A 72,089-nucleotide genomic window follows, 5' to 3' on the forward strand; every position below is an offset into this window, starting at 1 on the left:
ATGTGAATTTCCGTGCAGGGTCCGCACGGGCCTGAGTTACCCATTTCCCAGAAGTTGTCGCGTGCTCCGAATGGGATAATCCGTTCCGGAGGAATCCTGTAAGAGGTAAGGTTGTTTTATTTTTGTTCTTAGTTTATTAACATTGTACCATACTCACCCTAACCCGGCCCAAACGTCCCTACACTCCAGATCAGCAGGCAATCCCATTGTTTTATCGCCTCCAAAGTAGCTCACGTACAACCGTCTCCGGTCAATCCCATACACCTCGGTCAGAAGCCGCCAGGCCATTTCGCAAGCCTCCCGCTTGAAGTAATCTCCAAACGACCAATTGCCCAACATCTCAAAAAACGTATGATGGTACCCATCGCTTCCGACCACGCTTACATCGTTGTGCTTCCCGCCAACCCGGATGCACTTCTGAGAGTTGACCGCTCTGGGACAAGGCGATTCCGCCGTCCCTAGGAACACATTCTTGAACTGATTCATACCGGCGTTGACGAAGGCGATCGTCGGATCACTGAACGGTACCACCGAGCTGGATCGCACAAAACGGTGCCCATTTTCGCCGACGAAGTAATCGACAAACTGCTTCCGTATCCGACTGGAGCTCCACTGGTGGTGGTTGCTGCCGTACGAACGCGTCGCGTACCGGTTCAAAGTGCTGATTCGTTTCGGTGCACGCAGGAAAGGAAAGAACATGCTCACGGGTGGATTTTTGGAGTATTATCTGTGCAAATTTGACTCGTAATTTTACGTGCAAAATTGTAGCGATAAAGAAAAACCGGTCACGCAAGATGAATGTTTACATTATCGTCGTGCGTGAAATTTGACGTTTTTCATCGCGCGATGCACCCGATGCATTGCGAGCAGCTGTTTTTACTAGGGGTGCCCAATGTTCTTGTGCCGCTAAACTTTCGATATTTTTTTTTAGTATTTGAACCAACGCATCCAAACTTTTGGACGTTAAATATTGTCGTCGCGGTTGAAACCCGAAGGTTCCCGACACCCGACCAGGGATGGGCCTTTTCATTTGACGTCTTAAATCAGCTGATTGTTCGGGCGTTTGACAGTTCTTCTATGAAGATGACACGTTCTTGTTAGCAGCTGTTGTTCAAGCTTTGTAAACAAATGCATGCACGGATCTGTCACATGAAAAGGCCTATTGGCGGCATGCACCGTGCGGTGCGAAAAAAGCTAGGAAAAAAGCGTGTGTTTCACACAATCGCAAGTGCTCGTCTCCCGTTTTGCCTAGGGGCAGGACAGATCTAACGAGAGAAAATCTGTGTTCGAAATGTTGCTCAGAATTCCTCGCAGATCCTCAGAATTTCTCTCATTTATGCAAAAGTGTGATCTGGCACCAATGTCAAACTGCAAAGTGTTGCGTGTGCTGAATGAAAATTGCAGTTTTAGGGATGTCTTTCAACAAGTTTCGTCGATCATCGACAGAAAGAGTTACTCAGAAATTCTCAGAGTTGCTCTCGTTTGCACAGTGTCTTGCCCCTAGCGTTTTGCCGAGAGACATGAGACGTATGAGTGAGAGCTTTCGTAATTGTGCGAGAGACAATCGCAGCACTAGCTCTACGGCGCAGGGAGTAATGCGCGGTGCTAGGGACTGTGCTTGTCTCCAAACAGAAAAAATCAATTAATAAATTAATTGAAGAGTTTGTGTTTTCGGCAAAGTTGTTAAGCTTGTCAAGGGCTGACAAGTGATGGGTCGTTTAATTCGAAATTTTTCCAATCATGCGTAGTATCAAGCCAAGTGCAAAGCACGGAGACAAGCACCGAGAGAGTGCATACGACAGCGCGTGAGAGACAGGAGAGCTCCAGCGCGCGGCAAAATAAGCGAGCAACACACAACCGATTGCGCGTACTCGTCTCCTTCTAGTTTGTTGTGCTGTCTCGTAGCAGAGTGTGCGGCACGCAAAGATTTTTGAGTCGCACCCTATCCCTGCCCGACAATGGAATTTTCTCAAAATCCATAGGGAACGTTCAAAAATTACGTCCAACATTTGGGGGAGGGGGGGGGTCTAGAAAAGTGTGACAGTACGTGTATTGGGTATAGGGAAATTGCGTGACAGAGGGGGGAGGGGGGGTCTAGAAATCCCGGAAAACGATGGACGTAATTTTTGAATCTTCCCATACGTGAAACCTAACGTCGGACGTAGTGCGCTGGACAGCGGACCTGGTCCCCTACACTCAGAATAAATAACATATCAATTCTAAAAGTTCTGCACTTAGATTATGACCAGTTGCTTTTACACTTGAAAATTATGTGCAGTGCTGATAAATCTTTGTCGATTCAATCATGATAGAACTTATGTGCGTCGCTTTTGGTTTTCAATCGTTTAGAATATGGGTTTCAATGGAATGAATAATAAACGCATTTCCACGTGGGATTGGCTTCAAAGTGTAAATAAATGCAAAATTTGATAAGTTTGTCAATCGAGCTTTTTGTATTTCATGAATAATGGACCAGATACTTAACACTAGAGCTATTGTAAAAGAAATGGCTGCAGTGATCCCGTCGTGGACTCCACTGTTCCTTCCTCGGTTCCTTCAGCGCTTGGGGAATCCACCGGATGCTGGGTGTTGGCACGATGACTGTTTCGACTGTGGAAGTTCGTCACTATTGTCGCTATAAAAGCGATCGATTCCGATGCTGCAATAGGATTAGACTGAATATTAACACTAGACATGTTATGAAGAAAGAATTACGTACTTACCTCTGAAAATATCCATCGAAATATCCATTATTCTGGCTGACCGATGGATTTCAGCAGCACGCTCTCGTGCAAAACATTCGCCTCCTGTGCGCGCCATTGTGGTTTCTTGTTGTTTGGCTTGTTTTTAAGTTTTATGTACAGAAGGTTACTTATTAAGCGGTTACACTTGGAATATATTCTAGTAATAATATAAATCATATGTCTTACTTATAGCCCGCATAGAAAAATACTATTCACGGCATCGTTCATATTATACGATGTCCATTAGTGCAATGATAACTATACAAATAGTAATAGGTTTATAATAAAATGATTGGGGTTGAAAAACTGCAACCATTTAAAATTTTTCAAGTATCATTGAACTTATAATAATGATACGTTGAATACTACATGAATAATTTTACCTAATAGAATTTCCCATAAGTGCAGCGGCAAAAATAACATTTTTGACTGTTTTTTATCATATTTGGTGATGTTAAGATGACGTCACGGTAGGCTGCCATGTTATCTCACTTAAAATGCAGCTAATTGGCATTTTTGGCACAAAAACTGGGTTTGCACTGCGTGCAACAGGGGCAATGCGTCACATAAATCCGGTACCACGTACTACAACCACTTGCTATCTACAACGCTTGAGTGGGTGCACCACCCTTTTCTCGCCCGCAAGCGGAGCTTTAAAACAGGAGCCCTCGGCAGTCGCTGCTTCTGGTCACTTTCAGATCAGATACCATTTGCAAACTTACCGGCCAAACCAAAAAGAGGTCCTTGATGTATTCACAAATGTTGCTCTGATTTTCATGTTTTCCGTCTGCTCATCCACTTTTAAACCAAATACAGAACATTATTGGCTTCGAATCACTCGCGAGTACTTCTTAGCTTTGGTCCAGTACGTAAGTAACGCGAGAGGAACTGCGCACGATGTTCGGAAACCACGACCAGTTCGAATCCCAAACACACAACACAAGATAAAAAAAAAACTGAAAAAGTAAACAATGATTCTCTGAATGGTAGACCAATTTGACAGAATCCGGCGAAAATCTGCAGGGGTGTATTTTTTTCATGTCGGTAAAGTAGATATTCGCCCCTTATTTTTATGATTTGCTGTATAATCAAATCAATGATAAACTAATTGTAACATGTACAATTCTCGAAAATTTTTGTTCGCGAAAAAAGGCATTTTTGAATGGTAACGATACTTAACGACCTATTCGGTCTATCATTGAAACTTCAATAATGATAACATCAATCATCGATATGATTCGTTGTATCATCGATTTATAATCCAGTTTATGATAAGATGAATAATCTGAAAATCATAATCTGTATGATAGACATATGATACCGTTTTATTCGGGAGATTTTATTACTTGCACATGACCGAGTGATTCTCTCTCTCGCCAGCAATCTATGTGGTTAGCGCACATAGAATTTATCAGTCAATTAATTTGAGTGTATCCAGCGCACTGTGCCCGACGTACGTCCGACACACGGTTTATGAGAAAAATCGATTTTCGCGTGTCAAAAATTCCGATTTTCAACTGCACGAACAATATTTCATATATGAAAATAATCGCCACGCCTCATCCATGTTCTTTTTCACGTTAATTTATCGTTTAAAACAGCAAGCTATATTAACGTGTAATTCTTTTGAATCAGATGTTGAATAGTTTAGGCACAGACAAACAGACGTAACACTAGCGAAATTTCCATCGACCACGCTTTTAACGATCATTTTAAATTATTTCATAGTTGAGGCTTTCACAACCAGAGGCGCGCGCATCGTTTTTCTATGTGTTTGACATTTCACACTAGCGCCTTCTGTTGGGGGACGTCCATAAATTACGTCACGCTGTGAGGGGGGAGGGGGGGTTCAGCAAAGTGTGACGACCCATACACAAATTGCAGAGGTTCCATACAAAAAGTGTGACATAGGGGGGAGGGGGGGGTTGAAAATGATAGATTTTTGCGTGACGTAATTTATGGACGTTCCCTTGACGATATGGCACAACACAGTGTTTCGTGCAACTTCTCCTCCAGGTGATGGTAGTGTGAACTGGGCGATGGATTTCCATGAAAATTGTTCAAGGTGTTACGTCTGTTTGTTTGTGGTTTAGGTTCTAAACCACTGGCTTTTACACATGATTTGATCGTGTTTGACAGTGTGTTTATGTATCGACAATGGAAATGGTTCGCCTATCACTTAATGTACATCACCGTACTCGCCCGCGTTAAGTATGTCTTAGCGAGCTGACCAAAAAGCAAATATTTTCTTTAAGTTGGAAAAACTACTTTGGCAAATCTATTTCAACTTCCAGACGCCCAAGTGATTCTATCTATTTTATTAATTTTTCTGAAACATTTTTGGCGTATCTAGTGAAATTTGCTGGCGCCAAATTGGTTCTATTTATTTTGTTAATTTTTTTGAAACATTTTTGGCGTACAGCGCCCGTTCGCTCGTTGCAAACCCGCTCATTGCAACGCTTTTTGGTTGCAAGTCCGCTAATTGCAAAATTTGACAAGTGTTTGCAATTAAAAAGCCATCAAGTGTCAAATTTGTGCTGTCAGTCATGCTGGCAGTGCATTTCGATGCACTTTAGTGTCAAAATGACGTTGCAATTAGCGAATGGCATTCGCTTGTTGCAATGTAAACATGTTGCAACGAGCGAACGGCCGCTGTATCTAGTGAAATTTGCTGGCGCCAAAATGATTCTATTTATTTTGTTAATTTTTCTGAAACATTTTTGGCGTATCTAGTGTAATTTGCTGGCGCCAAAATGATTCTATTTATTTTGTTAATTTTTCTGAAACATTTTTGGCGTAAATTTGCTGGCGCCAAATTAATTCTATATATTTTATTAATTTTCTTAAACATTTTTTGGCGTATCTAGTGAAATTTGCTGGCGCCAAAATGATTATATTTATTTTGTTAATTTTCAGAAAAACTTTTTTTGGCGAATCTAGTGAAATTTAAACGGAGATTAAGAGTTAGGGGGGTCAAGTGCCCCCCTCGCCCCCTTTGCCTCCGCCAATGCAGCCGACCAAAAAGCAAATATTTTCTTTAAGTTGGAAAAACTACTTTGGCAAATTTATTTCAGCTTCCAGACGCCCAAGTGATTCTATCTATTTTATTAATTTTTCTGAAACATTTTTGGCGTATCTAGTGAAATTTGCTGGCGCCAAATTGATTCTATTTATTTTGTTAATTTTTCTGAAACATTTTTGGCGTATCTAGTGAAATTTGCTGGCGCCAAAATGATTTTATCAATTTTATTCTAGATTTTATTTATTTTATTAATTTTTCTGAAACATTTTTGGCGTATCTAGTGAAATTTGCTGGTGCCAAAATGATTCTATTTATTTTGTTAATTTTTCTGAAACATTTTTTGGCGTATCTAGTGAAATTTGCTGGCGCCAAAATGATTTTATTTATTTTGTTTATTTTTCTGAAACATTTTTGGCGTATCTAGTGAAATTTAAACGGAAATTAAGAGTTAGGGGAGTCAAGTGCCCCCCCTCGCCCCCCTTTGCCTCCGCCAATGCTTAGCATGCTTCATTTTTTGGAGATCAGGAACCCGCAGCAGGGTGCCTGCATTTATATACTAAGAAAATTGACATTTATGATGCCAAACTAACGTGTTTTACCGAGTGTTTTACACATGATTTTGAAAAGTAGATTTATGACTGGTTTGACACGTTAAAATCAGATGTTTTCCAAGTGGTGAAAATTCATGTTTGAAACATGTGGCTCGAACGTGTAGAATATTTTCAGTGTAGGGGCAAGACAGAACGACAGAAAATCTGTGTTCGAAGTGTTGTTCAGAACGTTCAGAACTCCTCACAAGTTTGTTCCTCAGATTTTCTCTCATATACCAAAGTGTGATCTGGCACCAATGTCAAACTACAAAGTGTTACATGAGCTGAATGAAAATTGCAAATTTGAGGACATATCTTTCAACCAATTTCATCGAACATCGATATTGAGCTTTGCAAAGATTTTTAGACTTTCAGCCATATTTGATAAAACGTCAAAAACATTGGCACAGCAGTTTGATGACATTTGTTGTCATTTCCGTTGTCAACATTCGTTTTCATTTTTTGTTTGTTTACGATTCGCTACATTTACATTAAGTCCCTCGTTCAGTGCTCAATCTGGTTAGCAATTGTTATATTATTACTAGTTTTATAATTAAACATGCCTTTAATTAGTGTTTTTGCTTCCTTAATACAGAACACAATAAATCAGACGAAATGGCAGAGATAGTTGCGGAAGTAAAGCAACGCAGAGCGTCGAATAATACCGCTTACCACGCTCTATACGGCTATTACTTCCTGGGAAATACGATAGCTGATTTGGCCAGGCAGTTCGGGAAGCACAAATCCACCATACATAACTGGATCAACTCATATGAGCAAAACGGAATCTTTGAACGGAAGCAGTACACTCTCATTTCCAAGAAGTTTGGGAAAGAAAAGCGTTCATGGCTCATTGATCTCTACAAACGTCGGCCTCTTCTTTATTTGGAAGAAGCTAAGCAACTCTTCCGAGAGCATTTCCAAATAGAGATTTCGGCTTCGTCGGTCTGTCGGATATTACATAGTGAGGGTCTCACATGGAAGTGCTTGGAAAGAAGAGCAATTCAGGTTAAAGAAAGTGATGTTTACCGATTCTTTGTGGAGATAAATTCACTGAACTGGATGTACTGTAACCTGCTATTCATCGATGAGGTATCATTCGACAATCGCGGGATGGTACGCACTAAAGGCTACTCCATCAAAGGGCAAAAACTTGTGGCGCATGGTGAGTTTGTGAGAAAACCACGGGTTTCTTGCCTATGCATGATTGACCAACAACACACTAAGATCAGCTCGGTATTTTTCCCATCTTTTTACTGAGTTCTCAACAGCAGATTTAACTCGGTACGCTCGGTTATTTATTTTGCGGATATTCTGTAAATGCGTTACCGAGCTCAGCTCACAAACTGTCAAAAGTTACTGAAGCACGGTAAATATCGTTACTGGTGAACGGTAAATACGATTACCGAGTGTACCGAAATAAATCTGCTGTTGAAAACTCAGTAAAAAGATGGAAAAAATACTGAACTCAGTGAAAAAAATTACTGAGCTGGAACATCTGAATCTTAGTGTGTAGGGAAGATTCAAAAATTACGTCCATCGTTTTTCGGAATTTCTAGACCCCCCCTCCCGCCTGTGTCACGCAATTTTCCTATACCCAATACACGTACTGTCACACTTTCCAAGACCCCCCCCCTCCCCCAAATGTTGGACGTAATTTTTGAACGTTCCCCTACGCATCCAAACCTTGATCCCAGGGAGGGTGCAGGCACGTCAAACTCGAACAAACTACGCCTACCTAACATGCATCGAGCGGGCCTTCCCAAACAACACAATGCGATTTCGCGGGCCATCCCCATTAACAAACAAACCGATTTCCAAGCAGGATTCGACCAGGCTTCTGGTCGCGTTGCCAGTCACACTAACACACTCGCAAAAGATGAGCAGTAGGCCTACCTTGCCGCATGCGGGTCCCCTGCCTTGATCCAAACCCTAGGGGCAGGACAGATCTAACGAGAGAAAATCTGTGTTCGAAATGTTGCTCAGAATTCCTCGCAGATCCTCAGAATTTCTCTCATTTATGCAAAAGTGTGATCTGGCACCAATGTCAAACTGCAAAGTGTTGCGTGTGCTGAATGAAAATTGCAGTTTTAGGGATGTCTTTCAACAAGTTTCGTCGATCATCGACAGAAAGAGTTACTCAGAAATTCTCAGAGTTGCTCTCGTTTGCACAGTGTCTTGCCCCTAGTCCAAACCACAGAGAACAGACATCCAGGCTAGAACAAATTTCATTCAGAAAGTTGTGTAAGGATTTGAATCTTTACTTGAGTGAGGTTGCAAACCAATACACGATGACAACACTAACGCCACCAAACACCATATTGCCACAGTCAGTGGTGAATTGAAACATTTCAAGTGGTGAATTAAATTAGCATGGGAAATCAACTGATTGCAGCGCCACGCTATTGCCACTTGTGTTGCCGATTTCAAATGGCCGTTAAATTCCTTACACAGTTTCGGAACTGGACTTGGATGTCTGTTCTCTGTGTCCAAACCTTGATCGCTTGATCCAAACTTTTGGAAGTTATTTCATAGGGGCAAGACAGAACGAGAGAAAATCTGTGTTCGAAGTATTGTCCAGAACTCCTCACAGTTTGTTCCTCAGATTTTCTCTCATAAAGTCTAGATTGAGTTTAAATAAGAGCGAATGTAACATGAGAGAGTTCTCTTCACCGACTTTCTCTTCTGCAAATTAAAGTGACAAGATGCAAATTCAATCGAACTTTTTTACACTTAGACGCTAGATTGCATCGCTACCTAGCGATTTATGGCCAAAAAGTGCAACCATACTTGCATCTTGTCACTTTAATTTGAAGAAGAGAGAGTCGATGAAGAGAACTCTCTCATGTTACTTTCGCCCTTATTTAAACTCAATCTAGAAGTGTGATCTGGCACCAATGTCAAACTACAAAGTGTTACATGAGCTGAATGAAAATTGCAAATTTGAGGACATCTTTCAACCAATTTCGTCGAACATCGATACAAAGAGTAACTTCGTTTCTCTCAGAGTTGCTCTTGTTCATTCGGCGAAAAAAACTAGCGAAATTCATCGAAATACCTTGTTGCGGATTTTTAGAAAATTTTCCACTCTGCGGTAGCCGCCGAGTTCTACCGCAGCTGTCAAAGTCCTACCGCAGCCATGAAAATGATCGTATCATTGAAAAGTTTGATCATGCAAAGTGAAATGTTCTGAAAAGCAACAACAAACAATGATCATCGGCGTCGTATCCAAGGCTCGATCCAAGGTATCCTTGGACTGGTTGAAAATCATCAGTCTGACAGCTGAGGTAGCTTTTCAATCTTCCGTAAAGTGGAAAATTTTCTCTAAATTAGCAATATAAAAATTTGCTATAACTAATTCTTATGGATTATGGCAGGTATGCACTTCAAACGGAATCGCTCAAGTAATTTTTCGTTCAGTGCATTATTTTTCCGTGACCGAAATGGTCAAAAAATTTAACACAGCAAGCTCCATTTGATTTGACGTTTCGTTTTAGCTCCGTACTAGGATCCGGAATAAAGCGGCGCTTTCTCATTTCTTGAGCGATTCCTTGCCTGAATTTTCCACGCATCGAGATAGGCTAAAAAATTTCTTGCGATCTGCATACTACCCATTACATAAGAATACCTTATGAAAATTGATCGTGCTTGCTATGACAAATTTCATAAGGTAAACTTATCAAAAGAACAAAAAAATCTTAAAATGATGCAGACTGGATTCGATCCATGAACGTCGGGATCAACGAGCCCGAGAACGAGCCCGTGTTTTATTCACACGGCTACCGACGCTTGAGAATTCCGTGTTGCTAAACATGAATAAAAGCCAAGCTGTGAGACGATTTTACGTCATAGGATACTGCAAGATGACGTCACGAAGCTATGCACTGACAGTTCACAGAGCTTGTTTACATGGACTTAGTTTCTGGCCAAGATCCGGCAAAATTGCTTTTCGATAGAACTTCGGAATAATGAGAGTTGGACGATTGGTTTTGTACTAGTAGAGCTGAATGTACTCGATATTTACGTATCACAATGATATCGGAACGGAAAACGAGATTTAAATTTTTCGCCGGTCGTTCAAAATTCTAACACCTTGTAAACAAGCTCGCTGAACTGTCAAACAAAGTGAGATTAGACCGGTGCTTGCAGTACTCTATAGAGTGACCTTATGAAATTCATCCGAATCATTATGAATTATTTAAAGGCCGTTTCATAAGTTGGGCCTTATGGAAACCTTATAAGGTTATTTCTGGAGCTCGATTTAAATAGGTCGTATGTGCTTTTGTCGATATTAAATTCGATGAGTTTATTTTAGTTATTGTAGCAGCATGAAAGATATTTTTGAGACTTTTAATGATGGAACGGAAAGCTTATTTTGTGAGGATTCTGCTGTATGTATCAACTTTGTTCAATTTCAACGGTTTTCGCTACAATAAGTAAATCCAACTGATCGAATTTTTAATCGACAAAAGCACATACGACCTATTCAAATCGAGCTCCAGATTTGGCTGAGTGTTGCCCCTAGAAAATATCGACAAAATCTATTCGAAAAAAAAATGCGACCAAAAGCCTCTTTCGGTCACATTGTCCGATACCCGCGAACTCAAACCAGTCAGAAACGTCAAAATCACACGAGCCGAGAATCGATCTGCGACCTGCGAGGTCTTGCGCAAGAAAATCACAAATTTTCACTCGCTGCAAATTTCGTGTATTTCTCGGTGGTTTTTACTGTAAAATTACGGTTCAGCAAGTGTAAATCGGTGTAAAATGTCTACCTACGTTGCGTTGCGTGCGGTTTTGAACCCAGGTAAGCAGAAAATGCCCTGTGAAATGGTTGTTTTTGATTTCGGTCGACCTCCCACCGACAGCAATCGAAGTGCAAAATCAAAAGTGAGGTTAATTTTGTAATCATTTCTCGGTTTGCATTACAGTGGCCCGCAAGACACTGACCCAGTTCCTGTTCAACACCGGTGCCAGTTTGAATGCGGCCCGCATCTGTCCGACCATCTGCCAGAAGCGGTTCTACGCCGAGAAGGTAGTGTTCAAACGGGACAAACCGCACTGCAACGTCGGAACGATCGGTCATGTCGACCACGGTAAGACTACCCTGACGGCCGCTATCACCAAAGTGCTCGCCGATAAGGATCTGGCCGAGAGCAAAAAGTACGCCGACATTGACAACGCACCGGAAGAGAAGGCGCGAGGAATCACGATTAACGTTGCTCATATTGAGTACCAGACGGAGAATCGGCACTACGGTCATACCGATTGTCCCGGACATGCCGATTACATTAAGAACATGATCACCGGAACGGCCCAGATGGATGGAGCCATCCTGGTGGTGGCCGCGACGGACGGTGCTATGCCGCAAACGAGAGAACATCTGCTGCTGGCCAAGCAGATTGGTGTCAATCACATCGTCGTCTTCATCAACAAGGTGGACGCGGCCGATCAGGAAATGGTAGATCTGGTGGAGATGGAAATCCGCGAACTTATGTCCGAGATGGGCTTCGACGGGGATAACGTGCCCGTCATTAAGGGATCGGCTCTGTGCGCCTTGGAGGGCAAGAGTCCCGAAATCGGCGCTGATGCCGTCATGAAGCTGCTGGAGGAAGTGGACAAGTATGTTCCGACGCCTACTCGGGACCTGGACAAACCGTTCCTGCTGCCGGTGGAATCGGTGCACAGCATTCCCGGTCGCGGCACTGTGGTCACGGGACGTTTGGAACGCGGCGTTGTCAAGAAGGGCATGGAGTGCGAGTTCGTTGGATACAACAAGGTAAGAAGCCATCCAAAGCTCAAGTGGCAATGCTTCCTTCAAAATTAGCAGCTCATTGATTCGGATCATTCCAGGTAATCAAATCGACCATCACCGGCGTCGAGATGTTCCACAAGATTCTGGAGGAAGCCCAGGCTGGCGATCAGCTGGGTGCCCTGGTGCGCGGTATCAAACGTGACGACATCAAGCGCGGAATGGTGATGTGCAAGCCGGGCTCGGTCAAGGCCAACGACAACTTCGAAGCGCAGGTGTACATCCTGAGCAAGGAGGAAGGCGGTCGCCACAAGCCGTTCACCAGCTTCATCCAGCTGCAGATGTTCTCGCGTACGTGGGACTGCGCCACCCAGGTGCAAATTCCCGGCAAGGAGATGGTCATGCCCGGTGAGGATGCCAAGCTGCAGCTGCGTCTGATGAGGCCCATGGTCATTGAGCAGGGTCAGCGGTTCACTCTACGCGATGGACACATTACGTTGGGAACCGGAGTCGTTACCAAGGTGCTGTCGCCGCTGAGCGAAAAGGAACGAATGTCGCTGGTGGAAGGCAGGAAGGCTCGTGAGAAGGCTTCCGGAAAGGCCTAAAAGGGAGGGTGTGGCCACACTACTGTCTCCTTGCTTTTAAGTACACATTGTCATAAAGATTATCAGTTAAGTCTGGATTGATGTTAGTTGGGTAGTTCCGAACGAAATCGTATTGCTAATAATATATTACTTATTGGAATAACAATACTAACTGTTTTTTGAATTCATGTAGTAGAGAAACCTTTGGGAACGTTCAAAAATTACGTCCAACATTTGGGGGAGGGGGGGGTCTAGAAAAGTGTGACAGTACGTGTATTGGGTATAGGAAAATTGCGTGACAGAGGGGGGAGGGGGGGTCCAGAAATCCCGAAAAACGATGGACGTAATATTTGAATCTTCCCTTTGGCATATGCTTTTTTCTCAGAATTTCAATGTTAATTTCTGCGTTGAAAATAGAAATTTAATGTGATTTGAATATAGAAATTGCATGCATCTAAAGCAGATTGTTTACATCCTTGTTTTTGTTACGTAATCTTCTGATTAGGTTCACTGCCGGGGCCGGGTGTGGAATGGATTCTGAACTGATGGTCGAAAAAGATAAGACTCGCTTCGCAACACTGAGAGAAAATATTGTCTATCCGGTTGGAATCAAGACCGACATTCAATCAAAAATTGCCATTTTCTTGGTACACAAGTGTCGCAACTGTTTCGCATCTAGTGCGCTCTGTTGCTGACAACAACGGGAAGGATGCGCACTACGTTTGACATGATTAAAAAACGTCGCGAGTTGGGTCGCGTCGCGACTTGATTGTGCGAAGTCCGGTTTGGTGGCGGCCCGACAATATCACTGGAAATGCATTAACTGTATGCAACAAAACAACATACAACAAAACAAACAAAATGCGACAAACAAACATAGGTCCAATCCACAGACAAACAGACGTAAAGTGCCCCACACAATGCATACGTTTGCGTGTGCCGTGTGCGTGACAGTAGTTTGACACATTTCCCATGGGAAAACTGTCAAAAAAACGCAAACCTCGACGGAACGGACGCTATGTGTTCCAGGCTTAACACTTGCAAAATGTCCATCCACCACGCTTTTAACGATAATTTTAAATTTTCATAGTTGTGGCTTTCACAACCAGAGGCGCGCGCATCGTTTTTTTATGCGTTTGACGTTTCACACTAGCGCTTTCTGTTGACGATATTGCACAACACAGTGATTCGTGCAACTTTTCCACCAAGTGATGGTAGTGTGAACTGGGCGATGGATTTCCATGAAAATCGTTCAAGGTGTTACCACAGAGAACAGACATCCAAGTCCAGCTCCGAAACTGTGTAAGAAATTTAACGGCCATTTGAAATCGGCAACGCAAGTGGCAATAGCGTGGCGCTGCAATCGGTTAATTTCCCATACTAATTAAATTCACCACTTGAAATGTTTCAATTCACCACTGACTGTGGCAATATGGTGTTTGGTGGCGTTAGTGTTGTCATCGTGTATTGGTTTGCAACCTTACTTAAGTAAAGATTCAAATCCTTACACAAATTTCCGAATGAAATTTGTTCTAGCCTGGATGTCTGTTCTCTGTGGTGTTACGTCTGTTTGTCTGTGTCCAATCTGCAAAAGAGATGCTCTCTTTGTTCCGATTCTCTTCAGATTATTCTCCGTGCAGTTGAAACCCGGAATTTTTGACTAGCGAAGTTGGATTTTTCTCTAAATCCGTGCGTCGGACCTAGCATCGGAAGTGATGCGCTGTATAGCGGACCATAGGTTTACTATACAGCGCACCACTTCCGAAGTTAGGTCCGACGCACGGATTTGGAGAAAAAACCAACTTCGCTAGAGATTTGAGAATATTACGATGACACAGCGGATATTTTGACAATTTGTGATGTGTAGATCGGATTGTTTAATCTACCTTCCGAGTCCGACCTAGCTTCCGACGCAAGAAGTATTTAAATCAAAATTCATAAATACAAGCACGTTATAATCGAAGGAGAGCCTGCACAGGACCTATACAAATACTTCAGGCCAAACATTTCTAAAGGTCCAATCTGCAGAAGAGAGGCTCTCTTTGGTTTTCCTCTCTTTCGTTAATATCTCAGCTGTTTACAGTCGACTCTCCACATGTCGATGTTCTACATCTCGATATCTCTCCCTATCTCGATGGTTTGGTCGGTCCCTTCAATCTGCATACATTTCAAGAGCAAATTTTCAATATGTCCTAAGTAACTTTTTCCTCTTCCCAAGAAAACCGATCTCAAAGTTTTGCTATTTATTTTCAATTCCTATTTAAAAACAGAATCGTTATTAATGAAGTGAATACACGTAAACGAAGCATTATAATAATTTTAATCTTTACACTATTGAAAACCTAGAAAAAGTTTAGATAAAAACCGTAGATTTGATAAAAAATTGTGTTGCGTCGTTTTGTGTCAGGAAAAATAATTAGGACGTTTTGTTAAGTCATTCGAATAGCTGACACGTTACTTTCGTCAGGTTTGTTAGGTCGCGTTATCAAAGTGTATGTTACTTCCGTCAAGTGCTTTACGTCAAACAGCCAGGTGTGTTGTTGTTTACGTCCCACGAATAGGTCATTGGAAAGGTGCAATCGGCACTTAAGCCAAACTGTTTTTGAAGGAAAAAACGCTTAGGTAAGTTATTAATCTAATAGAAGTGCAATTCATTTAAGTATTTATGTGTTGTTTTAATTCAGCCTCAATCTGAAAGCTGCTCCCGAGGAGAGGAAAGTACCGCAGAAAGCTCCCAATGATTTCGACACCGCCGATGATTGACACCGCCGCCTCGAAAGCAATCAGTTGTGCAACATTCCACCGCGGTGCACCGCCGCCTCAAATTCATTCTGGTCTCAGGCGCAGAGATCGAAGAAGGCTCTGGACATGAGGGTTCAACCCAAACTCTTCAAGGTCATCATTAACTGTTCCAGAACATGTCCCAAGAAAGCTACCAGAACGAGATCATTGAGGGCATCACCAGCTGGGATGTCAAGCGATTCGTCAATCCGTCAGGGTGGCCATCAATGGTTCAAGGACTAAAGCGGATCGTGCCGATTTCGGAGATGGATCTGTTCCATGTGGTCAATACCCAGTACGTGAAGGTGAAGAAGGAGGCTCAGGAACCGATTCAGATGAAGATCAATTAGATTTTTTATGTTCACGATTTTCCTAGCTGTATTTACGATGGCAGCTATTGTTCAATTAAAAATGACAAAAATCGAATAAAATCACCAAACTCTACATGGAGGAAGCAATGAAAGTTGATTTTTTTTTATTGAGCTGGCTTATCTAGGGGTATGTTTGCATGTTATAATGCATTGCGCCTTTGCCAAAAGAAAGAAATATGGTATCTCCAAATCGTCTTCCGAGGAACTAGAGGAGGACCTGCAGCTTGTTGTTGCTGCTGCTGGAGGCGGCGACAGTGGTGAATATGCAATACGAATCCAAACATTTGAAGCATTCTACTGCGTATTGTTTCTATAAGATTAACTATAAATAAGTCATAATCTATGAAATTTATCATCATCCTGGAAGACAGAATATTACCAGTGTTTCTATGAAATCTTCACCATGATATTCCCCGAGATTTTTTGGCCAAAAATCACGTGTTCTCTTTTTGGATAAGCAAAAACTAATAAAAGCTCATACAAATTCATTTGATCCCTAGGATGTTTTTCACATAACTACTTTTGAAATTATTTGAAGATTTTAGTTTGAACCGAATAATTCTTTATCTGTTATTTGTTCCTTGATTTGTTCGCAAAAAAACCTACAATATTTGGATTAACCTTTTGGGCCCGGAGGTCATATATGACCCTAAATGAAAAATGACTATTAATTTGCTCATGCCAAAAAAGTGAACTTTGTCTTCGGTAAAGTTATTGCAAACCTACTCCTCTATTACAGGGACAAATATGAGTAATTGAGTTCGAGACATTATTGACATCATAGAACATCCTGAACACTAAGAAGTGAGGAAAAACAAAATATTTGATACCCCAGTACCATTAACTGCCCATAACCGCATAACAGTAACATTCGACAAAAGTAGGCCTTGGAGAAAATGCAGCCCAAAGTTGCAACTTGCGCTAGAACTTGCGATAGTATGGGAATGAACCGAAATTTTAAAAAAAAATCTCATAAATTCGTAATCAATCGTTTAGCAATAAAATCTTCTACGGTACTTCTTGTATGCTGGACTTATTGATAATGCAAGACAATTTCCATGCGCTCAGTGCGGACAAGCCTGATGCAGGTCATACAAACTAACTTGGAGTTTTGAACTCTGACCCTCTTGGAATTGTACGAATCATTCCGAAATGCTTTTGGGATATTGCAGACCAACCAAACTACTCCGAAGAGCAGAACTTTAGTTCTACACTCGTAACAGTTAGTCGCCCCTTTACAGAGTAACGTTGCATAATTAACTATGGTTACCGGACTTACTGGAAAATAGTTTATATTACTATATACCTTTGGGACATTCAGGGTCATCCAAACTGTCCTGGAGGTTAGTTCTTGACATTTACAGCTGTACAGTAGTTATTTTCACTACGAACTGTTCTGCCCCCACTAGCATATCAGTTCCATTTGTAAAAAGTAAGAAGTGATAAAACGGCATTTGAAGTTTAAAAACTCGTTTCCATAGGCGCCAACTTGTGACGTAGTTAGGGTGCAAATCTCTTAAAATTGATTTTGAGAGGCCTAGGCTATTTGAAAACCGGTTATGAAAATCGGAACTAATCAGAGGTGCGACCAAGCCAAATTTTCCATCAAAAGTGGTCTGTAACCAAATGTGATACCGTGAGGTCGCCATTCACCGCTCATGCTCCATTCATCGCTCGTTTCATACGATTTGAATATAAACCGTATGAAACGGGCGGTGAATGGAGCATGAGCGGTGAATGGCGACCTCACGGTAATTGGAGTAGGATATATTATTCAAAATGGTTCTGGATTTGGCCTACTCAAGGATTTTTATGTCCTACCCACTCTACGCCTCTGATTCCACAGGTCTGCCTCGCAGGTAATATCGGTAATATGTATAATACTATTATTTTCTCCCTAACATGTTTTTCGGAGCACATTTATAAAAAGTAGGGATTTTTTGTAATGTAAACGCATTGCTTTCAATTTATTAATAATGACATATCATACGGGGGTGGCAATTTTAATAAAAAATAATTTGGGGGAAATCGACTTCCTTTGTGTAAGAGGCATCCTCGGTGTCGTCCGCTAGTGCTCTCATGGCCTAATGTTCGTCGATTCCGAGACCCATATGCGGTATATGCGAGACAGTCTCGAACAGCAGGATAATAGCCTTGTCGTTCTTATCGGCTCCGGCATACATATTTTCTTGTGCATTTTCTCAGTCATCTAACTATGCTTCCGGAGGCAACGGGAACACTCAAACATTCCACGGAATTCCGCCGTTCTCATTAGCGTGCACAGGGGGGTGCAAGGGGGGGCACTTGCCCCCCCTTTTATATGTAAAAAAAATGAATAACATGCACCATTTTGACATTTTGTAATCTGTTAACTAATTAAAGATGTCAGCTCCATATGGTGGAATCTATGGAATAACATGCACCATTTTGGTATTTCGGGTTCCAAAACTGTATTCCATGTACGTGAACCATGGTGACTTCGGCACCGCATCGAATTCCAAGCACCATTTTTGGAATTGGTGCACCTAGCCATACAAAATGTCGAGTATCGCTGAATAACGGCGAGAACTAATACAGCACACAAACATCATGCACCTTCTTCAAAGCGTCCACAGAATCATCTAGGTATCTACGCACTGCTGATATCATGCACTATTTTTTAATCAACTAGGAATCTAATGCATCATACTGATATGCACCATCATTAAATTTCATGCACCATTAAAGCTTTCCTGGCACCATTTAAGCGTTTATTATATCATCTAGGCATCTGATGCACCATTATGTTATGTTTATTTTGTATTTTATGCACCATTTTTTCAATTTGTGCACCTAGCCATGCAACATGTTGATAATCTTTGAATAACGATAACATCTAATGCATCACCTAGCATCATGCGCCTTCTTCAAAGCATTCCATGCACCATTTTGGCATTCAATGTAATTTTAAGGCATCTTATGCACCAATATGATGTGGTTTACATTTAAATTTGATGCACCATTTTGGAATTTCGCATACAAAATAGCATTCCACGTACCTGGACCATGTAGATTTCCGTGCCACATTGAGTTTCTTCCACCATATTTGCAATGGTATATGTTGAGTATAACAGAATCATGGTACTCCTTTGTATTCCATGCACCACGCCACCATGATGTTTACAGAAACATCTAAGCACCATCTCACGCGTCATCTAAGCATTTTCATTCACTTTTGAATTTCATAAGCTCCATTTTTCCATATCGTACACCGAGTTGTATTCCATGTACCTGACGCATGTTGGCTTCCGCACCAAATTAAATTTTACGCACCATTTTGCCAATTCTTGCACCTTAGATCTAGCCACGCAATGTTGAGAATCACTGAATCATGGTGGCAACTAATGTACCACTGACACATAAAATTTCTTAGTATCCCATGTACAACCACGATGTTCTCTAGGATGATATGTAGGATGGATCATCTAGGCTGATCTCACGCACCATCTTTTAACTAATTAGTTATGTTAGTTTTGAATATTTTAATAACATGCACCATTTTGGTATTTCGTATTCCAAAACTGTATTCCATGTGCGTGAACCATGGTGACTTCGGCACCACATTGAATTCCAAGCACCATTTTTGCAATTCGTGCTCCTAGTCATACAAAATAGCTAGCACACTAACATCATACACCTTCTTCAAAGCGTCCACAAAATCATCTGGATACCTATGCGCATCATGCACTGTCTTTTAATCAACTAGAAATCTAATGTATCATACTGATATGCACCATCATTAAATTTCATGCACCATCAAAGCTTTCCAAGCACCATTTCATCATTCATTATATCATCTAGGCATCTGATGCACCATTATGTTGTGAGCATAACATTGAATACATTTATTTTGTATTTTATGCACCATTTTTGCAATTCGTTCACCTCACCTAGCACCATGCGCCTTCTTCAAAGCATTCCATGCACCATTTTGGCATTCAATATAATATTAAGGCATCTTATGCACCATTATGATTTGGTTTATATTTGAATTTGATGCACCATTTTGGCATTTCTTATACGAAATAGCATTCCACGTACCTGGATCATGTTGATTTCCGTGCCACATTGAGATTCCTGCACCATTGCACGAACTGCAAGTGCACCTCAACATGAAACATATTGAGTATAACAAAATCATGATGATACTAATGCACCATACTGACATCATGCAGCTTATTTACATTCCATGCACTACCATGATGTTCACAAAATCTTCTAGACAGCATCTCATTTACCATCTTTGAATCAAATTAGACACATATTTGCGAAATCATGCACCGTCGTTAAATTCTATGCACTACTAAAAATTTTCAAGCGTAATCGTGGCGTTCAAAATATCATCTAGACATCCATTGTACCATTTTTATTATATGAAGTTTCGTACAACAAGGTAGCATTTCATGTACCATGTCAACTCGAATGCATCATACTGACATCATGCACCATATCAGCATTCCATGCACCATCCCAATGATCTCAGCGTTATCTAGGGTTCCTATACACCACGGTGACACCATGTACCTTTATTGCCGCACGGAATTTGATTTTTATGCAGCCACTGATGTTAACACCATCTCTAAATCTCATGTTTCATCTTAGCATTCCATATATGAAATGGCAATTACTTGCCACGCATGCGCTATCTTGACGTTGCCTTGATCTTAAAGGTATATAATGTACCACACTCAATCCTTGAATCCTTGAATTTCCTGGAGGAATCCGTAGAGGAATTCCTGGAAGAAATCATGGAGGAATTTCTGGAGAAATATTTCGAGAAATTCCTGAACAAATTTCCGGAGGAGTTACAGGAGGGGTTCATTGACAAACCCCTGGAGGAATTTCTGGAGTATACTTTGGAGGAATCCCTGGAAGAACCGCTGGAGAAATTTCTGAATGAATTCCTGGCGGAATCCCTGGAAGAATTTCTGAAGGAATCTCTGGAGGCATTCCTGAAGGAATCCTTGGAAAAATGCCTGTGGGTTTCCGCGAAGAAATTCGTAGAGGAACTTCTTGAAGAATGCCTGAAGGATTTTCAGGATTGACGATTCTCTGCAAGAACTCGTGGAGAAATCTCTGGAGAAATTCATGGACGAATTATGAGAAAAAAATCTTGCAGGAATTCCGTGGTGGAATTTCTGGTAGAATTCATGGATAAATTCCAGAAGGAATTCCTGGAGAAATCCGTGAAGGAATCCCTGGAGGTATTCATAAAGAAATCCTTAGAAGAAATGCTGGAGGAAGCTCTGAAAAATTTCTGGAGATATCCCTGATGTAATCCCTGGAGGAATTCCTGAAGGAATTACAGGATAAATCCCTGGAGGCAATTCCTGGATGAGTTGCTGTAAAAAATCCTAAAGAAGTTTTTGAAAGAATTTTTGCATGAAATTCTGGAAGAATTACTCGAGGAATTCATTGACGAATCCTTGCAGGAATACCTGGAGGAATCTATGGAGAAATTCCTAGCGGAATCCCTGGGAGAATTTAAAGAAGAAACCCTGAAGAAATTTTTAAAGAAATTGAAAGAATCGTTAGAAGAATTTCTGGAGGACTTCTTGGAGGAATTTCTGGAACTACCCGTGGAGGCATTCCAGAAGGAATTCCTGGAGGAGTTTCAGGAGGAATACTTGGAGGCATTCCCAAAGAAATCCTTGGTAATCCAGAAGAAAGCTTTGGAAAATTCATTGGAGAAATCCATGCTGTAATCCAAGAAGGAATTCCTGAAGAAATCCGTGAAGGCAATTTCAGAAATTTCAGAAGAAATGCTTGAAGAATTGCTACAGGAATTTTTGGAAGAATCCCTGGAAGAACGCTCTTCTTATAGACTCACCGTTTTGCAGCCCAGAATTAATCCCTGGAGAAATTTCTGGAGAATCTCCAGGAGAAATCCCTAGAAGAAACTGCTTTTGAATTTCCTAAAAAATATGCAAGAATTCCTGGAAGAACTTCTGGAGGTATTCCTGGAAGAATTCTTTGAGAAATTTCTTTGAGAATATTTGAGGTTTTCTAGAGGAACTATTGAAACAACTCCTCGTGGAATTTCTGACGTGTTTTTTCAGGAATATCTGAAGAAATTCATGGATAAATTCCTGGATTTCCTAAACAAATTCTTGTAGAACTTCCTGGCGGAATCCATGGAGAAATTGAATAACTGGAGTTATCCCAGGAGCAATTTCTGAAGAAATACCTGAAGAAATTCCAGAAAAAAAATCCTAGAGCAATCCATGGAGGATTTCCTGGAAAAGTTCCGGAAAAAATCATTAGGATTTTCTCGAGATTTTCGAGGAGAAATTCCATATGGAATCCCTGCAGAAATTCCTGGAGGGATTCCTGTAGAAATTCCTGGATGCATTTCAGAAGGAATTTCTGAAGGAAATTTTGGAGGAATTCCAGGACAAAATCTCGAAGGAGTTCTTCAAGGTATTTTTGGAGAATCATTTTAGGCTTCCTGGAGAAATTCCTAGAGGAATTTCTGCAGAAAGTCCTGGAGGATTTTCTTTAGAAATACCTGAAGAATCCATTTGAAAATCCTTGGAGAAATGCTTAAGGAATTCCTGTTTGCATTCCGGGAGGTATTTCTGGAGAAAATCCTGAAGATATTTTTGAAGGATTTCATGGAGGAATTCATTGATGAATTCTTGGAGGAATAACTAGAGGAATTCTTTAAAAAATTTCTGGACAAATATTTAAGGCTTCCGGGAGGCATTTCTGGTAGAAATTCCTAGAGAATTTTCTGGAGGAATTCCTGCAGCAATCCCTGGAGAAGTTCCTGGAGGAATTCCTGGAGGTATTTCTGGAGGAATTCCTAGAAGAGTTCCGGGAGAAGTTGATTGAGGATTATGTGGAGTATTCCGAGAAGAAATTCCTTGAGAAATTCCTGGAGAAATTCCTGGAGGAATCCATGGAGGAATTTCTGAAGATATTCCAAAAAATCCTGGATAAATTCCTGTGGGAATCCATGGAGGTATCCCTGGAGGAATTCTTTTCTAGATGTTTTTCTGGAGGAATCTCTGGAGGAATTACTGGAGGTATTTATGGAGGAATTCCCGAAGGAATTTTTGGAGGAATTTATGGAGGAATTTCTGAAGAAATTCATGGATGAATCCCTGAAAGAATTCCTGAAGAAATTCCTTGAGAAATTCCTGGAGAAATCCATGGAGGAGTCCCTTAAGGAACTTGTCGAGGAATTCCAGATGGAATTCCTAGAAGAGTTCCGGGAGGAATTCCTTTACAATTTTCAGGAGGAATCCGTGAAGCATTTCCTGGAGGAATCCCTTGAGAAAATATTGGAGAAATTCGGGCAGACATTCCTAGAGGATTTTTACTGGAAGAAATTTCAGAAGGAATCTCTGGAGGAATTTCTGGTGGTAATTCTCGAAGAACTACTGGAGAAATTCCTGTAGAAATTATTTGTGGAATTTCTGGATAAATATATGAGGCTTCCAGGGGAAAATTCTGGAGGAATGTCTGAAGGAACTCCTCGAGGATTTCTGGAGGAATTTTTAACGAAATTTCTGAAAAAATTCATCAATGTATATCTGGAGGACTTCCTGAAGAAATTCCTGGAAAAAAAATACTGGAGAAATTCGTTGAGGATCCCATGGAGGATACTCTGGAGGAATTCCTCGTAGAGTTCCTGGAGAAATTCTTCAAAGAGTCTGGAATAGTTCTGGCAGAAATTTATAGAGGATTTTCTGCAGGAATTCCTGAAGGAATTCCTGGAAGATTTTCAGACGCTCTTCTTCAAAATTTCTGCAGGAATATCTGCAGGAATATCTGGATTTATTTTTGAGGAATTTCAGAAGAAATTCATGGATGAATCCTTGAAAGAATTCCTGGAGAAATTCCTTGAGAATTAACTGGAGGAATCCTTGGAGGAATTTCTCGAGCAATTCTGGAAGAGTTTCCTGAGAAACTCCTTTAGGATTTTCTGGAGGAATCCCTGGAAGAAATTTTGGAGGAATTCTGGACATTCCTTAAAGATTTTTCGTAGAAGTTATTTCAGGAGGAGTCTCTGGAGGAATTTTTGGAGTATTTACTGGAGCAACTCCTGGAGGAATTATTCGAGGAATTTCTAAAGAAATATATGAGACTTCAAGGAAAAAAATCTGAAGTATGTCTAAAGGAACTCCTAGATGAATTTCTGGAGAAATTCCTGAGGAAGTTCTGGAGGATGACTTTTGGAATTTTCGGCTCTCATTCTAATAAATTGCGTTGATTACTTTTCTACCATTGCCAACGTTTCGGTCCGGCTATTGGACCATCTTCAGGGCTCGACACAGATCCACAGGTCACACAAATTTTGCAAACGTTCAAACAGTCGGGTTGTATGGGGTCACGCCGTCTGGTACACTTTTGGGTCATTCGTTCCGGTTTGGTTTGGGGATTCCGTAGCTGGTGTACGGATACTACCTGCTATCAGCCGGTCGGCACAGAATATTTCCCCTACTATTAGACTGAGAGCCGAAATTTCCAAAAGTCAACCATCATCCAGTAGAAACTTGTAATCCAACGTTCTAGAGGATTTTTATGAGGAATTTTTGAAGAATTTTATTCTTGAATCCCTGGAGGAATTCCTGAAGAAATTTCTGGAGAAAAAAACCTGGTGAAATTCTTGGAGGATTACGTGTAGGATTCCCTGTAGGAATTTCTCGAGCAATTTCTGGAAGAGTTCCGGGAGAAATTCCTTTAGGATTTTCTGGAGGAATCCGTGGAGGAACTCCTGAAGGCAATTTGGAAGAATTCCTTGAGGAATGTCTGTAGGAACTCCTCTAGGAATTGCTGAAGGAATATCGTAAGGAATTTTTTGAGGAATTTCTGAGGAAATTCTTTTATGAATCCCTGGAGGATTCTCTGGAGAAATTTCTGGAAAAAAAACATGAAGAAATTTCTTAGGGATTCCGTGGAGGATTCCCTGGACAAATAATTCATGGGATTTCTTGAGGAATTCTTGAAAGAGTTTCGAAAGACATTCCCGGGGAATTCTGGCAGAAATTATAGAGGATTTTCTGGAAGAATTCCTGCAGGTAATTCAGGAAGAATTTTTGAGGAATTTCATGAAATTCATGGATGAATCCCTGAAAGAATTGCTGAAGAAATTCCTAGAGAATTTTCGGGAGAAATCCTTGGAAGAATTTCTCGAGGAAATTTTAGAAGAGTTCCGAAAGACATTTCCGGGGAATTCTGGCAGAAATTCCTAGAGGATTTTCTGGGAGAATCCCAGGAAGAACACCTGAAGGATTTTCTGGAGGAATTTCTGGAGTTCTTCCTCGAGAAATTTCAGAAAGAATTCCTGGAGGTAATTCTGGAAGATTTTCTGAGGAATTTCATGGATGAATCCCTGAATGAATTGCTGAAGAAATTCCTTGAGAATTTCCTGGAGGAATCGGTGGAGGAATTCTTGAGGAATTCCTGGAAGAGTTCCGTGAGAAATTCATTTAGGATTTTCTTGTGGAATCCGTGGAACAATTGCTAGAGGAATCCCTAGAGGAACTATTGGAGGAATTCTGTCAGACAAAAGATTTTTTTATAAGGTTTTTCCCACAAGAAAATTCAGGAGGAAACTCTGGAGGAATTCTTGGAGGTATTATTTGAAAAATTTCTGGAGAAATATATGAGGCTTTCTGAAGAAATTTCTGGGAGAATGTCTGAAGAAACTTCTCGAGGAATTTTTGAAGCAATTCCTAGCGGAATTGCTGGAGGATTTTTTTGAGAAATTTCTGAAGAAATTCATTAATGAGTTCTTGGAGGAATTCCTGAAGAAATTTCTGGAAAAAATTCTGGATGAATCCGTGGAGCATTCCCTGGAAAAATTCCTCGCAGAATTCCTCGAGGAATTTTTGGAAGAGTTCCGGGAGACATTCCCGGGGAACTCTGACAGAATTCTAAAAGATTTTTTCTAGAAGAAATTTCAGGAGGAATCCCTGGAGAAAGTTTTTGAGTATTCAATCGTGAAATTCCTGGAGGAATCATTTAAGGAATATCTGGAAAAATATATGAGGCTTCTTGGTGAAATCATTGGAGGAATGTCTGAAGGAACTCCTAGAGGAGTTTCTGAAGGAATTCCTGGGGGAATTTCTGAAAGAATTTTTTGAAGAGTTTCTGAAGAAATTACTGGAGAAATTCCTGGAGGAATGCCACGAAGAGTTCTGGAAGAAGTTCCTTTATGGTTTTCTGGAGGAATCCGTGGAGAAATTCCTGGAAGAAATCCCTGGAGGCATCTTGGAGGAATTTTTGGAGGAATGTCAGAAAAAAATCCTCGAGGAATTTCTGAAGGAATACCTGGAGGATTTTTTTGAGGAATTTCTGAAGAAATTCGTTAATGAATCCGTGAAGGAATTCCTGGAGAAATTCCTGGAGGAATGTGTTAAGGATTCCCTGGAGGAATTATTCGCGGAATTTTTTGAGGAATTTCTGGAAGAGTTCCGGAAGAAATTCCTTTAGGATTTTCTGGAGGAATCCGTGGAGAATTTCTAGAGGAATACCTGGAGGAAATATTAAAGGAATTCTGGCAGACATACCTAAAAGGTTTTTTCTAGAAGAAATTTCAGGCGGAATCTATGAAGGAATTCTTGGAGTGTTCACTGGAGGAATTATTTGAGGAATATCTGAAGAAATATATGAGACTTCCTGAAGAAATTACTGATGGAATGTCTGAAGGAACTCCTAGAAGAATTTCTGAAAGAATTCCTGGAGGGATTTCTGGAAGAATTTTTTGAGGAATTTCTGAAGAAATTCAATAATGAGTCCCTGGAGGAATTCCTGAAAAAAACCTGGAAAATTGCCTGGATAAATTCCTGAAGGAATCCGTGGAGGATTCCCTGGAGAAATTTCTGGCGGAAATCTTCAAGGAATTCCTGCAAAACATTACTGCAGAAATTCTTAGTGGAATTTCTCGAGGAATTCCTTGAAGACTTCCGTGAGAAATTCCTTTAAAATTTTCTGGAGGAATTCGTGAAGCAATCCCTAGAGGAATCCCTGGAGGATATATTGGAGGAACTCTGGCATACATTCCTAAATAAAAATCCTGGAAGAAATTCTTTGGACTAAGAAATCCCTGAAGGCATCTTGGAGAAATTTCTGGAGGAACTCCTGGAAGTTTGGGGCAATACCTGGAAAAATTCATGCACGAATCCTTTGAGGAATCTCTGTAGATTGCAGCAATGATTCCGATCGAAATATTCTATCTAGAGTTTTATGGTGTCTTCTCCAACTCTTGTAGCAGTAATTGTCCAAGATTGAAAGTCTGTCTTTCTTCTTTCTTGATTTTTTTTCCATTGTATTTGATACGTTTATAAAATTTTATAAGAGTCGAGATAATGACTTCATATTCAAGTTTCGCATTGCCTTGAAATCATTACCATTCGAAGCTTTATTCAGAATCCCAATTTGAAGTTCTTGGCGATGTTAGCACCACAGCATGTTGAAGCCCCTTCTTGGGAATTCATATTGCGTGTAACACCATGATTCTATTTTGCACCATGATCATATATTGCACCATCATTGTAGTGCCCCCCCTAAGAAAGAACCCTGCGCACGCTAGTGGCCGTTCTGCGGGCCTAGCAAAAACGGTTGTAGTATTTTGCTACGGAAACTTCTTTGAAAATCTCGGTGCGGTTCGCCCATCATTAGTAACTGCAAAAAAATGTACATATAGGTCATCAATCTTTTGAACTGTTGAACTACCTAATAAGGATCAATTATAATTGCTTACCTGGGGAAAAAACTACGTGCAGGTGACGATGATTTTCCTCCCGGTGTAAGACAGGTAATTTTTCACTTCACAGGTGAGAAATCCCGTGTTATTTGCTTCGGCTTAAAAACAACATAATATTTTTCGTCTAATTTTGTTACATACGACGTTTTGACAGCTTTTGACGAAACTCTCAAGCGTTACGAGTGTTACATAGGTCTTTGTATCGGCTAGACGACGTAACCGACAAAAATGAATTATCAATGAGGTAGTGACTTGAGGCGAATAAAAAAAATAAAATCTAGGAAAAACGAAAAAAATATTTTTCTATCATCTTCATAGCATATACAAAGAAATAAACCAGCTATCATTTCATACAATAAACTCATTTTTGTTTATTTTGTTACTTAGGACGTATTGAAAATTTGCTCTTGATTTAACCTTTCTACATGTCGATATCTCCTTATCTCGATATCTCTCTATCTCGATGCGATCTCGTTCGTTTTTGTTCGAGATTTTCTCTCCATATGTCGATATGCCCATTTTTACCGGTTGCTAGATCTCGTTTCTTAGGTGCAAAACATTCTGGGAAGGTGAAGTGACATCTGTTTGTTGACGGTTTTTCCTACACGGAGAGACGAAACTACCCAAAAGTGGGTTCTTTCCACCCAACTTCGGGGTTGCGTGCGTCAAGCCAATTTTGAGTTGATGGAATCGATGTTTTTGTTGGGTTGTTCCCGCTTGCTTCCATGTGAAAAAAATACCTAATTTTAAGTTTTTTCAACTCAACCGAAATTTTGACTAGGTTGTATTCACTCAAATTTGAGTACTGTGCTAGAAACTCAGTTTTGGCTTGACGCACGGAACTGCAAAAGTTGGGGTGTTTCTCTCTTCACTCTCTGACAACAATAGAAAGAGCGCATGAAAAGGGAGATGAAAAAGAACTCAAAATTGAGTTTAAAAGTACCTAATTTTGAGTTTTTCAGTTTCTCCGTGTAGTTACGGACGATTTTTAAATCTAGTGTGCATTTCAAATTGGTTCTTGAGTTCGATCTCTCCCTATCTCGATGGTCCCTTCAATATCGATATGTAGAGAGTCAACTGTATTTGAATTGGGTTGTTTAGTGAATGAAATATTGCTATTTTCTATAGTCTAATCGAAAGAGCTTATTTTTCTGAGTATAACGTGATTTTATTGGATTCCAATATCTTTGTTTTGATGGTCAAATAAACAAAACAGTTTTTATTTTCGTGGATAGAATGACAGTTCGACCCGAACAAAAAAAATTCCCCATATAAACTTTAAATGCATTTTAAAAATAGTTCTCGGGTACCAAAAATGATGAAATTTTGGATTTCGACCAATTTTTGAGCGGAGAATCCGATTATGAAATAATCTGGATACCCCTAAAGAACCCAATTATGATTGCCTCCTTTCATAGAACGATGTTCAAAACAATCGTCTTTTGATTTGTACAGTCAACTTTCGGTCGTTGGGCTACGTTTAGGTGGGCTACGTTTTAACTGGGCGCCCGTTAGGTGGGCTATAGCCCAGTTAAAACGAAGTTAAACGTCACTTTTTGACGTGAAGCACGATTTGTCAAGGTTGGTAGCTCTGAATCTCTATTGTTAAAGATTATTTGACAGCTCAAAACTCAGCCCACCTAGTGAAAGTCTTTCACTAACTGGGCTAAGAGCTTAGTGCAGCGAGCGAAAGTTGACTGTACTTCAAAAGTAGTTGAAAAGTGTTTCATTACATTGTAATAATTGAAAGAGAAAGTGAACAAAGAGAGCCTCTCAAATGCAGATAGGACCTATGAGCCATTTTACGAGACGTTTCGGATCAGCTGATCGCTCATTTCATGAATGAAAATTTGACAGGAGTTTGCGCCCAAGCCCGTGAGTGTTAATATCAATATCAACACTGTTGTGGTTTCGTAAAATAGACTATTCAAATGTTCGGCCTGACTTGGCCTGAAATGTGATACACTCAGGAAAATTGCCTCATACTTAATGGCAAATATCCATGTGCCAAACCACATCCAAAGTATATGCAATAGAAAAACACTAGAACTCCAATGGCGCTGTAGTAACTTTTCCAATTTAATTATTTTAATAACTTTAGTGGTACTAATTGATTATTTTGAGGTATCAATCTTGTAGAGGATAGTTTGTTTTGATAAACAAAATTTATTTGACACTTCTAGTACCGCTACTGACGCTATAAGGACAAGGCATACTAGATGTTAGTCACACGAACAGCCGCGACATTGGACTTCTGTGGCTAGTTATTCTAATGTATATGCACTCAATACCCGATAACGCAGGCAAATCAGCGCATGAATAATATGTGCTTTAAATTGTATGAGTCGCTGCTGTATGGTGCCTCATCAAAAGTATGAGTCGCACTAATGGAAAACATTTGTTTATTACCCCTATAGGGCACTGCATTGTTTTGATTTTGTATGGGATTTTGACGTTTCTTGGCCTTGTTGTTTACAAAGAGTGAAAGAGAGGGAAAGAATTTCATGCAGTACCCTATTGTAAAAATCCATGTCCCGGACACATACACTGGGAAAAAAAATCATCATTCCTTCCATGTGTCCGGGACATGGATTTTTGCAATGGGGGTAAAATGTGGAGCGGACCTGGTGTGGTGGTTAGAACACTTGACTATCACGCCGAGGACCTGGGATCGAATCCCACTCCCGACATACTCACAAAATGTGGGTTCTTCCTTCGGAAGGGAAGTAAAACGTGGGTCCTGAGATGAAGCCTAGGGTTAAAAATCTCGTTAATATAGACAAAAAAAAATGGGGGTAAACAAATGTTTTCCATTAGTGCGAATCATACTTTTGATGAGGCACCATACAGCAGCGACTCACACAATTTAGAGCACATATTATTCATGCGCTAATTTGCCTGCGTAATCGGGTATTGGTTGCATATACTTTGGATGTGGTTTGGCACATGGATATTTGCCATTAAGTATGAGGCAATTTTCCTGAGTGTAGAACCCGAATAAAATGATATCATACGGCTGCGATACAGTCAATCATTTTCTGATTATTCGTGGAATCATAAAATGGATCATAAACCGATGATTTTGTGAATGATATTAATGATAACAGGAATCATATCCAGAGTTTGAATGATAGACCGAATGGGTTGTTAAGTATCGTTACCATTCAAAAACGGCTATTTTCACGAACAAAATTTACATCAAATTATTCATGGTATAATCACTTTATCATTGATTTTATGATACACTGAATAATGAAACAAAAACTGAAATATTTCACAGCTCTGCCTTACCGACTTAAAAAACTAGGAGTGGGTAATGTCTGAGACATAACCGCAATGTTGACGTAGGACAAAGACTGGAACGAGATTCCGACTTTTATATTTCCATAATACAATGTTTGTTGTTATGATAATACAAATGGTGAACTGATGTGTTGAGTAAAGTTGTTGTGTGATCGCTTTCGCTGAACGCATTCATAACCCAACAAACATTTTTGCTGTATAAGAGTAAAACAAATCACTCTTAAGCTAACTTTAACTCAAGAAGCTGTTATTCAGCTGGTTCGGTTACTTGGAAAGATGTTGACTAGTTCAAGAGTTATTTAGTTTTGAAGAGAAATGGTCAAATTACTGTTCTACGAGAGAATTTTCATCGAGCGGATAAAATTATTAGATAATTGAACGGCGTTAGATAGATCTTTTCAACTAAAGTTTAACGTGAAACTCTTTCGACAATGAGCCATTTTACGAAGTGACAACAATGTTTATGATGATATTGGTTTTCACGGGTTATTTGACGCTGCCTTCTTTTAAAAATTCATTAATAAAATCGGCTCGTTAAATGGACTATACGTTGTTTTCATCCGGGAAGAACATATTAGTGGCCGACTTCACTATTGCTGAACTAACAAGCTTTCAATCTGTCGCTTTTAATTATCCGAATCATAACTCATGAGGAATCATTTTCGCTGATCCTGGAAAAGACCGTTTATAAAACGGAAGATTTTGGCAAGACAATCGCATGAATTCATCACGCAATGCGATTTTACCCATACTGAATGCGGCCGTTTGCTGTCGTGGATGAGATTCCTGGTGCTGCCACCACGATAACCGAGAGTCATCGCTGAGTTTGTGTGCTGCTGCCTAGCTGGGAGGTGACATCTCCCTTCTCCTTGACTGATCCAAGGAAAATGACGAAAGATAACAGAGGAAACAGCTTTTATGCCCCTAGATTAGCAGATGAAGCTCCTCCCATTCGGCGGGCTTTCCAGTTTATTCCGTTTGTATGACCCGCCCATATTGTGTCAGACGCTTCAAACGACTAATCAACCGTTCTTTGAGACAATTTTTAATCGAACGGATAAACTAATTGAAGTATTGAATAGTTAAGATAATTTTAATTCGATAAATATTAGAATGAAAGAATGTTCCAGGCACATTTGTCCGAATAAGATAATGCGTTGCTAAATTTCGTGTAGAAAGATTAGTGATCGATTTTGCTGTTGCTGAGCCACCAAGCATTCAACCATTCACTTTTCGAATGCACTACACTTTTACCGATCGATGGAATATATCCGAAAATTATCCGATTCATAACTCTTAAGGAATAATTTTCTCTGGTCCTGAAAAGGTCCGTTCAAATAACGGTTGATTTTAGAAAGACAAAGGAAAATTATCCGCACTGAATGCGGGAAGCCATCGAAAACTGCCGCCACCTGCTGCCGTGAATGAGATTCCTGGTTTTATCAGATAGATAGCCGAGAGCCGTCGCTGGGTTGGTGCGCAGCTACCCAGCTGCGGAGGTAACTTCCATTGCCGGGCCCACCGCAGCCGTGATCAGTGGATGAGATTCCTGGTGCTATCACTCGTCGCAGTTGACGTGCTGCTGCGCAGCCGTGGACGTGATATTCACCTCCACCCTCCCAGACTGATCCAATGAAAATGACGAAAGAAATCAGAGGGAACAGCTTTTATGCCCCTAGATTAGCAGATGAAGCTCCTCCCATTCGGCTGGCCTGGCTTTCCAGTTTATTTCGATTGCATGACCCGCCCCGCATGCTTCGGACGCTTCAAACGATTTTTAACCAAGAAATGAGAGAAATTTTCATTTAACAAATAAAGTAACAAAAAAATATAAAAATATTTAGATCATTTTAATTCGAAAAATGCTAGAATTAAACAAGGGATCGTCCTTAAATTACGGCACACAAAAATTAGTCATTTTCAACCCCATCTCATCCCTGTCACACTTTTTGTATGGGACCTCTGAAATTTTTGTATGGGTCGTCACACTTTGCTGACCCCCCCCCCCCCCATTTAAACGTGACGTAATTTCTGGACGCTCCCCAATGTTTCACGAAAAATGGTTCTGATAGGACAATGCGTTGCTAAATTCTGGGTGGAACGATTAGTGGCCGGAATTCAATCTTTCATTTCTCGATTGAACCACACTTTTCTCGATTGATGGAATGAAATTATCTGATTTACAACTTTTGAGGAATTATTTTCGGTGGTCCTGAAAAGGACCATTTGATTAATTGACGATTTTAGGAACGAAATGGCATGAAAACATCATGTCACGCAATGCGTGTTGGTGTTCCCTTGCTAAATACAGGATGCCACCGAAAACTGGTACGCCGCTTTCTGCCATGGATGAGATTCCTGGTGCTATCCGCACGATAGCCGAGAGTTTTGCGGCTGGGTTGATGTGGCACTGTTCAGCTGTGGGGGTGACATCCACCCTGTCTGACTGATCCAACGAAAATGACGAAAGAAATCAGAGGGAACAGCTTTTATGTCCCTAGATTGGCAGATGAAGCTCCTCCCATTCGGCTGGCTTTCCAGTTTATTTCGTTTGCATGTCCCGCCCCGCATGCAACAGACGCTTGAATCGGTTAATCAACCGAGAAATGAGAAAATTTTCATTTAACCAATAAAGCAATCAAAATATTGAAAGATTTAGACTAGGGGCGAGACAGATCTAACGAGAGCAAATCTGTGCTCGAGGTGTTGCTCAGAATTCCTCACAGTTCCTCAGAATTTCTCCCATTTATGCCAAAGTGTGATCTGGCACCAATGTCAAACTGCAAAGTGTTGCGTGTGCTGAATGAAAATTGCAGTTTTAGGGATGTCTTTCAACAAATTTCGTCGATCATCGATAAAAGGAGTAACTCAGAATATCTCAGAGTTGCACTCGTTTGCACAGTGTCTTGCCCCCAGGATTTAGATAATTTTAATTCGAAAAATGGTTAAATTAAACAATATTTCACGAAAAATGCACTGGATAGGATAAAGCGTTGCTAAATTCCTGGTGGAGTCATTAGTGGCCGGCATCATTATTGTTGCGGGGCCACCAAGCATACAATTTTTCACTTTTCGGTTGCACCGCACTTTTACCGAGCGATGGAATGAAATAATTATCTGATTCACAACTCTTGAGGAATAATTTTCTATGGTCCTGAAAAGAACCGTTTGAATATTGAACGATTTCAGACAGAAAATAGACATGAATTAGTCATGCCACGCAATGCGTTTTTAATCTTCTCCGTGCTGAATGCTGAACGCCGTCGAAAATTGGCCCGCCGCTTGCTGCCGTGGATGAGATTAGTGATCGCCCTCACTGTTGCTGAACCACCACCAAGAATTCAATCTTCCACTATTTGTTTTCACTACACTTTCTCGGTCGATGCAGGAAATTTATCCAATTAACTCTCTCGGAAGCATTTTCGAAGAAATTGAAATTTATTCATCATGCCACGCAATGCGTGTTGGATTTCTCCGTGCTGTTTGCTGGAAGCCGTCGAAAATTGGCCCACCGCTTGCTGCCGTGAGTGCGATTCCGGATTTTGCTGCTGCCTCTGCCACCACCGTCGATCAATCCGATGCTAGGGGCAGGACAGATCTAACGAGAGAAAATCTGTGTTCGAAATGTTGCTCAGAATTCCTCGCAGATCCTCAGAATTTCTCTCATTTATGCAAAAGTGTGATCTGGCACCAATGTCAAACTGCAAAGTGTTGCGTGTGCTGAATGAAAATTGCAGTTTTAGGGATGTCTTTCAACAAGTTTCGTCGATCATCGACAGAAAGAGTTACTCAGAAATTCTCAGAGTTGCTCTCGTTTGCACAGTGTCTTGCCCCTAGATCCGATGTTCAAACACTTCCTTGGTCTGCCGCGTTAGACGGTTAGAAGGTGAATGTGCAACAGCACCCTTGCCGAAAACCACCGCCACCGAGCCGACACGGCCGTCAAAGAAGAATGAGCGAAAACGCAAACGAAGAAAGTGGGCAGCTCTCGTTCGATGCGTTCACCTCGAGACGACAAAGACGAATGAGGGAAGATGCGAAGAAGCAGTAGCTTTTATATTCGACGGGAGCATCCAAAATGTGCTCGATCGTGATTGGCTGGAATAAACATGGGTTCACTTTTTCAAATTTTTCAATAGTTTGTTATTGAAAATCAGCAAATGTTAATGTGGTAGCCGAAAAGAGATTTATTGAAACGCACGACACAGACCGGGTGGGCAACTACACTCGACGACGTATCTTAGCAGACTGATCACACTCTCTTTGGAGAGAGTAGTATGAGCCCCAAGGAAGGTTGGATGTTTCTCACATGCGTTAGTGTGTGTAACCGTACCACATCCCCGTTTTTATAAAAATGATAACTATTATAAGTTAGTTTTATTTATAACTGTTTATTAATTTAAAAACATTTATTTAGGAGAAAGACAGGTACTTATCTGCGCGGGCTGAATATGGTCTTGGGCTTCGGTGTCCTGTGAGACCGCCTAAGCATACCAGCCGAAGGCGACTGGTCCTCTGTGTCCGAGCTTGTGTTCCGGGTTGAGCTCAACGGGCCTGATGAACGGTGCTCAGTATTGAAGTCAGGATTCATGGAAGGAGTATCATCTCCATCAAGGTCATCTGGTTCTGGATCATGTATGACTTTCAAGTGCGTTGTGTTTCGGTCGTACTGCTTCCCACTTTCCTTTGATTGAACCTTAACGTTGGATCCCGTTTTGTCTACGACAATGAATTTCTCCCGGAGGAAATTTGTAGACAGTTTATTTGTTGGACACAGGTTCTTCATGAGCACGGTGTCGCCTATGGATAAATCACTTGGCTTCGCTTTCCGCTTCCTATCCTCCTGCTGTTTTCCAAGCATTTTCTTCTCTAGATCGCGATCTCTGAAATCCGAGCTGGGTGGAATTGTGTCCAGGTCGTCCACGCAGGGTAGCTTGGATCGAAGTTTTCGGTTTTGCAGTAGCTCGCTCGGTGCTTTACCCGTGATTGAATGTGGAGTATTGTTGTACAACTCCAAATAGTTGTTGAGCTCGGCTTTCCAGTCATTGTACAGTGCATTGGAAATTCTCATCCGTTTTAGCAGGGACCTGTTCTGCCGCTCGACTTCCCCGTTAGCCTGCGGCCAATAGGGCGTAGTGTGGTTCAAATGAATTCCGTTTGTTCTGCAGTACTCCTCAAGCTCACAACTGATGAACTGCTTAGCGTTGTCCAATGTTATCGTCCTGGGTGGACCCCAAGTACGGAAAATTCGCTTCAGCCGCTTGATCGTTTCTTGCGCAGTTATTCTACTCAGTATCTCCAGCTCCATATATCGACTGTAATAGTCAATAACTACTAAAACGTACTCCGCGGATGGCAAAGGCCCAAGGAAGTCGATAGCAACATCAACCCAAGGGCGGTCTGGTAGCGGTCGGCGCATCATCGGCTCCGGGGGATCAGGGACTTGAACCAGTCGGCATCCCTCGCAGGATTCACAAATCTTGACCGCTGCTTGGTCAATTCCTGGCCACCAGCATCTTTCCCGTAACCGTCGTTTCATCAGAGACTGTCCTGGGTGCCCTTCGTGAGCTAAATCAAGCATCCTTTTGTAATAAAATGATATAGGTTCAATATTATTAAGATTTAAATAAAAAAAATGAATAAGTTATTGTTTACTTCACCTTTGTCGCAAAATTCGCGGTATGACTAATTTAGAGCCACGTAAAATCAAAGAATTTGCGTGAGTATACTCGTGACGGAATGAAGCATACGGTTTAACATCATCATCATTCCAAGAGTCGTTCGTTATGCACATCTTCAGCTTTTGCATCTCAGGATCCTCCGTTGTAGCTCGAATAACTTCTTCGACGTCGATAGCGGCCGCCTCCTGGATGGTTCTGATGACGATTTCAGTTTCAGGATCGAAATCGTCTTGGGGTGTATCATTTGGTAGGACTGCCAACGATTCAACCGCTACACGCCTTATGTAGACTTCACTTTCATCCGACCACTGTTTATCGTGAACCGTTGCTCCTAGCCTAGAAAGACTGTCCGCCAGGTTTGCTGAGCCCTTTCGATAGATGTAGCCGCTGCTGGGCGATCCAGCATGAAACGCGTGGCTTAAGCGCCACTCCACAAGGGAGACCACGCGCCCGATATTATATTGCCCGGATGAGACCCCCTAAGGGCGAGTCCATTTGAAAATTCCTGAAAGGATTTACGGATCGATCCAGCTGGCTACGCACTAAAACGTCCAAACGGGAACACCCTATTATCGCAACATAACTACACAGTCACGACGACACTCAGAGAACGGTGAGAGACCACCCGTACCCTCAAGATCTCACTAGTGAGAAGTTCTCATCATCGGCAGACTCTCTCCGTTCATCACTAGATTGCTCACTGACCTGGAAGACACTCAACAACCCAATCAAACTCACTGACGTGGAGGACGGGACAACGAAACTACTAACATGCTATGTGATGATAAACGCAATTAAATGATCAAATGGCTAGGAAGGAAACTCTGTACTCTACATTTATTTTGATTTGTAACGAAACGATTATTATTGGCTTATCATTCTAACGACATATAATTAACATTTATTGGAAACAGTAGGGTACAACATTCAAATTTAGGGTATCATAGTGTGTGTTCGTTCCTCTCTCCTACTTCCTAGCGTGTGTGCGAATTCTAACTCCTCCCTATCTGACTATCTGTGCTCAGTGCTCTCAATGTTCTAATGACGTCATTTTCCTAGGCAGAACAGCAGTGTAATGGGCTGCGCTCCTATTCCCCGAAACTGATTGGCGGTGGTGAACGATGGCGTTTCACGCACGCATTTCTCACGGAGCCAAGACGTTGATCCGCAGAAGTCGTTCAACGGGTTCCGGTTCTTCAAAAGCGGGGTTTTGTTGGCTTTGCAGCTACCTTTCGGTCTTCAGTCTAAGACTGGCAAAAAAAATCCTCCGCGGCGCCCTCAACGGACGCCGCACTCCGTCCAAAAAAAGAAAAGGTTTGACTCACCGAGATGTCGTTGGCTTACTGAGCAGCAGTCGATGACCTGCTGCTAGGGTCGATGATCCCACTGGCTTGGCTGATCAATCGGTGGCAATCACAGAGCTGAGGTACGCAATGGCGGTTGCTCCTACCAATGCGATGGCGGTTTTGGCGGTTGATGCGGCTGTGCTGGACAATGGACGAACCAGCATGTGGAATTCTTCCACTCGAAGGTCCCCGGGCCTCCCGGACAGATATGGAGACGGATCCGTCCGCTTCCGGCGGTTCGGCGATTGCCGGGAATTCTTCGTCCGTTGGGGAGCAGAAGTCGTCGCGCTTGGGTGCGAGGAACTGTGGGATTGAAACAAAAGCCAACCTGGCAGAACATGGACATGAGCACTTGCACTACGAGCACATTAGAGCACAATTCTCACCTTCGTTTAGAGCTTCTTAAGGTTCTACTAATCGCACACAATTCCCTACGCACACTTTGGCCTACTTTTTGGAACGAAACAAATTTAATTATTCAACTACATTTAACACCACACTAAACGGCACCTACAATTGGCTCACGAAACACTAGCTAACAAACGCGGGGACTTCTAAGTCAGTAGACGATCACGGACGAAATGATCGAGTCTTTCACGCCTCAGATAAGGGGAAGTGTATCTCGGACGCACCCGGAAGTGCGTCATTTCCCGAAACCCTTCGTGTAGTTTCGTGACTACACAGCTACGTTGGATAACTTGAACGATAGCCGTGCTGCCTTCTCTCTCCCACCTTATCAAGAAAACAAATGGCCTCGACCCAAGGAAGCGTTTGCACCTCATTAAGTGCTCGTTTGCCTACTCTAAGGGACTAAATACATTTCAAATTCATTAATGGGGAGTGCGTATTCTTACAATCTATTTCCATTCCATTATTAACACACTATATTTACAAAATTTATTTACAAAACTCCTGACTGCTACATTGCACCAGGGCTATTTTACGAAAATTTGGTTTAAGGAGTTAAACCAAATTTTCGTAGTGGTAAACTGTACATTTTCTGTACAAAATTCATTATTTTTATTCCCTTAACTATTTACAAATTTTACAAACTATTGGCAAAAATTCATCCGGTCCCTAACCTATTTTCCAATATTTTAATTAAATAAACAAATGCAACGAAATTGTCATACACATTTTTTACATTAACCATATTTACAACAAAATTTACAAAACATAGGTTCACCCCAAGGAATACTGAGCTATTTGACGTTCTCAGAGAAAGCAGAATATCGATGCCAACATAAATAATCTCAAACCACCAACAAATCGTAAAACTGCATTACTGCCGAAACCTCTCAGTCTCAACAGAAGCATCATCCCAACAACACGTCATTGACAAACAGAACATCTGCAATTCAATGAACATAACCCAACACAGAACAGGTACATATAGGGAAATCGAACACCAAACCTAAACGTTGATTCCTTACATTTCTCCCATATGACCGCACATACTCTACCACAGACACAGGTTAATTCAGATGGAAACTACACCAATCCTCGTTGTTGGTCACGTTTCCCCTCTGAATGCACCGCAACCATTCTGTCTCACAGAGAACCACCGAGCCTGCTACCCGGTCTCCATGCCTCTGCGTAGGACAAAACGTAAACACATAACTCAAAACTCGCGCAACAACACTCATTAACTCGCCAGACTCTCTCTGGCTTACGCTAATGTATGCGTGCGCATCCTAAAATTCTCCCAAACAATCATTCCAATAACATTTCATACGCCAGAGATTTCCTCCGGCTCTCACGAAACATTACTAAATGAGAAAAACACAAATCACTCACAACAATGTCACTCAGAGAAAATTTTCTCCGGACTCTCACGACTCACGCACTATCGATATCTCTACTCACTCTGAAAATCATCAAATGTAAACAAATATATTGAAAAAGTGCAGTGAATGTTAAATTCGGAAAGTTTTAAGGTAATTTATCCAATAATAACGGACGGAGAATGGCTTCAAATTTCAGAAATCTACGGAAAAGGTGTTTATTGAACTGTAAGTATTGATATTTTCGTTTTCTATTATCGTTTAGGTTGCATGCGACGGAAAAAAGAGGCGTTTTGACGGAGGCAGGAGTATCGCACCCAACGAGTGGATACTCTGGCAAACTGGACCGGGCTATTGAAGGACGACCTTGTCTTGAAGACCACTTCGCCGGCCGGATGAAGCAGTCCCAGGAGGATCGTCGTATACTAGGTGAGTGTGATTCCAATCGCTTTACAGTGTTTCAAACGGGTGCTACTGCGATTATTTGTTTTTAGGTACATGGACGACAAACGGATGAACGGACAAGAGGAAGATGACGTCACAAGATAGGGGCTGCCTTTTTCCCAGCCCAAGACATAATTTTTAGGAGAAAAAAAAAAACAAAAACTTAAAATAAAGAACTTTAATTTATCTACTAAACTAGACCTAAGAGACATTGTGAACTACAAACTAACATTATTTACGGCAATCTCCCTGAACGTCTAGTTTTTCTAAAAAAAATCAATTTATGTTGAGGTAAAACCTCATCCCTCCCACTTTTAGGGCAGTACGTTTTGGTACTTCCAACACAGAGCCATTTGTTGAAGTTGTTGTAGCTATCGCTCGATTCACTCGGGTTGCTCAACACCGTTTTCCTTCCCGGAAACTTCTGAGTCTTTTTCTTCGATCAGCGTCCGATCATCCCCAAAATCAGACTCACGAATTTAACTTCCTTTCAAAAGTACTGCTCGTCATCGCACTATGGCTCTGAGCTTCTGGTTTTCAGGTCATCGCCCGGGAAAACTTCCAGGGCTCTCTCCGACTTCCGGTCGAGGGGATCGCAAAAAGCCACAACTTCTTCTTCCAAAAGTTCTACATTGAAAGAACCAATAGATTCCTATCTTCAGCACATTGCAAAGCTTCTTCTTGGACTGTTGAACAGTCCAAGGATGCCCCTAGTAAGTAAAAGGTATTGTAGGGGCGGCAACTGATCCGAAGATCAGTGCTAAGCTTTACAATGGCGAATCAGTGTTTTTATTACCCGGAGCACAACTCAACGGAGTAATCGTAACTCTTGGGTGCCACCCAAGAGTATCATAGCTAGAAAATGTTCCTTCAAATATATTTTCGAGACCAGGACAAACACTGGTTCTTCGTTGCTGCCCAAGACAGGTACATAGCTGAAAGTTATTTGAGGTCATTTTAAGGAGAGTTTGCCTTGGCAAGTTTTTTTAAGAACTTGCAATGGAAAACGCCAAGTCGTTTTCCATCCAAACCCTCCAAATCATAACAATGACTACCCACTACTCTTTTGACCGTGGCTGGAATGTACTTAGGTGCCAGCTTGGCCGAAACACCTTTCCCCTTGTCCGATAGCACTGTATTCTTTTTCAGGACGTTCTCCCCGACCGAATAAGTAGGGCAGTTCGCGTTTGACCTGAGATTGTAGTGTGACGAATGTTTTAGATATGCAGCTTTGAGATTCTTTCGAACATCCTCGAGTAGCTTATCCTTCTGTTGTGGTGTAAGGCCCGCATCTTCAGTTGACGTAGTATCACGCATCCGTCGATATTCTCTACCATCGGATACTTGGTTCCTTCCGAACACCAGGAAATACGGCGTATATTTCGTCGTACTATGAACGGAATTTCGGATTGCGTTCGCGATCTGCTGGAGATTGTTCGCCCACTCCTTGTGATTGTCCTTGATCGTGGCCCGAATGGCGGTCGTGATCACACGGTTGACTCTCTCCGAATCATTAACCTGCGGATGATAGCTCGGCGTTTTCCAATGTGAAACGTGGTACTTCGCTAGTAGACCTTCAAATGATTTCGAGACAAATTGAGACCCATTGTCGGACAACACCACTTCAGGAACCCCAAACAATAAGAAAATGGAGTTTTCAACAAAATGGGTTAACGTCTCCGCCGTTGCTTCCCTAAAAGGTTGGATCATAACGAATTTGCTAAAGAGGTCGGTTACTACCAAGAGGCAGGTGCTTCTGGCCTTTCCCGAGGATGGCAATGGGCCCACATAGTCCATGGCCAGAAATTGCCACGGGTACTCTATCACCTTCCTTTGATCTCCCATAGGTGGTGTTGTATTCAGGTTGGTAGCCTTACTGGTTTGGCACTTCATACACGTTTGGCACTGCTTCTTAACAAACGAACTCATCTTCGGCCACCAGAATCGCTGGCGTACCGCCGCTAGTGTCTTCTCCGACCCCAAGTGTGCTTCATCGTGTATTCTCTGTACAATTTCCGGCCGATCCGCCTTAGGTGGATACTTCTTCCAACGGAAACGGACATCTTCTATCGTATCTTCCGCCTTGCAGTAGCGTAAAATCTCCCCATCTGTCACACGAAAATTAGGGTACTTCGACGGATTCTGGTCGATTTCTGACGCCAGATTCTGGTACTGTGTATCTACGCTGATTGTTGAGATGGTTTCTACGGACCTCGACAGACAATCGGCCACAATATTATTCTTCCCCTTCCTGTACTCCAATTCAATGTCGTACGATTGAATCTTTAGCGCCCACCTCAACAACTTCGCGTTCCCAGATTCCACACCTATCGTGAACAGCCATAGAAGACTGCGCGCATCCGTAACCACTCGAAACCGCGTTCCCTCAACAAAATGACGGAAGTGCTGGATTGCCAGCAACACTCCAAGACACTCTTTCTCCACGCTAGAGTATTTCCGCTGTGTGCTACTCAGTTTTTTACTGAAGTAGGCGATCACCCGTGGTTGTCCCTCCTGCTGCTGGATCAGCGCTGCTCCTACCGCAAGGTCCGATGCATCAGATTCAATCGAAAACGGCAGGGTGAAATCCGGATTGCCTAGGATCGGTGCAGCAATCAATGCCGCCTTCAACTCCCCGAACGCTATTTCCGCAGATTCCGTCCAGGCGAACTTCTGCTTTGCTTTCTTAAGCAGATCCGAGATCGGCGCGACTATCCTGCTGTACTGGCCTATGAAGCGTTGATAGAACCCCGCCAAGCCCAACAACCGCCGAACATCCCTGACGTTTTTCGGCCGAGCATAGTCCAAAATCGGGGCGATTCGGGCGTTGTCTATGGACACTCCCTCCTCGGTCAGTAAGTATCCGAGGTATGCAACTTTCTTTCGGCAAAATCTACTTTTGTCCAACGAAATGGTCAGGTTGGCTTTTGCAAGCCTTTCCCCTACGATGCGCAGCAATCGAACGTGTTCGCTAAACGTCTTCGTGGCGATCACAATATCGTCTAGGTACACAAATACATAGGGTTCGAGGTCGAACCCTATGACTTTGTCCATGAGACGACACATGGTGAATGGGGCGTTCGTTAACCCGAAAGGGCAGACCTTGAACCGGTACAAACCTTTGGGTGTTCGAAACGCTGTGAAATCTCGGCATTCCTCTTTGAGGGGGATCTGAAAGTATGCGTCTTTCAGATCCACCACAGAATAGTATTTCGCCTTTCCCAATCGATGGAATATTTCTCCCATATTCCTCATTGGGTAGGAATCCTTCTTCGTAAAAGCGTTAATTCTCCGAGAATCTAAACACACACGTAGTTTTCCGTTCGATTTTCGAACGGGGACTAGTGCACTTGCCCATTCACTAGCGCACTCCTCAATGGCATCCATTCGCTTGTAGCGTTCCAGCTCCGCATCCATTTCAGCCTGAATCGCTGGAGAACATCGATACAGAGGCTGGCGCCTAGGTTTAGCCTCTTCGTTGAGAACGATTTCATGGCAAATTACCGATGTCCTTCCTAATCGCTGCTCGGTCGTACACGGGAATGTTTTAATAGCTTCCGTTAACTCTCTTCTTTGTTCATGAGTTAGCACGTGTTCTGTTTCAACCGTTTCCGGTGTTGTTTTTGACGGTTCTGGTAGTTCCAGCGCTGGGATATCCAAGGTCTCGTCTGGCTCCGATCCCTTTAGTGCCGGTAAAGTCTCGATTGGTAGCACAGGCAACTCAACCGAACGATTATGGTTCAAACCGTCCCCCTGCACGGCGTCAACCGTTGCAACCTGCTCATAACCTTCTGTACCCTGAATCATCGGTTGAATACCGAAGGTTTTCCAAAAATTATACCCAAGAATCAGACTTCTTGCAACCTGTGGCACAATCAAGGTTGGAATAACCTTCGTTATTCCTCGAAATTCCATTGGCAAGTTGACGTAACCTAGGCTGCCGTGGACCGTTTTGTCCGCTGTCACAATTTTGACAGGACTCTGATGAACTTGTAGACCGTTTTCCTCTGCTAGGTGTGTTAGGCTTGTTACACTCACGCTTGCCCCCGAATCCAAAAGCGCGTCGTATTCCCTGCTGAAAATTTTCACGGCGATATGTGGACACAAGTCCGTATGGACTTTGACTTCGCAAACTTCCTGATACGGGTCCGTGAATGGCACCTCATCTGCATTTTGGGGAACTCTCGAAATCGGAATGCTTTCTTCCCCTACCTGGCATTCCAGCACTAGTTTCCCGAGTTCTCTATTTGTTGTGCTCGAGCTTCACCCGAATGTTTGTCACACGTCGTCACCGTCTTGCCCTGTGTACCACACAGGTAACAGAACAGCCTCTTTTCTTCTGGACAATTCCTCCAAAGATGGCCACTTTTCCTGCAGTTCCAACACATGGGTATCTGTGTGGAACTCGGAGTTTCTCGAGGACTCTCTTGGTTTCTTCCATTCGTACCCGCTGATCTCTGATCTCTATATCTTCGGTCTTTGTCGAATCTGCTACCGATGGCATTCACATGTTCCGATTCGGATGCTGAACTGTACGACTCGTCCTCCTTTTGCTCCACTTCTATGTTGTGAATCGGCTTACTTGGAGTTTCCCGCACATTCCTGAAAACCGGATCGTTGGCATCAATCCGATACGCATAGTGCTCCAGTTTCCGCAAACTTTCCACCGTTTTACACGCTAGCTTCGACCGGTAATGCGGGCGCATATTGTCCCAAATTACCTCGAAAATGCGCTGCGGATCCAATGGTGTACTCAAAAGCTTATTTAGTCGCTCGATCTCCATTTTGAAGCTCAGAAACGTCTCATTCCGGTTCTGTTTTCGCTCGTATATTTTCTGGCGATTCCCCTGATCCTTATTGGGATTGCCGTACATGTACCTTATCCTCTCTTCAAAGTGTTTCCAATCGTGAAACTCGTCCGCATAGCACAGGTACCAGTCGTACGCTTCTCCCCGAAGAATCGTGTGGATTCTCTGCATCAGAACATCGTCAGCAATCCTGTCCATCTTCGCAAGACGACGTACCTTCAACAAAAAATCTTCCAAAGACCTGCTCCGGGCGTCTCCACTGAAGCTTAAGTGCCATTTCTCCATTCTACGATCGGCGTCGCGGATTTCAGCTTCGGTAACCCGTCTGAAGCTACGATTCGGTCGACCCTGGTCTCTGGACCACCTGCCTTCATCCACTGAAGACTCGTCCGAGCTGTAGTCTAGTTGCAACCTCGGTACGCTTCCCGCAACGCGTCTAAACCTTTCACCTTGATAACGGTGCTGATCTCCATTCTCGTCGAATCGACGCTGGTCGGTATCTCTCTGCCTGCGCTGTTGCTGTCTCCACGTCACGTCTGGCTGGTATTCCTGGTATGAACGCCCGAATTGCTCGTCGCGAAACAACGGCCTAAACTGCTGATCTTGGTATCTACCTCTTCCGTCGTATCCGTCTGATCTCCTTGTGCGCTCTCTCCATTGATCCCTGATTTCGTATTCCGGATCCGGTCGATAATCGAAGTCCGCGTCCATTCTCTGCGAAGACTGCCTCGTTCCGTGATGCCTAAAGCCATCATTTGGACGCTCCATTCGCTCGTCCTGACTCCTATCACCGCCTGGTTGATTGCGCTGACTGTTCCAACCGTGATGCCCTTCAATTTGTTCCAAAGCAGTTCCCCTACGTGAATCATGATCATTCGTCGTTCTGCCATTCCTGCTTTCCTGTCGGTAGTAACCACCTCGCTCAACGCTTTGGCGATCTCCGTTACCCGTCTCTCTTCCTTCTGCTACCTTTCTGTTAACAACGGCCTGTTTTACGCGTTGGTTGTTCACCGATCCCCTTGGACTCTCCTCCCACCTTTCGCGACGGTTCCGTCTCTCCTTTAGTTGGGCGCCAATTTGTAGCCGCTGCTGGGCGATCCAGCATGAAACGCGTGGCTTAAGCGCCACTCCACAAGGGAGACCACGCGCCCGATATTATATTGCCCGGATGAGACCCCCTAAGGGCGAGTCCATTTGAAAATTCCTGAAAGGATTTACGGATCGATCCAGCTGGCTACGCACTAAAACGTCCAAACGGGAACACCCTATTATCGCAACATAACTACACAGTCACGACGACACTCAGAGAACGGTGAGAGACCACCCGTACCCTCAAGATCTCACTAGTGAGAAGTTCTCATCATCGGCAGACTCTCTCCGTTCATCACTAGATTGCTCACTGACCTGGAAGACACTCAACAACCCAATCAAACTCACTGACGTGGAGGACGGGACAACGAAACTACTAACATGCTATGTGATGATAAACGCAATTAAATGATCAAATGGCTAGGAAGGAAACTCTGTACTCTACATTTATTTTGATTTGTAACGAAACGATTATTATTGGCTTATCATTCTAACGACATATAATTAACATTTATTGGAAACAGTAGGGGACAACATTCAAATTTAGGGTATCATAGTGTGTGTTCGTTCCTCTCTCCTACTTCCTAGCGTGTGTGCGAATTCTAACTCCTCCCTATCTGACTATCTGTGCTCAGTGCTCTCAATGTTCTAATGACGTCATTTTCCTAGGCAGAACAGCAGTGTAATGGGCTGCGCTCCTATTCCCCGAAACTGATTGGCGGTGGTGAACGATGGCGTTTCACGCACGCATTTCTCACGGAGCCAAGACGTTGATCCGCAGAAGTCGTTCAACGGGTTCCGGTTCTTCAAAAGCGGGGTTTTGTTGGCTTTGCAGCTACCTTTCGGTCTTCAGTCTAAGACTGGCAAAAAAAATCCTCCGCGGCGCCCTCAACGGACGCCGCACTCCGTCCAAAAAAAGAAAAGGTTTGACTCACCGAGATGTCGTTGGCTTACTGAGCAGCAGTCGATGACCTGCTGCTAGGGTCGATGATCCCACTGGCTTGGCTGATCAATCGGTGGCAATCACAGAGCTGAGGTACGCAATGGCGGTTGCTCCTACCAATGCGATGGCGGTTTTGGCGGTTGATGCGGCTGTGCTGGACAATGGACGAACCAGCATGTGGAATTCTTCCACTCGAAGGTCCCCGGGCCTCCCGGACAGATATGGAGACGGATCCGTCCGCTTCCGGCGGTTCGGCGATTGCCGGGAATTCTTCGTCCGTTGGGGAGCAGAAGTCGTCGCGCTTGGGTGCGAGGAACTGTGGGATTGAAACAAAAGCCAACCTGGCAGAACATGGACATGAGCACTTGCACTACGAGCACATTAGAGCACAATTCTCACCTTCGTTTAGAGCTTCTTAAGGTTCTACTAATCGCACACAATTCCCTACGCACACTTTGGCCTACTTTTTGGAACGAAACAAATTTAATTATTCAACTACATTTAACACCACACTAAACGGCACCTACAATTGGCTCACGAAACACTAGCTAACAAACGCGGGGACTTCTAAGTCAGTAGACGATCACGGACGAAATGATCGAGTCTTTCACGCCTCAGATAAGGGGAAGTGTATCTCGGACGCACCCGGAAGTGCGTCATTTCCCGAAACCCTTCGTGTAGTTTCGTGACTACACAGCTACGTTGGATAACTTGAACGATAGCCGTGCTGCCTTCTCTCTCCCACCTTATCAAGAAAACAAATGGCCTCGACCCAAGGAAGCGTTTGCACCTCATTAAGTGCTCGTTTGCCTACTCTAAGGGACTAAATACATTTCAAATTCATTAATGGGGAGTGCGTATTCTTACAATCTATTTCCATTCCATTATTAACACACTATATTTACAAAATTTATTTACAAAACTCCTGACTGCTACATAGATCACCTTGAACTTAAATGCTTGCACTCGAAGCATCCACCGCTCGATTCGTGCTGTTGGTCGTGACGTCGCAGTGAAAAGAGTTTCCAATGGTTTGTGATCCGTCTCCAACTCGAATTGAATTCCAAGCAAATAAATCTTGAATCGTTCTATCCCCCACACAATACCAAGCGCTTCTTTCTCAATCGGTGGGTATTTCTTCTCAGTTTCGGAGAGGCTTTTCGACGCATAGCTTATAACTCTTGGTTGATTTTCCTTGAATTGAAGCAATACAGCTCCCAATCCAACCCCCGAGGCATCGGTAACCAATAGTGTTCGGTCTTTCGGGTCGTAATATCCTAAGTAACGCACATCTCCGATTAATTCCTTGATTTTCACAAATGCGTATTGATGCTCTGGTTTCCAGGTGAATGGTGATTGTTGTTTCAACAGTTCTCTCAGCGAATAGTTAACGGTAGCCAGATTTGGTATAAATCGTGACACGTAGGTCACCAAGCCAAGGAAGCTCCGTAACTCCTCCTTAGTTTGAGGTGATCTGAAGTTCAAGATTGACCTGACTTTCTCTTCCGCTGGTGCAACTCCTTCCGAAGATAGTGTATGTCCCAAAAACGGCGTTTGTGTCTGTTTGAACCTGCACTTATGATCATTTAGCAGAATTCCGTAGCGCTTCAAGGTGTTCAGAGTTTGTTTGACAGCCCTATCATGTTCCTCCTCGGAGGCTCCGAAAATCATGATATCGTCGATAAATACGACTGTATTTTCACATTCAGCGAGAATGCTTTCCATCAAATTTTGAAACAACTCTGGTGCGCAGTTGACACCGAAGAGCAGTCGCTTATAACGAAATAGACCCCAGTTGGTTATGAACGTTGTTATATCACGACAATCCTCCGTCAGCTCTACTTGATGAAATGCTTGCTTTATGTCCAAGCTGGTGAAGAATTTAGCGTTCCTGAACTTTGGAAGCAAATCTTCGAATATGGGAAGTGGATGGTTTAATCGTTGAATGGCTTGGTTAGCTTTCCTCATATCCACGCACAATCGGAGTTCGCCGTTATCTTTTAATATTGGGACCAGAGGAGAAACCCACGATGTCGGACGCGTAACCTTTTCGATTATGTCCAGACGCAACAAGTCATTCAACTTTGATTCAACTTGTTTCAAAAGCGGAACTGGACAACGACGTAGGGGCTGTATTACAGGAGGAATCAATCGGTCGATAGGCAAGGTCAGCTTAATGCCCTTCATTTTTGGGAAATGCTCTTTAACCGTATCTATTTTGCGAATATGGGCCTGTTGTAAGCTTGGCAGTCCTACTTTAAGAACTCCAATTTCTTGCGCGGTCATTTTTCCCAAGAGTGGTTGTTGGCCTTTCTCGATGACGTAGAACGAAGCAGTAGTTTTGAGCAGCTTATCCCCATCATTGATTTCCAAATCTGCATCGAATACTGTAACAAGTTTCAAAGGAACGCGACCGTAGGCCAGAAACCTCTTTTCATGATCAAACCGTTCATTGTAGATCTTTACATCTTGGAGTTTCATAAGCTGCCATGTAGTATCGTCAATAAGGTTGTGCTTTGACCCCGAATCGATCAGCATAGTGATTTCAACTCCACCGATATTGCATGTTATCATTTCATCGGAATCACCCACGTTATACACCGCATGGTCTTCGCGTTTTGTTTGATCGCTTCGCTCATCTATGTTGAAAACTGCTCTGGGAAGCTTTGCCGGACGAGAATTGCCCTGATTATTTGTAATTACTGGCTTACGTTTGCGTTCAAATGAATCCTGTATGAAATTTTAATTTTTAGTTCAGGTTATACAAACGTAATTCTAATACTGATATTAGAGAACTACACATGAAATACTTACAAAATTGCTAGAATGGCTTTTCGACCTGCAGACTGATTGGAAATGACCAGGTTTTTTACATCGGAGACAGGTTTTATCCAATGCCGGACATGGCTCTCCTTCTCGGTGACGGGTGTACCCACAACGCAAACATCGAGACTTGGTCCCAGCTGCCGATCCAGAAGAGTTGGTGGGATTGCGGTGGTAGAGCCGGTTGACAGTTTCGTAGGATTGGTGGACTGAACTCGAAGTAGGCTTAGTGTTCATCTTGGCTGCCTGGTACCTTACTGATTGATACGCATTGATCAACTTAATAGCTTCGTCTAGGGACAAGTGCTCCTTTTCCAAAAGTTTCTGCCGTAGTTCGTCGGAAGCATACTGAATTATTTTATCTACGATAGCAACTTGTCTGCTCTCGATTTCCGATTTTCCGAAAGAACATTTCTCCGCACGCTGCTGTACCCGTAGAGCGAACTTTTCAATTGCCTCATTATCATCTGGAACCATGGACCAGAACAAAAACCTTTCGAAACTGTCATGGTGTTTCGGTGAAAAATAATGAGCCAATCTTTCTTTAGCCGAAACATAAGGGTCTGTCAAGGGGTCTTCGTCTTCGCTTCCCGGTAGTCCATAGAATGCACTTTGCAGTTCTAAACCACCCATAGCAAGCAACTGCATTTTACGATTTTGCCCATCCGTAATGTGCGCAGCTGACATGATGGTTTCAAACCACCGTATCCACGACCCCCACGCATTTCGCACCTCCGATGGTGGCAAATGCTTGTACTTGAAGTGTGGCAAGTTGTAAGACGCCGGGCTGAAGTTTGGTACATATTGTTGAATTATTGTTTCGTTCTGTACACTCTCACGTGACTCGTTCTCCATCATATTGAATCTGTTAATCAAAATTTATATCCGTAACATAATCGATTAGATATTTTATGGCATATTTAATGTGTGCACTTCCACATCAGAGTTGAAATGGTAAAATACAACGGTATTAAAAAAAATTTACATTGGGTGTTTATGATTATTCATTACTGACAGTAAAAACAAACTTCACAACATTTAAGAGTGATTCATTTTCTTTTCGTTTAGTCATTTTTCATTGCCGCAACATCCAAGAGCGGTTCGCTTGTACCTATAAATATCGTGAATTCCCTGTTTTGTCTCGCAACATCCAAGAGCGAATATCAAAACCCGAATGCATTCCAACACCCGCAACATCCAAGAGCGGTTATTTATGTTATATAAACCAATTCCAGTATCGCAATATATGCTTTCTACATCCGCAACATCCAAGAGCGGCATTGATTTTCTATAATGTTTACAACATATCCTTTATCTTCGCAACATTCAAGAGCGATAACACACGCAACATTTAAGAGCGTCATCAGTTTTCACTTATTTGTTTTTGCATCGCAACATTCAAGAGCGAACGTCACACTATTTATACATGGTCGGGATGTACGATAGAAAAATCCAATAAGATTTTTTTTCACGATCACACCTCTGTTTAACACCACACGCGTTCATCTGTATTGGCATACAATTATACCCGCTTTGTTTGAAACATAACCCTACCAGCTACAATTTGTTTCGACCCACACAGTTTCTCACTTCCTCAATAAAATTGTTCAATCGAATGAATCTGCTAGTCGAGCACCAACAATCCTTCCTCGAACTATATAAAAAAAATATAAGAGACTTACCTCGTCACGCCATATTTAATTCCAATAATCCTCATCGAAAAATTCGAGGAGATATGCTTGTGAGCTTACCTCGACGTTTGACTCCATTGATGAAAATATTTCTGTGAACCTCGCCGTTTCCAACCACCAAATTAGAAATCTTACGCACACATAATAAACCCAAAAAAAAAAAACAGTCGATCATGACCATGCTCTTCTGTGTTTGTCACTATCTCGCTGTTTCCCGTTCGCACACACCCTGGCACACACTCATTTTGGCAGCATCAACTCTCCGATTTCTCATCCTCTCACTATTTCCCAATGCAGAACACACTCCCATCCTCCGTTTGCAGCACACTAAGCGAGCAGTAAACTCACGCACTACTACATTCCCTGTTATTCATTGGAATGGTTTCAACTGCATGGCGTGCTTCTGGTAGATTTTTTTTTTCACAAAATGGCGGCTTTCGCCTCTCGTTTCAGGTTTCTTCTGATGCTGGGAAAATTATCAAGGAAATTATTTTCCTTCACGTTATCCAAGCACAAAACACAATATTACCTTTATTCCTTATCACAAAGCATATACCTGCTGGTACCTCGTAATCCCGATCCCATGGGTTTCGTTTCCAAATGACGCCGTAAAAGCGTCCTTTCATTAGATCACATTTTGATGCATCACTTTTTTTTCAACCCCCCTTTTTTTTCCATTCAACTCTGATATGACCACAACACTTTTTTTCCAGCGCACATTCAGGCCATCCGCAGATAGCACAAATCTTACCCGAACATTTTTTTCCGGTTGCACTCAATTTAAACCCAATAAACACTTCGAAATTTACTGCACGACTGTAAATTCGCCCATTTTCGTCGCCATCTTGTGGTAGCCGAAAAGAGATTTATTGAAACGCACGACACAGACCGGGTGGGCAACTACACTCGACGACGTATCTTAGCAGACTGATCACACTCTCTTTGGAGAGAGTAGTATGAGCCCCAAGGAAGGTTGGATGTTTCTCACATGCGTTAGTGTGTGTAACCGTACCACAGTTAATATTGTACATAATTGGTGTAAAGATTTCCAATCGATTGGAGCCAAAATTTTGAAAATTCAACGAGAAATGGCTGAGCTATTAACGCTCAAAATCTCCACTTTAAACGTAACGCGGCCGATTTCTGAAAATTTAGAATGACACCCGGTATAGAAAAGAGAGACGTAGTCCTACGTCAAAATGATACACCCCTGCAGATCCATCTACTGTCAAAGTTCGTGACGTCATCTGTTGTGTTTATTTTGGTGCTGCTGGAAGTTTTTTTGGTGCTGCTGGGAATCGAACTTGGCTGCTTCTTGGTTGGTTGTTTCTCGCGAGTGCTTTACTTGTTGGACCACATCGACTTTGTGCTCGCGAGTGTTTAGAAGGCAGTTTTGTGAGAGTTATAAGTCGAAGTATATACAGAAAACGACATGAAGTAACTTTCGTCTTGGACCTCAATGCGGGTCGCGGTCGCCGCACAACTTTGCTGTTTCATGAAAGGTACGTTATTCGATTACTAAGGTGATGACCCGAAAACAGACAGGAATGCATCATTGCCGTGCAAAAAGTTAGTTACCAGTCAGTAGCCGATACACAGGGGCGGCAAAATATGCAGCGGAGTGATCGAATTACAGCGCGTTGTGCAGTTTCCATGATCACTACCATGCGCTTAGTGTACGTTAATTATTATGACCTGATAAACACTTCGTTATGAAGGATGCTACAATTCCTATGCATCCGTACAATATAGCCAGTAAATTTGTGCAAACCGAATGATTCAGAATCATATATTTATCATTGGGTGTGTAATAATCATTTGTTATATGATTTATGAACAGTATTGAAACGTCCAATTTTTATAGTTTACATCATCTGATCATTGGGCAATCATTACTTGAATAATTATTATTCAGTGAATAGAAAGCGTATAATCTGGGGGCAAGACACTGTGCAAACGAGTGCAACTCTGAGATATTCTGAGTTACTCCTTTTATCGATGATCGACGAAATTTGTTGAAAGACATCCCTAAAACTGCAATTTTCATTCAGCACACGCAACACTTTGCAGTTTGACATTGGTGCCAGATCACACTTTGGCATAAATGGGAGAAATTCTGAGGAACTGTGAGGAATTCTGAGCAACACCTCGAGCACAGATTTGCTCTCGTTAGATCTGTCTCGCCCCTAGCGTATAATATACACGATACCATGAATTGTAAAAATCTATTCGGGAAGGAATGAAGATTTTTTTCCCAGAGTAGAAAATGTTTGCACCATAGACCACTTCACGGCGAAATTCTATTTCTTTTACTCCTTCAGAGAGTTTGAAAACAACAGGACCAGTACCTGTCAAAATTGACAGGTGTTGGTCCTGTTGTTTTCTAATTTCCCGTAGGAGAGAAAGAGAACGATTTCTTGATGACGTCACCGTGCAATGGGCAATTGATTGATGCACCAAGCGAAAGGAAGAATAAGTTTTGACATCCAAGCGGTGTGCCGTCGATTAGATACTCGTCGCTGATTGGTCGATGGATGTAAACGGCACACACGCAAGTTTGAAAATACCCATTAATGGGTACTTAAGTACCCATTTCCAACTAAAGTGGCTTAACCCATCAAATGGGTATTTGCCGTTTACCCATTAATGGGTATTAGCCATGAACTTCAAAAAATGGGTATTTTTTACACTTGATAGCAAATTAAAAAATGGGTAATAAAACCCCATTATTTCGAGTGCGGTATCGCTGTTTGAGGTTAGATTATTCGAAAAAAACTTGTTACGAAAAGAAAAGCAGAAATGACTATTTAAACTGTGTATTTATTTGTATGCATATGTTTTACATCTTATTACATTATATTTTACACTCCATCGATTTATTTTCCACCTTTGAAACATATCTGTCTTGGCATTGGGGTTGAAATGTCTACAATCAGCAACGGGAACTCGCATTTTCTTGGAACTTAGTGATTCAGCTGTAATGAATAAACAAATCTTGTACAGGGGATAGACAAAATGATCGGGACAGGCAAAATTTTCACTTTTCAAAAAATGTTCAATAAGCTGTAACTTTTCGAAAAGTGCACCAATTTTAAAATTTTTACTGGAAGTTCCTCAACTAGCTGTGTATCAGTGGACAAAATTTGGAAAAGATCGGACAATTCTTCACGAAGTTATAAAGATTTTTGAAAAAGGTAAAATTATCCGATAGCCAACTTTGAGCTGTTATATCTCCGGATTCAATGAACCGAATGTAATGAAATTTTGACCATTTATGACTTATATAATGAGCTATGAAAAACCACTGACTTAACTTAATATTCTTAACACGGAAGAAAATTATTACGATTAGATTATTTTTCTAATAAAACACCAAATTATCCAAAACATCAACATCGTTTCAAAATTCAAGATGCAAATTATAGTTCATTTAGTTTCCCTCTAATTGACTTATATATAAATGCGTTTTGAAGGAAAGTAACAACATAACCGCCAATAAATTGAAAAAGTAATTGGATGCATATTAAAAATAGACCAATTTACTAAAGAATCGTGAAAAAAATAAAACCGCTATAACTTTTTCGCTTGTTAAAAATTTCAAGTTAAGTTAAATGCTTTCCAGAGTTCATTGTATAAGTCATGAATGGTCAAAATTTCATTGCAATCGGTTCATTGAATCCGGAGATATAACAGCTCAAAGTTGGCTATCGGATAATTTTATCTTTTTCAAAAATCTTTATAACTTCGTGAAGAATTGTCCGATCTTTTCCAAATTTTGTTCACTGATACACAACTAGTTGAAGAACTTACAGTAAAAATTTGAGAATATTTGATGCACTTTTCGAAAAGTTACAGCTAGTTGAACATTTTTTGGAAAGTGAAAATTTTGCCTGTCCCGATCATTTTGTCTATCCCCTGTATTTAACTTTCCAGAATGATCAGTTTGATTATACCTACTTGCAAGCCTACGTGTTAGCGAATTAAATCACTATCCACTCCGTCAGCGTGGTCCTTTAATGGTCAAATTCATCACAAACTAAATGTTCTTCTTTGGATAAGCGCCTTATTCAACAATGGCGGCACAAAAAATCACAAACATTCATGAGTATTATCTACCCATTATTTTCATGAGAAAGCGAACTGCATAATGGGGTTTAAATACCCATTTTTAGATGTCAGAAAAAGCCCCATTTTATGACAGCTCAATACATTTGCAAAAAATGGGTACTTAAAATCCATTTAATGGGTATTTGCGAACTAGCGTGCACCGCTTGGATGTCAAAATTCTTCTTCTTACCGCTTGGTGCATCAATCATTTTTTCCCCTTTTCAAATGTAACGCGAGATTTCCTTTTGAGCAAGATCAGGCGTCGGACCATCTGGCCGAATGCACATTTTGATCGCAATTCGCTGATTTCTTCTTGTGACGCTCAATCGCATGCAGCAGGCGTGACGTTCAAAAATCGAAGCAAAACAAACGCGCAGACATCTTTGAAAATGCATAACGCTCGCATCAATTTCTAATATTTGCGGTAAAAAATCGGATAATTTAAACGTTTATTGTCCCTAATTCAGTGTGAAATTGTTCAAATCAGTGCAGGTCAATCGAGGTAAGTAAATTTTTGTCGAAACTGTTTTCGAAAAGACGGAAAAATTGCATTTTACTCTGGACTACAAGCCACCCGAGCGATTTGTTTACAAACTTATAGCTTTTGCCTTTCGCAGCGAAATGCATCGACGCGGAGGAAAACGCATCCGAATGGATGAGCCTCCACCGGAATTCGAGGAACATCACGAGCCGCCGTTTCACAAGTAAGAATGTGCATTATGCCTGATTCGCCGCCAGATTTGAATTGACCTACTTTTTCCATCGCAGTGAACCACACAACGAGAGTTGGTCGTCGGGTGGCGCCGGGGAGGGCCCCTCCGAGGAGCACCACCTGCCGCATCCGGAAGAGGAGCAGCCCACTGGCCGTCCCGGGGCTCGTATGACTCGGCTGAGGGCGCGTGGTGGCGTCCCGCTGAAGGCTCCCATCATCGACGATGACGATGATGATATATTTTTCGGGACGCGTTTCGATCCGCATCAGCAGCAGCAACCGTTGCAGCACAAGAAGCGCAAGGCCCCGAGGAAGGCTCGCGGGGAGGGAGCTCCGAAGGAACCGAGGGAGAAGCGAGAACGGGTCTACCATCATGACGATGAACGGGTGGTGGTGACGGACCGGGAGAGCACGATGGATGAGAGCAGCTTGTATTTTATTCTGAGGCACTCGAAGTCGGCCATCACTGGGATCGTGGATGATTGGATCGAGAGTTATAAGCTGGACAAGGATTCGGCATTGATTGCGTTGATGAACTTCTTTGTGCATGCTAGCGGATGTAAGGGGAAGATTACTCCGGAGATGCAGCAGACTATGGAGCACACGGCGATCATCCGGAAGATGACCGAGGAGTTCGATGAGGACAGCCACGAGTATCCGCTGATCATGCCCGGGCAGCAGTGGAAGAAGTTCAAGATGAATTTCTGTGACTTCGTGCAGACGCTGGTCAAGCAGTGTCAGTACTCGATCATCTACGATCAGTTTCTGATGGACAACGTGATCTCGTTGCTGACTGGGTTGTCGGATTCGCAGGTTCGTGCGTTCCGTCACACGGCCACTTTAGCTGCGATGAAGTTGATGACGGCGCTGGTGGACGTGGCTCTGCTCGTGTCGGTCAACTTCGACAACGCCGCGCGACAGTACGATGCGGAAAGGCTGAAGCCTCGCGACAAACGGGCACCGGATCGTTTGGAATCGCTGATGGCCAAGCGCACCGAGCTGGAGGAGAATATGGACGAGATCAAGAACATGCTGACGTACATGTTCAAGTCGGTTTTCGTGCATCGCTATCGGGATACTTTGCCGGAGATTCGGGCCATTTGTATGTCGGAGATTGGAATATGGATGCAGAAGTTTTCGCAGAATTTCCTGGATGATTCGTACTTGAAGTACATCGGATGGACGCTGCACGATAAGGTCGGAGAAGTCCGGCTGCGCTGCCTGCAAGCTTTGTTGCCGCTGTATGAGAATGAGGAGCTCAAGGGAAAGCTGGAACTGTTTACGTCCAAGTTTAAGGATCGCATCGTTGCGATGACCCTGGACAAGGAATTTGAGGCGGCGGTTCACGCCGTGAAGCTGGTCATCAACATTTTAAAGATTCACCAGGACATTCTGACGGACAAGGATTGCGAAATTGTGTACGAGTTGGTCTACTCGTCCCATCGAGGCGTTGCTCAAGCTGCAGCCGAATTCCTGAACGTTCGTCTTTTCTGTCTAGATGCGGATGCCCAAGTAACGTACACCAAACGGGGTAAGAAGCGCCTCCCTAACACTCCCTTGATCCGAGATTTGGTGCAGTTCTTCATCGAATCGGAACTGCACGAGCATGGAGCCTATTTGGTGGATTCCTTCATCGACAGTAATCCGATGGTCAAGGACTGGGAATGTATGACGGATCTACTTCTGGAAGAACCAGGACCCATGGAAGAAACGCTGGACAACAAGCAGGAATCGACGCTGATCGAGATCATGGTTAGCGCCGTTCGGCAAGCAGCCACAGGTGAGCCTCCCGTTGGCCGTGGAAGCAGCCGAAAGATGACCCTGAGCGCGAAGGAGATCAAGCAAGTTCAGGACGACAAGCAGAAGCTCACGGAGCATTTCATTCATACTCTTCCTCTACTCCTGCATAAATACAGCGCAGATAGCGAGAAGCTAACTAACTTGCTGGCCATCCCGCAGTATTTCGATCTAGAGCTGTACACCACAACGCGTCAGGAAGCGAATCTACAAGCCCTGCTGGACAAAATGACCCACATCATGGCCATCCAGATTGATCGCGAAGTGCTCGAAACCTGCGCCAAAACGTTCGAATTCCTCTGCACCGAAGGCAGCGCCATCTACACCAGGTGCGACGTGGCCAGATCGAACGTCATCGACGAGTGCGTCAATCGCTACAAGGAGGCCATCGATGACTACCGCAATCTGATCGCCGGCGAAGAAACCCCAAACGAGGACGAAATCTACAACGTCAACATCAGCCTCAAGAAGGTTTCGATCCTGTACTCATGTCACAACCTCAACACCTGGAATCTGTTCGACTCCCTCTACCAGGACATCGAGGAGAGTCTCTCGGAAAACGCCGGCGACAACGGAATCCCTCACGAGGCCCTGGTCTACTGCATCGAGGCGTGCGTCTTCTCCATCAACTGGGGACTGTACTTCCTGGAGAACACCATGGACCGATCCGCAGCCTCCGAAGTCGACGAACTCTCCCAAAACCTCCAGAAGTACATGAACGCGTGCAACGAGCTGATGCACTACGACATCGCCCCCACCGTACAGGAAGCGGCTTACATGTCCATCTGTGACCTCTTGATCGTATTCAGCGACCAGCTTGCTTCCCACCCGAACGAAAACATCCGAAAGCTGGTGTACACCCCTAGCGCGGAGCAGCAAGGCCTCCTCAACGAGTTTGTCCAAGCCAATGTGTTCTCCACCGAACAGGAGGAAGGTCACGATGAAACCCGCATCGAGGAGCTGCACAAGCGGCGAAACTTCCTGGCAGCGTACTGCAAGCTGATCGTGTACAACATCCTGCCGATGAAGTCCGCTGCGGACATTTTCAAACACTATCTCAAGGTAGGTGTCTCGAATAACACTGTTGAATTCTACTGTAAACTCTCTAACTGTATATCACTTGCTTGTTTTCAGTGCTACAACGAGTACGGCGACATCATCAAGACCACCCTCGGCAAGACGCGTGAAATCAACAAGGTCAACTGCGCCATGACCATGTGTCTGAGCTTGATCAACATCTTCAAGGACATCCAGGAGGCGTCGCCGGGCGGTCGTGTTTCGCGAAACTCCCAAGAGTTTCAAGATCTGAAAGAGCTGGCCAAACGGTTCGCTCTCTCGTTCGGGTTGGATGCAGTCAAGAACCGCGAAGCTATCACAGTATTTCATCGGGCGGGTATTCTCTTTGCCGTGACCATTCCGCCGGATGCGTATGAGGATCCCTCGGCACCGCCGCCTTGCATTGCATTCCTGGAGGTGCTGGCCGAGTTGACCAACAAGCTGATCAAACAGGACAAGAAGTTGATGTGAGTTCAGGGCTACTTGTGTTAATATAAAGATACAAAAAGACATCTTAACCTTATCCCTCCACAGTCTCAGCTTCATGGAACGGCGGTTAACGGCTGGCATGCCGTCCAGTCGGTCCGAGGACTGGCAACCGCTGATGACGTACAAGAACTCGCTGTTGCACGGCGAAACCGACCAGATGCCGGTCACGTCGAAGCGGGCGTACTCGCGGAAGAAGAAGGACTACGACCACGATGACGACGAGGAGCACGACGATGAAGATGATCAGGATTATGTGGCGTAAAGGTTTTATATCTATTATAAGTAAGTATATGTTAAAACTCTGAAGAGTTGAAGATTCCAGATTTAGATTGAAACTTTAAATTGATCGTCTAATAATATATTACATATATCTGGTAGTGTAACAATGAGGGAAGTTTATTGGATGACACTCTACATTCTCCCTCTAGATTAGTGTAACAGCTAAATAATTCCGAGGGATGGGATTTAGAGGTAATGAGCTATGGGCATACCTAGTAAGAATAATGACCGCATTTGTAGGTATAGTTCACAGTTGTCCATCGTCGGCTCATTGATGCCGAATCTGCTCGCTGACTCTCTGTCTGCCGTCACATTCAGCAAAGTATTGAATTTCTTTCTCTACATGCCAACAGTTTCAGCCAGTGTAGCACGTTTTCAGTAATTGCTCATGACTTGAGGCTCTGCTATTTTTATTCACGTACTGTCAGTGTACCAGTAGCCGCTCACCGTCTTGAAAATGAAGCTTATTGACAAAAATATGTATGATTTTGTGCATCCGGATATTATTTTCCGAATAAAAAATACAGTAGAAAACCCGAACGTTGTATTGTAACAGTACTATTTAGAACAATATTTTTACATACACCACAGTAAAATTAAAAATGCAAAAACATTAAGATGTAATGTAAACACCGCTAGCCATCATGGTTTCCCATAGCGGAAATCATCATGGTAACAGGTCGCAAGCCCTGGTAAAGTGTGGAACGTTTTGATGGCTGTGATCCCTGACCACCATGTAATCAAAATCCCAGGGATACTCAAGTGATCAAGTGGGTTGTGGGGGTTGCGTGTGTGGGGTGCATATATTGACAAGCATTGCCATGGATCGTTAGGGCTGAGTAGGAGCGGGGAATGGATCTACGATTGCTTAATTGCAATTATACCTACTGGTATAGTCGTGGTTCAACAGTGGTGGTTCCGATTTCCGCTTGTGTTCGGCCTAGGTGGTTTGTTTAGGCGGTGCGGGTAGGTCTGTATGTACTTCGTACGTGCAGTGCGTACGGCTTCAGCATTGTGGTTACTTGGGTAGTGTAGGATAATTGGGTTTGGGAATTAGGGGGTCGTCATTGATTCTGCCGACACCATTCAGTGCTCATTGTTGGCGGTTGTGTTGGTGACTATTTCTTCAGCTTTATAATCTCATTTATACCACGCACAGAGGGATTTAAACTCTGCGTTACGGGTTGGGTGAGGTCATGCAGATAGAAGCAACCCAGGTGACCGTGCGGCTCGGGTCGTGATGGACGCAGGAGTGCAGTGTGTGTGGGGTGCGCTACCCTGTGGGTGCAGTTGAGTCCGGGTTGGAGTGGAAAGAGACCCTTCTCTACCCTTGATCGGTTTCGGTTGTACGGGCGGGGTAGTGTTTGTCTTATTTGTGACGTGTTGTGCGTGATTTGTGGCCCGAGCTGCGTGGTTACTTGGAAAGCATTGTGCTCTGCAATCTAGATTTTGGTTTTAAGGTGAAGCTTTGGCTGGGCTGTGCCTCGAATTTGTTGGGCGCAGGTCGGGAGAGCTGGTGGCGGTTTGTGTTGGAGGGTTTGCTCGATTGGTTATTCACTGGTGGTGGCCAGTCGATCGACTGCTCGCGCAGCCTGTCATTTGGTTCTTGGGGTTTGTGCTCTCGAGGTTCGGGGCGTTGCTTCATTGTATCTTCACTTTAATACTAATATTTCTTGTTTGAATAACTGACTATTATGTCCAGGCGCTTCGTGTTCGTGCGGCTAAGGTCCCCAAGTCTTTAGCCGCATCGTGCTGAGGAGCACGGGTTCGATTCCCGCCGCAGCTGTCAGGAAAAGTTTTCGGCTGTGCCACTGGCGTTGCATGCTAGTCCGTTGTCTAGTATCGTGCTTCCTTCAAAGAGCAAATAGCTCACTGAAATGCATTAAACGTGTCCGTGTCTTTTTTTCTTTAACTCATTCTATTTCATAGATTGCCAGATTTAAGGGTAATGGTTCAATAGGGTGTTAGCAATCAGAGTGGATTAGAACGAGTTGGCGCCTACAATACACCAACACTAACACACATACACCAATACTTACACGCACACATGCACCTACAACTAGCTGTAAAAGACCAGTGGGCGGGACAATGGTGCCTACCCAACAGTTGTAGGTGGGGTGTTTGGCTTAGCTACATGACTTGACATGACATGACCGGCAAGCCCATAAACATCAATTGGTAGACGTATTGCCTAGTGAAAAGACAACGCAGATGGGCGAAAGGGGATGCGTTGATAATAGCAGAATAGCAGAAAAACATTAAGATGTAATGTAGACACAATACAGTGAATTGTAAATAAGATTTTTACAATATAGTATACAGGTTGTTAAGTGTCGTAACAATACAAAAAACCTGAATTAATCCACCTATGGTGAACAGAACCCTTCTTACACTTATTAAAATTATTGTTGTATTATTCGTGATGCTGTGTATGATTGTGATTTTTGATCATTCTAGAAAATATTGGTAATTTGGTATCAAGTTGATTGCTTTTCATAATAGTCGATGATTCTATGGGCTCAACTACCAGAAATGCCAGCCAGAATCTCCTAGAATCTTGCATGGAATGCTTAAGCAACAGCTTACATATTCTGGAATATTGTATCTCTTGTTAACTGCCAATCTATTATTACATGGGTAAGAAAATCATCGAGATACACTTTGTCAAATATTCTTTATCAGTTGAATAAATAAGATCCAAAGTTCTTGGGACCCATGGTTATGGCACAGAGAAACAGACGTCACACTCCGCTCGCTTCCCATCGATCACCTTTTTAATGGTTGATTCAAATTTTCGGTAATAGGTCGATTGATCACTCGCTGTTCTGGCGTCGTTTCTGCTTCTGTCTGAAGTTTGCTCGCTACTGCCACCTAGTACCAGGCCAAGCACAGTACGTTTAGCATTGGGCGGTTATGTTTTGATGATGATGTTTTTCATTGAAACTTGTTCTAAGAGTTACGTCTGTTTCTATATGGTTATGGATCGAAACCAAGCGTCATTTATCTATACAATTCTTATGGTATAAAAATGGATAAAAATAGCCGGGGCCCGTGGCGTAATGGTCACACGTTCACTTCATAAGTGGATAGTCATGTCAAGAAAAGACTGTGGTATTTATATATTGTTGAAAAATTTTTAATTGGACCTAGACCCATTTGCATTATCATTTGTAGCTCATGTAAGACAGCAAGCAAATCTATTTATCTATATATAGGTATCTATATATTTAAAAATGAATTTCTGTCTGTCTGTCTGACTCTTATGGATTCGGAAACTACTGAACCGATCGGCGTGAAATTTTGTATGTGGATGCTGCTGGGGCCGGGAAGGTTCTTAGCTTGGTGTGAGACCTCTCCAGTCTCTGGAACGGGGGGCTCCCATACAGGTGACTTTGCGGGGAACGTCCCTATAGAGCTGTATGCCAAAAAACACAGTAGGCAGGCAGTACGACGTTAGCTGGGACAGCTAGTATAATAATAAAAAAAAAGGAATTTATTGAGATTACTCCCAAATACTCTTCAAAAGAAATCTCGGTAACTGAATGTCCAATCAAAATAAAATTTAAAAAAAATGGAAGAGGATGTTGTAGCTATCATTTGATGCTAAGAAAAACCGAATCGGTTGACAGACGGCTGAGAAATTTATTATGATACGTTTTATCAAAAATCTCTCAATAGCGTAAATTTTATTAAACCTAAGTACTCCTCGAAAGATATCTCGGTTACAAAATTTCCAATCAGAATAAAATTCAAAAGCGTTCTTCAAGGATGCAGTAGCTTTCGTTTGCGGCCTTAAGAACCCAAATCGGTTGATAGACGGCTGAGAAATTTATGGTGATACACTTTGTCAAAAATATCTAAAATAATTAAGTTGTACCACTCCCTAGCACTCTTTGAAAGATATCTCGGTAACCGAACGTCCAATCAAAATAAAATTCAATAGCGTTCTACTAGGATGTAGTAGCTTTTATTTGCTTCCAAGAGAACTCAAATCGGTCAACAGACGGCTGAGAACCGTGAGTGACATTTTTTTGTAACATACACACACACACACACACACACACACACACACACACACACACACACACACACACACACACACACACACACACACTCACACAGGGGCAGCAGGGACAGGAGTCCAGGGGCTTGACGAACCCCCCCCTTCTGCGAGTCGGGTGGAAGCTTGGGAATTTTTCCTAAGCGAAAACTGTTCACACACCCGTGTGGATTACCACCATTGGCACATCCTTTGGGAAGTGACCGAGCTTCTGGTTTCCAGACAGCTCAAGCAGAGGATGCCTAGGATGTGGCGGGGTTTTAACAGTGGGCTCTGTTGGATCCCCATAAAAAGCCACACATCTGCAAGCAACTCCGTACAAGCGACCTGGTACCGCTTCCAAAGTGCCTTAGCCCAAACACCCGGAGTGCCAACCGGCACATCAGGATCGATGCCAGTAACATCCTGATTATGGCATACTGGTCAACGCAAACGACAATGGACAAGTTACGGAATACGGATCGGATGGCGACGATGGGCTGGTACTCGTGCTATTCTACTCCCTGAGTAAAGTAGGGTGACACCAACTTGAAACGGCGAGTGGGCTAATGGTACGTTTGCCTCCGTCCCGGTAAAACCTTGGCAGGCCTCCGGATACGTTCATCATCTGTACATCATCTCTGATGCGTACTAGGCTCGGATGAACCATTCCCGACTAACGCTGATCTGGCTCTGGACATGAACCCCATGAAGGAACGTGTCCAACCCTCGCTTGGCCTCCCTGATCCATAGATAACCAAGAGATCACGAAAGCGACTAGATACAACGGATGGTGATAGCGGTGCGGAGGGGGGACCCTGAAGAATGGAAGATCAAACAACAAACAACGAATCAGGAGCGGCAAATCCGTTTGCCAGAACTGGGTTGGCGAGGACACCACCATCGCAAACCCAGCAGGTGCAAAAGCTACAAGGGCAAGAGAAGGAGCACCAACAGATGCAGCAGCAGCAATACAGCGCATGGTCGAGAGTACCAAAACTACCAAGGGTAGAAGTAGCCAAAAAGCTGGTAGACGAGCTGCACGAATACGTCGACAAACGGAGCAACGTGCACAAGGACATCAAAGCGTTGGTGATTAAGATCCAAGGGGCCCTTGGGTCGGCAGTTAAAGAGTGGAAGAGTATGGCACAGAGAGCCGAAGATGCAGAGAAGGAGCTCTTGGCAGCCAAGACTGCCAGTGAAGCAAGCCGAACGTCGGAAGCGAGAAGGCAGATCACTAACAAAACTGCGGAGAAAAATAGCGTGGTGGAAAGCATCTCCCAGAGGATGCAAACTACACCCTTTTTCACGCCGAAGAGACCAAGGGCATCGCCAGGAGAAGTGAGACCCGGTGGCTCCAAGAAACATAAGGACGCCCCCGTTACTGGTGCACGCCATCCAGCAGAGAATGTCGTCGCAGACGGCCATACCCCGTGGCAGGTCGTCGGCAAAAGAAAAGCGAAGTCGGCCGGTAAAAGCAGGTCCGACAAACGGAAGCTCATAAAGAGAAAAAATAAAGGTGAAGCTCTCATCGTCAAAACAAGTGACGACTCGTACGCGGAAGTTCTGCGCACCATGCGGACTAATCCGGACCTTAGGGAGCTAGGGGAAGACGTGAAGAAAATTAGGCGCACCCGCAATGGGGAAATGATCCTCGAGTTAAGAAGGGATCCAAAAGGAAGCAGCTCCTCATACAAAGAGCTTACCGAGAAAGCTATGGGCGATAAGGTCGAAGTCAGAGCCCTATGTCCGGAAGCAACCCTCCTATGCAAAGACTTGGACGAGGTCACATCGGAGCAGGAAGTTGAAGTAGCTATGAAGGAGCAGTGCGAGCTAGGAGAAGCCAGGATGACCATCCGTGTAAGAAACGGACCTTCTGGCACGAAGGTGGCTTCGATCAAACTACCGATCGATGCAGCCAATAAGGCACTAAGAGTTGGCAAGATCAAAATAGGCTGGTGTGTGTGCCCCCTGAGTATCTCTCAGCAACCGGAAGTGTGTTTCAAATGCCTAGAGTACGGCCATCTGGCAAGAGATTGCAAAGGGCCTGACAGAAGCAAACTATGCAGAAGGTGTGGTGAGGAAGGCCACAAAGCTCAGGATTGCAGGAAGTCCCCGAAGTGCCTCATCTGTGCAAACACAGAGAACAGCAATCATCCGACAGGTGGCCGAAGATGCCCGGCCTTCAAGCAAGTGAGTGCAACTAAGTCCCAGTGGAGGTAATCCAAATCAACCTCAACCACTGTGAGACTGCACAGCTTTTGCTGCGACAAGCCGTTGTGGAGCAAAACTGCGATGTTGCTATTATTTCGGAGCCATACCGAATCCCCCCCGAAGATGGAAACTGGACAGCAGATAGGGCGAAAACAGTAGCAGTCTGGACAGCGGGAAGATATCCCGTGCAAGAAGTGGTGTACTGCGCAGATGAAGGTTTTGTGGTTGTGAAAATCAACGGAATTTTTATATGTAGCTGCTATGCCCCACCAAGATGGACGATAGAGCAGTTTAACCAAATGCTGGACAGGATAATCGAGGAGCTAATCGGCCGAAGACCAGTCGTCATTGCCGGCGATTTTAACGCTTGGGCGGTCGAATGGGGTAGCCATCTCACAACCCCAAGAGGAAGTAGTCTACTGGAGGCCCTAGCTAAGCTAAACATAGACATCGCCAACGAAGGTAGCACCAGAACGTATCGTAGGGAAGGTAGAGAGTCTATCGTCGACGTCACCTTTTGCAGTCCTGTTCTGATGGGAGCGATAAATTGGAGAGTATGTGAGGAATACACCCACAGTGACCATCAAGCCATCCGGTACCATATTGGAGGCAGGGCTCGGCTGGAGTCACGTGGGACACAAACGAATGAGCGGAGGTGGAGGACAGCGAACTTCGAAAAGGACGTGTTTGTTGAGGCGCTAAGGCTGGAGAGCAATTCACTGAACCTCAGTGCAGACGAGCTGGTAGCGGTACTATCCCGCGCGTGCGACGCTACAATGCCAAGGATGGGAAAACCAAGAAACAGTCGACACCCCGTCTTCTGGTGGAACCCAACGATTGCTGATCTGCGAGCACAGTGCTTACGAGCTAGAAGAAGGATGCAGAGGGCTAGAAATGACGGTGATAGGGAGCAACGTAGGTTACCTTACAGAGCAGCAAGAGCCGCATTGAACAAAGCGATCAAGCTCAGCAAGAAAGCCTGTCTTGACAATCTCTGTCATAAGGCCAACTTGAATCCATGGGGTAGTGCGTACAAAGTAGCAATGTCGAAGATAAAGGGTCCTGCGGTACCACCCGACAGATGCCCGGAAAAGATGAAAGTTGACATCGAGGCACTGTTTCCGATTCACGAGCCGACAATCTGGCCGCCCACACCGTACGTCAATCAGAATACCCACGATGAAGAAATCAGGGTGACTAACGAAGAGCTGATCGCGGTAGCGAAAGTCTTGCCAATCGAGAGAGCCCCTGGCCCGGACGGGATACCAAACGTGGCCCTAAAAGCAGCAATCTACGAAAACCCGGATATGTTCAGGAGCACAATACAACATTGCATTGAGGAGGGCAGTTTCCCTGACATCTGGAAACGACAGAAATTGGTGCTACTGCCAAAGCCTGGGAAACTTCCCGGCGACCCATCAGCGTATAGGCCGATATGCCTATTGGATACCGTTGGTAAATTGTTGGAGAGAGTGGTCCTAAACAGGCTCACGAAATACACTGAGAGTGAGAGCGGTCTATCAGAATTGCAGTTCGGATTCCGGAAAGGCAGGAGCACTGTAGATGCCATCAGAACGGTTGTGGATGCTATGCAGACGGCGCAGAAGCAACAGAGAAGGGGAAACCGTTACTGCGCGGTGGTCACCCTAGACGTCAAAAATGCTTTCAACAGTGCCAGCTGGGCAGCAATTGCCGATTCGCTGCACAGGCTGAGGGTACCTGAGTATCTGTGCCAGATTCTGAAAAGTTATTTCCAGAACCGCAGATTGATCTACGAAACAGACGCCGGAAAGAGAAGTGTGGCTATTACGGCGGGCGTTCCACAGGGATCCATTCTGGGCCCGACTCTCTGGAACGTCATGTACGATGAGGTTTTGAAACTGAGCCTTCCCAGAGGAGTAAAGGTCGTCGGATTTGCGGATGACGTGGCGCTGCTTGTGATCGGAGAAACACGAGAGGAAGTAGAAGTACTGGCCACGGAGGCGATAGACATGGTGGAAGACTGGATGCGGGAGAGGAAGCTATCTCTAGCTCACCACAAGACTGAGATAGTTGTCATCAGCAACCGGAAGAATGTGCAGCATGCAACAATTGTGGTTGGCGAGTGTACTATCGACTCGAAGCGCGAAGTCAGGCACTTGGGAGTGATGCTAGACGACCGACTGAACTTCAACAACCACGTTGACTACGTCTGCAAGAAGGCCACGGTGGTGATCTCGGCACTATCCCGGATCATGCCTAACAACTCTGCGATCATCAGCAGCAAGCGGAGACTACTAGCGAGCGTATCATCATCCATCGTCAGATACGCAGCCCCAGTGTGGTCGTCGGCATTAAAGACTGGAAAAAACCGCGCCCAGCTGAACCGTACGTCCAGGCTGATGGCGATGCGAGTGTCGAGTGCGTATCGAACCATCTCGTCAGACGCCGTGTGTGTAATAGCCGGGATGATCCCTATCTGCCTTCTACTGGAAGAAGATAGCGAATGCTACAGGGACCGAGGCACAAGAGGAATTCGGAAGAGAGCGCGAGTCAGCACACTACACAAGTGGCAGCAGCAGTGGGATAACGCTGCGAATGGCAGGTGGACTCATCGTCTAATTCCCAACGTGTCGATGTGGATCACCAGAGCACACGGGGAGGTTACCCGGATAAAAACTAACCATAGGGTGTATGGTGAAAACCATTCCTGCATCATACATTGTACCAGCTACAATAAAGTGTATTGTAATGAAATGGTTCGCTATACTATACATTTACATTGGAGTTTTATGTACCAATATATTATACTGTTTTTCTTACGTTTGAACCATTCACTTTTCCGAAACATAATTTTTCCGTGAATTTTTAATTATTTATTCAGTTTAAGATTTTTTCCGTGCTTTGTTTTGTTGATGTTTGTGACTTTTTTGATGCAAAGGAAAGGAAAGAGAAAAAAGCGAATAAGTTGAAACCACAGAGAACAGACGTCTATCTTCGCTTTCTGCCTTGTGTAAAACTTTGTGTAGTGAACGAATTCCCCAAAACACAAAATGCGCGCACAATCTGCGCATCAACCCATCACTCTCAAAGCTACTCACAAGACTGCCGAAGTGCATCCGAACTAGCAAGTCGGAACCTCGCGCTCGATCCCAATCCAGTCTTTCTTCTCGTTTCCAACAACGCTCTCCATTCACGCATGCCTTTTCATTCACACACAGATCAGACGAAGATCCAGTATGGATTCTGCATCGCTGAGACTGTCACGTGAACTGCTAAAGCAAAGGGTCGCAGGCGTCATTGCTCGAATGTACACGCTCAACAAATACCACTTATTTTGTCCAAATATCATAATCGTAATCTCATTCACCAATCTTATTCACCACACTTTGTAACGGCGTTTGGCGCTCGTGTCGCTTTGTGGGCTAGTGTATTTTAACGATGAACACTGCCATCGTGGGGTCAAACCGACTTTATGTGTGGGGCAGTCCCCGTTGGTGGCGTTGAGGTACACTTAAATCCTTTACACACGATTTCGACGTATTCTTGTTCGAGCTTAAATGTCTGTTCTCTGTGTTGAAACCTTGGGGCAAGACACTGTGCTGGAGAGTACATTTTTCTTCACAGAGTTGCTCAGAATTTCTCTGGATTGCTCCCGTTTATACTTAAGTGTTGCCTGATTTATCGCAAAACAAAACAATATTGCCCGATATCCCGCTTTTCTTGCAGTTTTAGGGGTGTTTTTCAACAAATTTCGTCGATCATTGGAGAAAATGGCTGAAAAGAGTTACTCAGAATTTCTCAGAGTTACTCTCGTTTGCACAGTGTCTTGCCAGTTGAAACATCAATTTAAAGTCAATAACATGCCCAAGTAACCACAGTGCTGAAGCCTTACTGCATGCAGATATACGGTGTATTTAGTGCAATCATTGCTTTACATGCAAACTTAAGGTTGATTTAAAGTGGAAGTGGGCAATTATAGAATCAAATTAAGATTATACTGGTATAATCTTGAAGCAGTCGCATAATAGGAAGCAATCACTGAAGTACTAGATTGAAAGTAGTGAGCTGAATTTTTGTATGGTGAGATGATCAATTCTTCGTTTCTGCAATGAAATGGTGCAAACAGCTTGGGTTATATGATTTCTTGCCTAATTTGATGCTGTTTGAGCAAAAGTTTGGGTAAATGTGTTGTTGAATTATTTATTTCTTGCAACTTCAACAACACAGTTACCCAAAGTTTTGCTCAAACAGCATTAAATTAGGCAAGAAATCATATAACCCACGCTGTTTGCACCATTTCATTGCAGAAACGAAGAATTGATCATCTCACCATACAAAAATTCAGCTCACTACTTTCAATCTAGTACTTCAGTGATTGCTTCCTATTGCCCATTTCCACTTTAAATCAACTTTAAGTTTGCATGTAAAGTAATGATTGCTCTAAGTACACCGTATATCTGCATGCAATAAGGCTTCAGCACCGTGGTTACTTGGGTGTTTAAATCAGTGGTAAACCAGATGTCCTAAGAACTGCAGATCCAAGCAGGGGTCCAAGAGATATGACGGGCTAGGTGTGTAGAGTGCGATGAGAGAAATACGAATGTAGGCCAACCCGGAAAGATGCAGGTCAGATATCGGGTCAGATTACCGTAAATCAGTGGATGAGTTCAATACTATTCTTTCTGTATTTGCATTTAGGGGAGTTTTCTCCTCTTCTCTCATGTGAACTTGCCTTCGACCTAGGGGCAAGACACTGTGCAAACGAGAGTAACTCTGAGAAATTCGGAGTAACTCTTTTCACCCATTTTCACCAATGATCGACGAAATTTGCTGAAAAACACCCCTAAACTGCAAGAAAAGCGAGATATCGGGCAATATTGTTTTGATTTTGCGATAAATCAGGCAACACTTAAGTATAAACGGGAGCAATCCGGAGAAATTCTGAGCAACTCTGTGAAGAAAAATGTACTCTCCAGCACAGTGTCTTGCCCTCGGTCTTGCCCCAAGCCTTCGACCACAATCGAATCAAATGCGATTGACAGACTTTATCTTTGACGTAGAGCCATCTTTAATATATGGACTGGACTGAACACTGAAATGACTTCTAATATAGGTTCGCCTGTGGGTTCGCTTTTTAACCTAACTTATATTTGAATCACACTTGACAGTTATCTCATGAGTTGTTATGTATTTCAAACTTAAGTCAAACTGGTGCCTCAATATTGCAATAACGGTTAAGCACGCTGTAATGATACTTATGTATCTCGTCACCCACTTCATGCAACTACATTAGTGGTCTAATAACACTTAGCGCGCTCGGCATAGTTCCATCATGCCGCTCAAAGTGTTGCCACAATTAATGCTTAGTTTGCAAAACCCGGTTATCTGGCTGGTGGGGCATGGGAGACCAAGCTTCAACTGTTACTGCAATCAGAGACTACTCAGACTTTGACGTGGGCAATCCTATATATGAAGGGTTATCCAAAACGCTCTGGAGAATTCCCAAAGCGCATTCTAATAAATCTAAGAAGCCTAAGATTCCATTAACAGGAGGAAAATGCCAAGATAATATAACAATATATGGTTTATGTAATGTAAAACAATACAACATAACAAAAGAGAACCATTCCAAAACCATTTGATTAAATGTATAATCAGTAGTGAAATTACAATTAAAAACAATTTATTTACGGTACGTTTTATTGTTTGAAACCATTCATGTACCATACAATGTACGGTATATTTAAACCCACGTACCAGTATTTTGAACAATTCATTAACAATAAAATGTATGGTTTTGCAAAAAAATATATATGGAGAAAAATATTTTTTTATATTGTTACGATACTTAACAACCCGTATAGTATATTGTAAAAATCTTATTTACAATTCACGGTATGGGT

General features: G+C 43.1%; 4 protein-coding genes across 5 annotated transcripts in view; 2 read left to right on the forward strand and 2 right to left on the reverse strand.

The window, feature by feature from the left end:
- The window catches only part of LOC134288469 (alanine--tRNA ligase, mitochondrial-like), a 23,187-nt gene extending 22,346 nt beyond the window's left edge, over positions 1-841 (reverse strand). Inside the window, exons 1-2 of the mRNA XM_062853436.1 lie at positions 158-841; positions 1-96 (exon numbers count right to left, since the gene is read on the reverse strand). The exon at positions 1-96 is cut by the window's left edge and continues 256 nt beyond it. Of these exons, the coding sequence (XP_062709420.1) occupies positions 1-96; positions 158-699 (638 nt within the window). The 5' untranslated portion in view covers positions 700-841. The remainder of the gene's footprint in view (positions 97-157) is intronic.
- Positions 842-10,967: 10,126 nt separating this feature from the next.
- On the forward strand, positions 10,968-12,860 carry LOC109426847 (elongation factor Tu). Its single transcript, XM_019702399.3, has 3 exons — positions 10,968-11,163; positions 11,288-12,135; positions 12,210-12,860. Exons 1-3 carry the CDS (start codon positions 11,124-11,126, stop codon positions 12,711-12,713), a joined length of 1,392 nt encoding a protein of 463 aa, XP_019557944.3. The 5' UTR covers positions 10,968-11,123; the 3' UTR covers positions 12,714-12,860.
- A 22,215-nt stretch (positions 12,861-35,075) lies between these two features.
- Positions 35,076-36,957, reverse strand: LOC134288468 (uncharacterized protein K02A2.6-like). Its single transcript, XM_062853435.1, has 2 exons — positions 36,563-36,957; positions 35,076-36,484 (listed from the first exon to the last, which is right to left on the reverse strand). The coding sequence occupies exons 1-2, from the start codon at positions 36,709-36,711 to the stop codon at positions 35,335-35,337; spliced, it is 1,299 nt and encodes a 432-aa protein (XP_062709419.1). The 5' UTR covers positions 36,712-36,957; the 3' UTR covers positions 35,076-35,334.
- Positions 36,958-55,990: 19,033 nt separating this feature from the next.
- On the forward strand, positions 55,991-60,052 carry LOC109426848 (cohesin subunit SA-1). 2 transcript variants are annotated; one of them, XM_019702400.3, is made up of 5 exons: positions 55,991-56,120; positions 56,236-56,322; positions 56,387-59,189; positions 59,262-59,650; positions 59,718-60,052. In XM_019702400.3, the coding sequence occupies exons 2-5, from the start codon at positions 56,240-56,242 to the stop codon at positions 59,932-59,934; spliced, it is 3,492 nt and encodes a 1,163-aa protein (XP_019557945.2). In that variant the 5' UTR covers positions 55,991-56,120; positions 56,236-56,239; the 3' UTR covers positions 59,935-60,052. The 2 variants fall into 2 exon arrangements, with proteins under 2 accessions (XP_019557945.2, XP_019557946.2); XM_019702401.3 differs by lacking the exon at positions 55,991-56,120 and having other exon boundaries at positions 56,159-56,322.
- Positions 60,053-72,089: the final 12,037 nt, after the last annotated feature.

The sequence above is a fragment of the Aedes albopictus genome, chromosome 2 (genome assembly GCF_035046485.1).
Source record: "Aedes albopictus strain Foshan chromosome 2, AalbF5, whole genome shotgun sequence".
In the NCBI taxonomy this organism is placed as follows: Eukaryota; Metazoa; Arthropoda; class Insecta; order Diptera; family Culicidae; genus Aedes; species Aedes albopictus.

Excerpts from the sequence above, each read along its gene's own strand:
- LOC109426847 (XM_019702399.3), top strand. The coding sequence starts at position 11,124 with ATGTCTACCTACGTTGCGTTGCGTGCGGTTTTGAACCCAG. Across the intron at positions 11,164-11,287 it reads GCGTGCGGTTTTGAACCCAG|TGGCCCGCAAGACACTGACC; the intron begins GTAAGCAGAAAA and ends TTTGCATTACAG. Across the intron at positions 12,136-12,209 it reads AGTTCGTTGGATACAACAAG|GTAATCAAATCGACCATCAC; the intron begins GTAAGAAGCCAT and ends GGATCATTCCAG.
- LOC134288468 (XM_062853435.1), bottom strand. The coding sequence starts at position 36,711 with ATGCAAAAGCTGAAGATGTGCATAACGAACGACTCTTGGAATGATGAT. Across the intron at positions 36,485-36,562 it reads CCGCGAATTTTGCGACAAAG|GATGCTTGATTTAGCTCACG; the intron begins GTGAAGTAAACA and ends TTATTACAAAAG.
- LOC109426848 (XM_019702400.3), top strand. The coding sequence starts at position 56,240 with ATGCATCGACGCGGAGGAAAACGCATCCGAATGGATGAGCCTCCACCG. Across the intron at positions 59,190-59,261 it reads TTTTCAAACACTATCTCAAG|TGCTACAACGAGTACGGCGA; the intron begins GTAGGTGTCTCG and ends GCTTGTTTTCAG. Across the intron at positions 59,651-59,717 it reads AAACAGGACAAGAAGTTGAT|TCTCAGCTTCATGGAACGGC; the intron begins GTGAGTTCAGGG and ends ATCCCTCCACAG.